The sequence below is a fragment of the Hibiscus syriacus genome, unplaced genomic scaffold (assembly GCF_006381635.1).
Source record: "Hibiscus syriacus cultivar Baekdansim isolate YM2019G1 unplaced genomic scaffold, ASM638163v2 tig00111877_pilon, whole genome shotgun sequence".
NCBI lineage: Eukaryota > Viridiplantae > Streptophyta > Magnoliopsida > Malvales > Malvaceae > Hibiscus > Hibiscus syriacus.
Genome location: NW_024063208.1, coordinates 417094 through 489182, shown reverse-complemented (window position 1 = coordinate 489182; position 72089 = coordinate 417094). Strand labels below are relative to the sequence as shown.

The 72089-nt window shown below is 34.9% G+C and overlaps 2 protein-coding genes across 2 annotated transcripts in view; both read left to right on the top strand.

Annotated features, from left to right (window-relative positions):
• The window catches only part of LOC120172707, a 17299-nt gene extending 8362 nt beyond the window's left edge, over nucleotides 1–8937 (top strand). The window contains exon 2 of the mRNA XM_039180105.1: nucleotides 8828–8937. Coding sequence (XP_039036036.1) covers nucleotides 8828–8844 — 17 coding nt within the window. The 3' untranslated portion in view covers nucleotides 8845–8937. The remainder of the gene's footprint in view (nucleotides 1–8827) is intronic.
• Nucleotides 8938–30449: 21512 nt separating this feature from the next.
• LOC120172705 lies at nucleotides 30450–54318 on the top strand. The gene is made up of 3 exons (XM_039180104.1): nucleotides 30450–30535; nucleotides 53781–54070; nucleotides 54156–54318. The coding sequence occupies exons 1-3, from the start codon at nucleotides 30474–30476 to the stop codon at nucleotides 54170–54172; spliced, it is 369 nt and encodes a 122-aa protein (XP_039036035.1). The 5' UTR covers nucleotides 30450–30473; the 3' UTR covers nucleotides 54173–54318.
• The last annotated feature ends 17771 nt before the right edge of the window (nucleotides 54319–72089 follow it).

Here is a 72089-nt window from a genome sequence, read left to right as displayed (position 1 = left end):
GCTCGGAAATGACCAGATGTCTTCAACCTGAAAGAGCAGCACCATCAACAGATTTGACTTCATTAAGTCAATGATCAGATCTTCTGAAAGGATTTCCTTAGCATGCATGAACAAGTAGACTGTCCATTACCTTTGAGATTGTTTCCCTCAAAACCAACTTATCTCGCTTGAGACGCTTTCTTTCAAAATAATTTTTGTCTCACTTGAAACTTTGTTTCCTTTGAGATACAAATTTCGAGTTTATTTCACTTAAAAAAAAGTTGGTCTCACTTGAGATTGTTTCTTTCAAAACAGTTTCACCTCACTGGAGACATTTTTTCTTTAAAATACAAATTCTGAAATTGTTTCACTGGAAACAAAATTGATAAACTTTGAGATTGTTTCCTCTTGAAACAAATTATGCCTCTCTTGATACCATTTCCCTTGAAACAAATTTTTTCTCTCTTGAGACAGTTTCTCTTGAAACATAAACTTTGAAAACGTTTTCCATGAAACTAATTTCGTCTCCCTTGAGACAGTTTCCATTGAAACAAATGTTGTCCCTCTTGAGACAATTTCTCTCTCTCTTGAGACAGTTTCCCTTGAAACAAGTTTTGTCTCCCTTGAGACAGTTTCTCTTGAAACAAAGTTTTGTCTCTCTTGAGATAGTTTCCTTTGAATCAAGTTTTGTCTCCCTTAAGACAGTTTCTCTTGAAACAAGTTTTGTCTCCCTTGAGATAGTTTCTCTTGAAACAAATTTTGTCTCTCTTGAGACAGTTTCTCTTGAAACACAAAATCTTTGAATCTGTTTCCCTTGAAACAAATTTTGTCTCCCTTGAGATAGTTTCTCTTGAAACAAAGTTTTGTCTCTCTAGATACAATTCCCCTTGAAACAAATATTATCTCACTTGAGATAGTTTCTCTTCAAATAGATTTCTTTTGATTCATTTGTTTCCCTCACAAATGTTTAATATTTGACAGAAAGTAAAAAAATAAAGATTTTGTTTCACAATTCCATGTTGAAGAAGAAGATTTCAGCAATGAATCAATTCAAGTCTTCATTTTTGAAAGAAGTGGATCTCAACAAAGATTCGAGAACCTTCGGGTCAATGCCTTTGGGTACTTCAAACACCAAATCACTGACATATGACAATCTTTTGTAGGTTTAAAACTTTTCAAAGGGAAGATGAATTGATCAACATTTCAAGTGTAGAGTTCATAATGAGAAGATCTCACCCGACAGAGGGAGAAGAAGTTCATAATGAGAAGATCTTGTTCGACCTATAACTCGATTCATGACATTTCGAATCAGTGACGCCTCACTTGAGGGATTGGAATTTCCGATGGAGAGTTCATAAATGAGAAGAACTCATCCAACAACGAAGAAGAAGTTCATAATATGAAGAACTTTCTCAACCTTTGATCAACGTTCCCAGTGGAGAGTTCATAATGAGAAGAACTCGTCCAACAAGGGAGAAAAAGTTCATAATGAGAAGAACTTGTTCGACCTTGGATCAACATTTCCAGTGTAGAGTTCATAATGAGAAGAACTTGTCCTAGAGGAGAAAGTTCATAATGAGAAGAACTTGCTCAACTTTTAGCTTGATTCTATCACAGAAGGAGGTAAATCAGCACCGATATCTCATTCGATTCCATCACAGAAGGAGGTGTATTAACATTTCAATGGAAGGGTTCATAATGAGAAGAACTCATCCGAACAGAAGAGTGAAAAGTTCATAATGAGAATAACTTGGAACGTTTCACAGCAACGAGCAAAGAAGGGCAGCTGTAATCACCAATTTTTAGCCCCGTACCAGACCCAAGGTTCAACCCGGATCTGACCCGAGCCCAGGCCACCGATTTCTCCATCGAATTCCAACTGGATCCACCAATAAAACACAATGATATCAACTATTTGTTTCAAAAAAGTAAAAAGAAAAAAGTAAAAGCAAAAGAAAAAGAAAAAAAGAAAAAGAAAAAAAGAAAAAGAAAAAAGTAAGGAAAAAAGTAATGTAAGAATCGGGGGCTATATGAACCAGAAGCAAAAATGTAAGAGGGGGATTTTTGGCAGATCCACAAGAAAGGAATAACAATCAGTTTGAAGGGTTTTTTCTCTGTTTTTTTACATTCAAACATCATTTTATTTATTTAATTTTTTTCATGTGTTTTTTCTATTGAATCTCAGTAGTTTTTGTTTACGTTCGAAACAAAGAGTGACCTTAGTTTCCTCTAAACACTATTATATATTCGAATAAAAAAACCAACTGTTTTTTATTTCGAACCTAACCAACGATCCAAGTATATCTACAGCAAAATAATAACGAAAATAAGTAGAGGGTTGGATCTTACCAGTGTCGTCGGAGGCTCGCCGGAATCCATGGGAGCTGAACGGTTTTAGCTAGTTTTTGCGTGATTCAGGGTTGTTTTGGGTAGTTTTAGGCTTTGGGTTAGGTTCGAGATAGGTAGATCTAGCTTCAATGAAAATTTGGGATCGTTTTGGTAATTCTGTCCACCGTGTACGGCGGTTGGAGCGGCAGCCGGAAGATGGTCGGCATTGAGCCGGCTGGGGGAGAGTTGAGAGAACTCTCTCCATTTTTTTGGGGTTTTGGTGAAAAATGAAACAAAAAAAGCTTAAAAGTGGTATATCTATACTAGATTAATGGTAAAATTACATCATAAATACCTGTAAGTTTGTCGTGTTTTTACATTTTGGTCCCTATAGGGACCAAAATCGATACTATACCTATTTGTTATGCATGTGTTAATTATATAGTAAATTTACTATTTTAGTCAGTCAAATTTAGCTGTGTTTTTACATTTTGGTCACTGGATCTTTCGTTTTTAGTTTATTTTTATTTTATCACTCAGTTTCATTTTATTTCAATTTAGTCCCTGGTAGTTCTTAATTTAGCTACTGAATTTTAATTTCTTACATTTTGGTCTCTATTTATTTTTTTTATTTAGTTACATCTTTTTTTTTCTTGCATCTTAATCTATATATTTAGATTTTATTACAATTAGGTCATTATTCTTTTAAATCTTTTAGAACTCGGTATTTTATACGTTGACCCTTTTAGTCCCTGAACTTCGATTAGACTTTTAATATAGATATAATTAAATATGATTAATACTAGAGCCAACATTTTTAGATTTGATCCCTTAGGTTCCTTAATTCTCATAATTTAACACCTTACGTTAGAAAAAGCTTGGGGGTGACTACTGGTGATTAATACTGTTCAATTCTCCCATGATCATTGTCAGGGGGTAACTACTGGTGATTCCCTAAATAAGTCGACATCCTTTTTAAAACTACATCATGTTTTCTAAAAACGAGGCAATGTTCGGTTATTAGACACAATAGTTGATCTCCGCATTTACGCTCGGGGGCGAATGCTATCGGTCTCGATAAACGTATATCCTTTTCAACTTTGCATTCATAATGCTTTTCAAATTAAATAAAGATCGAACTCAAAATTTCCAATTTTAAATATAGGGTAATCAACTAGGTACCAATTTTTGGGCGCTTGTGGGGTGCTAATCCTTCCCCACGCCTAACCAATTCCCGAACCTGATTTCTGGATTTTTTACAGACCCCAAAACTCGGTATTTTGATAAAAATAATTTTTTTTATTAAAATCACCCGGTTTCTTACGGTGTTCCAATGGAACCTTAAATGATTGGTGGCGACTCCTCACATTTCTTAACATTTTTCAAAGAGAACCCATAGTCGGTATCGGCTTTTCCCCTCCCGGGCGAAAAACGGTGTAAAAACGGTGTGGACAGACAATAATGTGATTATAATCCGGTATTAGTGCTTCTTCCCTCTGTTGTTGTGGCTAAACAACATTTGTTGAATAAATTTAATGTTTTGGATATCTTTTCCAGTTTCACTTTCATTGGCTGCATAACACTTCTGAACTGTATGTCTAACACCACCACACAGTCGACACTGTGGTCAATTGGAATAACAATCGAGTAACAATACTTTGAGTGCTTCCAAAGACAATGATTCTCGAGAAGCTATTGCAATAACAAACTTATACTTCATCGGTTAGCCGGCTAAAGCGAAACTGACTTGTTCTTCCTCAGTCACTAAATTTCCTGCAGCATTAAGAGTGTCACACAATAAATAAGCATGATTTACACAAACACAATTTTGCAACTGAAGCTATTGCAATAACAAACTTATACTTCATCGATTAGCCAGCTAAAGCGAAACTGACTTGTTCTTCCTCAGTCACTAAATTTCCTGCAGCATTAAGAGTGTCACACAATAAATAAGCATGATTTACACAAACACAATTTTGCAACTTCAGTACTCTGAATTACTTTTTGGGTAAATTATGCCAATAATCCCCTTTATTTTCGGTTTGACTGACTTTGATGTATTTGGTACCTTATGTTATCGATCGGTTCAGTTTAAGTCCCTCGGCCGTTGATCCGCTTTGTTGTATTCTTCTTCTTCTTCTTATTCCTCAGCCGTTAATTCCCTTTGTCTTCTTCTTCTTCTTCTTATTCCTTGGCCGTTAGTCCTCTTTGTCTTCTTCTTTGTTTCGGTCTGACTAACTTTGATCACGGATTTTTTAATTAAGTGCGCTTGGTGCCTTACATTATCGATCCGTTCGGTTTAAGTCCCTGGACCGTTGCTCCATTTTTTTCTTCTTCTTCAGTTCTTCTTCTTAATTCACCAAATTTTAGCAATTACTTTGATGTGAAGGAAGAATGGGGTTTTGAGAGATTATGCATACCAGGCTTTTTGCAGACGGGGTATTGACGTGAACTCACGTTATCTCATAGACCTTTGTGACTGTTGCTTGTCGCACGGAAAATTTCGGGCATATTATATTCCACATCAAATCCCAGTCTCCATCTCCCAGATTCAAAACTTGTCGGCCCTTCCATTTGGTGTTGTTCGTAATGGCTCTGATTAATCTGAACTTGGATAGTGCGCCACGACAAGAGCGGCTAAACTGTTCATAAGAACCTCTCTCAACTAAATCATCGGCATAGAAAGAATTTGACCCTGGGATGCACGGAAATCGAGATCGATCGCTTGGTACTAATGACTCGCACTGTAAGATTTCGATTTGTTGGAGAGAACCGAAAGAAAGGGTATACCAGAGTTATGTTCCGGATGAGAGTTGAAGTACAAATTTCTCCCACAAATCTTCTCTAGCGATTGTCATCCTATAACCGGGTTGGTAGACGGAAAGCAATCGGAATTCAGTCACTCCGATTTTTATGACAGGTTCATCGTCCACCTCCTCACATTTGGTCAACCCAAACCATTCATTGTGACAGATTTCATGGCCACTCTCCTTCCAAAATGGAAAGACAAAGTTCCATACGTTTCCACAGCAGAAGTTTTCATAACACTGCATAATACTTGTTGCATTTTGGGTGTATGATATTGGGAGTTAGGCGAAGACCAGTAAGTTGATGAAGAAGAAAGTGAAGGAGATTGAAGGGGTTGAAATGAAGGATTGACGATGCATTTTTTCGAAGTTTTGAATCCATATGAAAGAATATGTAAACAAACGGAAAAATTATGTAATCATTCTAAGTTTAAATTGAAAATTATGTAAAGCAAAAACAGAAAATAAACTTTGTAAGAATTTTTATAAACAGCGCGTTTATGTTATAAATTTTCTTTTTGTAGAAATAGGGTGTTTTATGTCAAGACTTAAGATAGTTTAAGCAGATGTTTTAGAAGAAGACTGTTGAGACTTGAGACAGTTTTAGCGGAAGTTTTAGTAGAAGAATTCTGTTAGGACTTAAGACAATTTTAGCAGCAGCAGAAGAAGACACGTCGATTTTTTATATTTTTAATTATCAACTCAAAATTCGGTTAACGGTTAATAAGTTAACCAAAGTTAACAATTGAGTGACTTAAACCGAATAGACTGATAACTTAAGGGACCAAGCACACTTAATTAAAAAAATTAGTGATCAAAATCGATCAGACAGAAAACAAAATAAACTATTGGCATAATTTTTTTTTTATCTATTATTGTCCAACACAAACTTAAACACAATTCACCACTATTCAATAAAAAAAACCTTATCAAAAAATAAGTGTTCAATTTATACCTTTCCTTCGCTTTATGTGCTTAAAGTTTTTTTTCAAGGTAGGTGCTTAATGTTTTCTGTGATGAAAGTAATTTGATTGATATTTAGGGATTTGGGTGTTTGAATTTAGGGATTCAAGTATTGGGATTTAAGGATGGGATGATGAAAAGGGGATAACTGACAGTAGGGGTCCAATAAAGTGTAGGTAGCCGATCGCCGATCGGAAGACGACAACCACAAAATTAATGTTTTGGAATTAATATTTTAGGGGTTGTTTTAGATTTTGGATAATTTTTTGGATACTTTTTAAAAATATTAATAATTTTTTTTAAAAAAATTTCAAAAATTTATAATTATACCACATGTCATGTTTCGAATAGTTATTGATTTTTTTTACGGTCATGCGGACCAAACACTTAAAATAGTAACAGAAAACGTTAGGCTAGACACCTAAAGTGAATAAAAGATATAGTTTAGACACTTAGGTGGTGTTTATTTTCACTGTTTAAGGTCTTCCAAGCTCTTATGTCTGCGCCGTGCAGACAACGCGCATACATTGGATTTTGCAGACCGTTTATTTTTTAGAAGACAAAAGTTCTTCTCACATCTGCGCATGGTTTGCGCGGCGCAGACGTGGCCTTATGTCTGCAGACGTCTTCTAACCACTTCAAAAAACCATTTTTACTATTAATTTTATAAAACTTATAAAATATCATTAAATTTAATGAATTATTACAAAATAGTCACTATAATGTTGTAATAAATTATAAAAGTTCGATAATATAATAATTATTTTATAGTATTTAGATAAATTTATTAATAATTTTATAATCTTTTAATAAATTTAATAAGTATTTTATAATTTTTTAAACTTTATTGACGAAAATGATCATTTGTATATAACTCAACGATATCTAATATATTTTATTTGAAAAAATATATTAAACTTAGTAAAAAATATTATACAATTAAATTTAGTAAACTTTTTTTTATATATAAAAACTTAGAAAATCACGGGGACATTCAATTATTAGCATTAAAAGACAAAATAAATGTTTTAATAAAAAATATTCACACTATTGAAAAATCTGATTCTTATCATTTAATTCTGGTAAAGTACGAAAGTCCCTTTATACAGAATAAATAAATAAAAAACAAATAATATATTTTTTTCTAAATAGAAAAATACTAATTGATGTATATTATATGGAGTATATATTATATATATTTTTTGATGTTACTAGAATCGGATTGTACCACTCGAATAAATTAAGATGATTTAAATGATATTATAAAATCGATTATTGATATATTTGTGAATCGATAATAATTGAGAATTAAAATATAATTATTTTAACAATTACTTAAACCGAAACAAACAGATTGAATTAAAATTAAATTGATAATAAAATTATAAAATACTTATTAAATTTATTAAAAGATCAGTTTATTTATATTTCAGTTTATTTTAGCAGTTTGCAGTTGTTAAAAAACAAACAGTCTTCTTCTTGCAGACTGCAGACTTTTGGTCCACCTCTTCTGTTGCAGATGCATGCAGATGTGGTCCGCAGACTGTAGACCTTTTACCTCTTCAAAAACAAACACCACCTTATTTTTTTAATTAAGCCTAGGAAATTGAGAAGAAAAAAAAAGAGAGGTCTTATACTGACGGAGGTGTGAAAATACTCCCAAAGATAGATCCCACAGAAACAAATTGAAAAACACAAATGTGTTGATCAATCCGGCAAAGTAAACGAAAGAACACAAGAATTTTAACGAGGTTCTGCAATGTGCTTACGTCCTCGGTGCCTAGGCGGCGCTAGAAAATTTTATTCTATTCACATAGGTTTAGGTTACATCTCTATTTATAATAGAAAACCCTAGTACATAATTACAAAATTAATCCTGTCCTCTTTACCGGTATATTTATGAGTCATACCTTACAAACTGTCTATAGAAAAATGGCAAAAACGATGAGCAGGCGATTGGTATACTTGTACATTTATATGGTAATGCTGGGTGCTCAGTCTCAAATTTTCTTTCTTTCGATTGTTATCGACTTGGTATTGCGTTGCTTGATTCTAGTTCTTATGGGCGCTTAATGAAAGATTATACAGTGAAACAAGGTGTAAGTACCTATGACTTAATATAGTCAGCTAACTCAAAATCCATGTTCTTGAACAGGAGGAGCTGCAGACCAAAGACTCTTTCTCTAGTTCCATGTCCATTGTAATCGGTGCAAATGGCTATTTTTTTACTTCTTTATTTCACTATAAATAGCTGAGTACCATCTTCGTTTGAGTTCAAGTTGTAGATCGAAAGTGTCCCTGAATTGCATTGTGGAAATGGAAACTTCAGTGAAGTACATGTGCGTTCTCGCGTTTCTTGTGAGTATGACCATTCCAGGGCTCAATGGAGTCGAGAGAACTGCTGGTTATTATGGTCCGTGTGGGAAACACGACATCGAGAAGGAGGCTGAGAAGTTGGAACCATGTACGTACGCAGCACAGCATCTGAGAGTCCCTGTTTCCAAGCATTGTTGCGCTGTGATGGAGAAAAAGATGAAGAATCCAGCATGCCTTTGTGCTGTTCTGTTTTCTCAAACAGTGTACAATGCGGGAGTGAGGCCGGAAATTGCAGCGACCATTCCGAAACGCTGCAACATTGTTGATCTCCCTGTTGGTTACCGGTGTTGAGGTACATTTACATTTTGCGTTACATTTACTCCTTGTATGGTGTTAGTTTGAATATTCTAATGCAGCTTTTGTTTGTGTTGCAGCTTTCAGTCTGCCTTAACTCTCAAGACTCCCCAATACATGGCATCAGCAGTATAAGCATGCTGGATTCGCTGTGACATCTAGGATTTTAAGTTAAATAAAATCTGTTGATGTATCTTTCAATACCAAGTAAAAAGTGGTGTTGTTTCTTTGAATATACTAAATAAAAGGTCCCTTATCTTTGCAAAATGTGTGCTTCTTGTTTCTTGGTTATCGTATATTTTTTTTCCAAATCTATGCTGTGAATAGGCTAATAATTGCCTCAATCAACTACTTGATCTCGATCTGTCAATCCGAACATGAATTATATACAAAAAAAATGTGAAGCTCCTTGGGTGGTGATGTTCTCAATGGTTTTGGTAAACTTTGTGAGATTTTTTTTTTATCTCAAGTCCTTTTAGCCACATTCTTCATGTTATTTACTCTATTTGTTTCTAGTTAGTCATCATCTTTTTTGTGAGTAGTGATTTATAACACCCTAAACCAGTACGACACACAGTCGATCAATTAGGATGCTACACGGAACCACCTAAGTGTCTGACCAAATTTTTTTTATTTCTCTTATTTAAAAGCGACCATTTTACTAACCTTTTTCGTATTAAAATCAACCATAAATATAATTGAAAACTTTATATAGGGGGAGCTCCCAAAATAAATATCTACATTCAAAATATACAAACCAACTTAAATTAACTTTACGACTCAACTTTACAACAAGGTTTATAAATATGCATGCCTTTCAAAAACTTGAGACGGACTCTGATCTGTTGGACCTCGGTCGCTCTAAGGCTTCCTCGAATGCTCCACCTAATCTGCTTAAGGAAACAAATTCCAAATGTTGAGCTAACTAGCTCAATGCCATAATACAAAATATACAAACCAACTTAAATTAACTTTACGACTCAACTTTACAACAAGGTTTATAAATATGCATGCCTTTCAAAAACTTGAGACGGACTCTGATCTGTTGGACCTCGGTCGCTCTAAGGCTTCCTCGAATGCTCCACCTAATCTGCTTAAGGAAACAAATTCCAAATGTTGAGCTAACTAGCTCAATGCCATAATAACAACTAGAACATACTAAAAGTGCATCACTGAAAGGTTCAAGCGATCGAGTCTACTGCTTTAGTGAGTATACTTGTATACTCACTCTCTACTCTATGGTAAACATCATGGTGTGGCTGAGGGTTTTGCATCTCAGAGCCCTGCACACCCCTCTAGTTTACCGAGGATGATTTCCCGAAATCTCTGCATTGGTCAACACCCTCAACTAAACCACCCATTGCGAGTGTTGGGCCTTGGCCCTAGCTAATCAGCTTAAAGTACCTTGCGCACTCCCTAAGGATATCCGAACTGATTCTATACTTTCGAAACTGCTAGCTTTTCTAAAGTAACTCGGGCGTCTTGATCGTTTCCCGAGCATTCAAACAAGGCTAGTATTATTTCACCCTATTTAATCTTGTTTCTACGTTTGAATCAAGCATTATTATTGTTCTCAATTGTAGTCTTATTTGGGAGAAATTATAAGTTTTTTGGGAAACCTTATCTCTTCTTAAAGCTCTCTTGAATTTACTGCCCAAAAACATACCTCAGCATCAGTACTAGCCTCTTAGTATTGATACCGCCCCTTTTGTAACACCCTAAACCCGATTAGGCCTAAAATGTCATATTGGGCTACTGAGGCAACCCTTGATTTTCCAAAATATGTACATTTTTATTTTCGACTATATATGTTGAATGATATCATAATTAAAATATAAATATTGTTATAAAAACCATTTTATAAAACCGGAGCTCCGTGACACAATTTAAAATCAACAATATAAACTCTGAGTTTAATAAACTAAAATACATAAGGTTTTTGAATACATATGCCCACTAAGTTTCAATAATACTTTGAAGGAGATGCTGGAAGTCCTGCTGCGACGGTGCTCCACGAACTACTCATGCTATTAACCTGTCAATGGAAAACATCTGAAGGCGGAGATTACAAAGCCATAAGTATAATCGCTAATCAAAGCATAAGAATTTCATAAACCCAAGCATACTGAAGACATGGCTCTAAGCAGTAGGTACATGCATGATCTAGATCAAGTGATACCTATTTAAGGCTAAGTTGTTTTATCTCTAAGGTAGAGGTATGTAACCATAATGTATGAACTTGTTACGTATTATATAAATGCTATATTGGATCTACTGTGCATTATCTGAATGTCATGTTAACTCTGCTTTGCATTATCTAAATGCAATATTGACTATGTTTCCACTCATATACTAGTTGAAGTAGGAATCATGGTGCGGCTGAGGGGTTGTATCTCGGAGCTCACGCACCCCTTTATCCTATCAGATACTAATATATGATACATAAAAACATACAATAAACTGTGACAAGCATCATGGTGCGACTGAAGGGTATCATCTCGAAGTTCACACACCCTTCTAGCTTGTCTGTAGACCTTTGGGTACACAAGGGTGAGATCCAAAATCTGCATCAGAAACGTACACCCACCAACTTACTCCATCAAGTCTTGGGACATCTGGCACCCAATCGGAAAAGGAAATGTCATAGCACTAACTGGGTTATCCACTGACTGCCAAACAAGACAATCGCCCTATTGCTAAAGCAACTTGAGTGTCCTGGCTATTTTCCGAGTGTCACATAAAGGTTAGTTTTATATCATCTTATATGTTACTATTTTGGTTGTTACTGAGTTATTACTGATTATCTATCTTTATCTTCTTATACGCTAATAGAGGATATTTTAGTCGTTCTCTAACTTTGAGAAGTCTCCATGCAATTCGAGACTTCACAACGACTATTGTATTTACTACTTACTGGCTAGGGTTTGATTAACCTACTAATTGACTCAGGTTAAACTCTAGGTAGTGATGCTCTAATCATTAATCATACACTTTCCCTCAATTCACCCTTGAATTAAATGAATAATTGTATGTCCAACTTCCTCGATAATTCTTGTGATATACGACACTATTATCTCAAGATATGATTACTTTGTCGTACCTCTCGTCAGTACACCCTGCGCACTAATCCTCCATCCTTATCTATTTGTTATGTGCTTATTGAAGGTACTTGGACGTGTTACGCCTACTATGGTTACTCTTATTGTAACCCATTCATACGAGTGTCTCCGGGCCCCTTTAGCCATTTACGCCCCTCATGGACTGAGCTTTATTCTTACGGAACATCTCGAGCTCTTGCGGACCTTAATCGGGTTGAATCTGATTATCTAAGGTAGGAAGTATCGATACTCTAACTTTAGTATTGATACCCTGGGTCAAGTATCGATACCCCCATGAGTATCGGTACCAAAATTACATTATGTTACAAATTTGAGGCCTCAATATCGATATTGCTACCTTGAGTATTGATACTCCCTATCTGAAATCCCTAATTTTAGTCCCAATTTAACCAATATTAATATTGTTCATCCCAATATCAATACTCGAACTCTAAAATGGTATTTTAGGCTCGTGAATCACCTAAAAATCACCCTAAACGTCTTGGATTGGTTTCTAAACTTGTTCTGAAGCTCTAGTGATTTATTTAGGATCTTAAGATATCTTAAAAACATTTTTTAACACCTAAAATGTGATTTAACTGAGAAATCTAAGATGAACCCTAAAATGTACAATCCATCAAAACATAGTAAATAATTGTAATATATGAAATCTAATTACTCCAAAGAATTAGAAATACACTACCTTGTTGATTGAAACCCAAAATATAGTTTTTTTAGTAAGAAACCATCATCCACTTGGATGATAAAACCCCCAACTTTCTGTTACAAACAAAGAACCCATGGCTTGAATGGTTAAATCTATGTTGTTTAAGGGGTTAAGAACGAAATTTAAACTTGAATAACTAGAAATGGTTTAAAGAACTCACATTTGGCTTGAGGGGCTTAAGGAAGAAGAAAGAAGAAAGAAGAAATGGAAAATAAGAGGAACAAAATAAAATGGGAGATATTTATAAAAACTCCCATCTTTAAAATAAGAGAATTACACTGCTGGTCCCTCCTCATTTTCCCACTACACTAAACCCCCTCTTAATGGCTAATTAGACCCAATACCAACCCAATTAAGCCCAACAATTTGAATTATAAATTCTACGGGGTCCACTTACATCTCGTGTAAACCCAAAGCTACTAGCCTAGAATTTGGGACATTACAATTCTCTTATCCTTAAAAGAAATTTTGTCCTTTGAAATTTACTTAGACTGAAAGCAACTTATACCCTATTCACTTAATGAGGGAATCTCGATGCGCTTAAACCTTATAGAAATTGATTCTCAAGGAAGGAGTCTTACCAATCTGACATGATGTTTAGAACTCACAAAATCACTGATTGAACTCCATATGAGATGAATTGAGCTAAGGTTGAACACGTTCTTCTCATTATGAACTCCTTCTCCCTTATCAGATGAGTTATTCTCATTATGAACTCTTCACTGGAAATGTTGATCCCTTGAGTGAGGTGTCGCTGATTCAACTCCATATGCAATGAATCGATCTAAGGTTGAATAAGTTCTTCTCATTATGAACTTCTTCTCCCTCATCGGATGAGTTATTCTCATTATGAACTCTCCACTGGAAATGTTGATCCCCCGAGTGAGGTGTCGCTGATTTAACTCCATATACGATGAATCGAGCTAAGATTGAACAAGTTCTTCTCATTATGAACTTTTTCTCTTTCATCGGATGAATTCTTCTCATTATGAAATCTCCACTAGAAATGTTGATCCCTCGAGTGAGATGTCGCTGATTCAACTCCATATGCGATGAATCGAGTTAAGGTTATACAAGTTATTCTCATTATGAAATTCTTCTCTCTCATTGGATGAGTTATTCTCATTATAAACTCTCCACTGGAAATGTTGATCCCTCGAGTGAGGTGTCACTGATTCAACTCTATATGCGATGAATCGAACTAAAGTTGAACAAGTTTTTCTCATTATGAACTTATTCTCCCTCATTGAATGAGTTCTTCTCATTATGAACCCTCCACTGGAAATATTGACTGGTTTATATTCTCTTTGAAAAGTTTTAGACCTACAAAAAATTATCACATGTCAGGGATTTGTATTTCTTTCAAAGATAAAAAATATGGATTGATTCTTTGCTGAAATCATTTTCTTCTTCATGAAGTCGTGAAATGAAATCTTTGTTGACTATTCGAATTCCTTAATGCTACAAATTATATCGTCTACTGAATCTGTGCTCCTTTAACTTTTCTGAGTTTTTGTCTTTGTTGGGTCCATCCTAGAAATGACACTGCTCACTCACATTGAAGCAATCTAAAAAAAGTCAAGTTGAAGAAAGGCATTACTGAAAAGGCTTATAGGGAAAAACCTTAAGAAGGACTCAAGCGAAATCCCAGAAAAACGGTCCTAAGAAGGACTCAAACAATTTTCTAAACAATGATCCTAAGAAGGACAAAATAGTTTCTCAAAATAGACTTGCAAGCATCCTCATGAGAGGGAAATCAAAATTTATCATGTGTATTAAATGATGAAATATATGATGCAAAGATGCAAATTCATATATGAATACATGTTTTATTGAAATGTTGGAAATGGTTGCAAGAGCAGTCTTCATTGTTAGAGCAGACTTCATTATTTTCTTGGTTTGGTTGTCTTTTTTATTTGTCACACCTGAGTGCATTCTTGTGAATCTTAACTTGTGAACGGGCGCATCTTGCCCTAGTAAATTTTGGCTTTTGATTAATTTTGGCTTCTCCTGCCTTAACTTGTGTAGAAACCCAATAAAACTTTCATCTTGGCTAGGAATTTTTGAAAAGAGAATCTATCATTTCAAGCTATGGAAACCATGTACTCGCTGTCACATTTTAAAAGAAAATCAATAGCCACTATCTGGAACAAACCATCGTAGAAACTGAAAGAACATCCGCGTTCCCTGACAAGTCAATATGATACATCCATAACATGGATGGTAGTTGGAACCTTAGAAACAACTATAATTGAAGGTGTTTTCTCAATTTCTAACATCAAATTCAGCCCTCCAAGTTTTGCATTGATTTTTCAAAGTTCTATCGCCCATCTAGCAAAAAGAGAACTTCCTTGATATCCACTTTTAATCTTGGCACAGATAACACACAATCTTTAAATTGGGCTTAGCTTATTTAAAAATTCATCAGAAGTAATCAAGAAAACCCTAAAAATTAGGCTTATCTACCTTCTAAACCTATTTGAAAACATCAAGAAGCCACTAAAAATCAGGCTTAGTTTCTTTCAAAATTTATTTGAAAACATCACATTGTTTGGGTAATGTGCTCCGTATCAAAGTAATGATTCTTCTTGATTGGGATCCTCGATCCTTGAGGTTTATCCACTTCAATCAGAATCCCCTCTATTCGAGACTCAAATTATGCTTTTTCTTCGCTCACTCCTTTCTTTGGACAATCTGTAAAATATGCCTTGATGTATGAAAAGTGAATGCAATAGATATATATCTATATGTAATGCATGAATGTTTTTAATGAAAAAATATTGATCATCAATTCTTCTTCTGGATCAAAGTGGAGACCTTAGACTTCTTTCACTTGATTATCTTTGCCTAGAACCTGTCTCAATATTGTTGTAGCAACTTACCAGCTTAGGTTTGCAATCTTTCGAGGATCAGCTTGATCATATTGTGGTCTTTGTTTTTTTTTCATTTCGGGGGAAATGTTTTCTCTTTCGAATTATTATTATGAGCAAGGTATATGGCCTTGATGCCATTTTTTCCCCTAACTCGACCGCTTAATCGAATTTTTTTTCTCAAAACACATTTTCCAATTGAAGCATGAATGATTTGCTTCTCAATGTAAGCTCTTTTGTTTTCATATTTTACCCTTGGCACTCAAAACGGTGAGGCTCATTCACCATGTCTGTTTGATTTGAGTCTTGTTATCTCAATGAGATCTGGTTTTGGAAATGCCCCAATGTGGGCACTCATGGCTCTATTCGTGCCAAAATATTGATTTTGAATGGTTTCACTCTGGTGTCACTAATAAAAAATCATAGGATATCAACAGAAATGTTATGGAATAATTTAAGGGCTTCTCTTCATGATGCCACAATCAGATTGACACTTAAAAAGTGATCAATTCTTATAATAGAAATTTCTTAAATTTTTGCTATGAGCTAGTATATGTGCCCCTTTCTACTAAGGCAATCATCTTCTTCTTAATGGGTTACCAACAACGTCCCAAAGAAGCGTTAGACGTTATATCATCCAGTTCTTTTGACCTCTCGAACCATTTGCTTTCAAGATTATGAAATGTTTCATTATTCGTGCATCGTTTGTTATCTTTTCCTATTGAGGTAGAATGAATGTAATACCCCAAATATCAGGTCAATGACTTTATTGAAAAGATTTAAAATTTTGAGGATTTATTTGAATAAATGATAAAAGATGAGAGAGTGATTTGAAATAATGTTTAAGACTAAGTTGTAACAATATATGAATAAAGAGAGTATTTTGGTCCTTTAAAAGTAAATGAATTTAATATTCATTTTAATAAGGTATTAAAGTATGGAAGAAGGGAAAAAGGGAAAAAGGGGAAAACCTAATTTATTTTCTCTCATTCTTTCACGTGGAAGAGCTCTCCTCCATAGCTAAAAGTAAAGTTCCATATGACAAGTTTTTCCTTTCGTTTTTTATTTGTTATTGAAATATTGAGCATAATAAAGGTTTAAGGAAGGATGAAATAAGATTAAAACTAAGAGATGGATGAAATAATTGAGATTTAAGAAAATAGGTTTTTGAATGATATGTTAGAATATGAGTTTTTATTGATGTTTACTAGTAATTTGACTTGTCAAAGAAGTAAATAAGAGATTAGCAGAATCCATTGGGATTAAGAACATGTTAGAAAAAGTGGTAAGATTCTTAGATGGAAATGTTCTTGGAAGATTTTAGATGTTTTAATAAGCTAAATGAAGGAAAGTTAGTATGGAGAAGTAAAGAATAATTTAATAGTATTGTTGGGAGTAAACATAAGGACAATTGACCAAATTTGGGTAAGAATGGGGCTAAAAAAATGAAAAATCTGGGTAAGGGTATTGGTACTGATAGAACAATACCGATACTATAGACTTAAAATTGAAAGAATCAGGTGAACAATATCGATACTGATGCAATTGGTATCGATACTGAGAGGGGGTATCGATACCATTGATTACAGAATGCAGAAATGGTATCGATACTATAAGGGGGTATCGATACCACATTATAGAGTTATTGATACCATGGAAAGAGTATCAATACTATTGAGACAAAAATATAAGATAAGCTGAAATTGTTATAGAAATTTAAAAAATAGTACTTGTGAATATTATTAAAGTATAAATGTTAGGAAATATACTAACATTTAGTATGGTATATGTCTTTAATGGATACTTATGTAGATCATAATCAAACTCTCGAGCCTAGCAAAATGAAAGGCAAAGATAAAGTAGCTGAGTAGTCAGATTTGCGTTTTGGATATAATAGAGAGGTAAGTCGAGTGAGTGCATTTATTATGTACTTATATGTTGTGATAGTTATAGATGCATGTTGCTTAATATATGTATGGTGATTATCAAATGGCACTATGTGTATAAAACTAAGAATTTCATAATAAGTTTATCAATTTATGTATGGGCACTTTGTGTGAAAAACTATGAAATTCATAATAAGTTTATGAATTTTCGTATGGGCACTTTGTGTGAAAAACTAAGAAATTCATAATAAGTTTATGAATTTCCATATGGGCACTTTGTGTGCAAAACTAAGCAATTCATAATAAGTTTGTGAATTTCCATTTGGGCAGTATGTGTGCAAAACTAAGAAATTCATAATAAGTTTATGAATTTTCATATGGGCACTTTATGTGCAAAACTAAGAAATTCATAATAAGTTTATGAATTTTCTTATGGGCACTTTGTGTGCAAAACTAAGAGATTCATAATAAGTTTTTGAATTTCAGTATGAGCACATTGTGTGCAAAACTAAGAAATTCATAATGAGTTTATGAATTTCTGTATGGGCACTTTGTGTGCAAAACTAAGAAATTCATAATGAGTTTATGAATTTCCGTATGGGCACTTTGTGTGCAAAGCTAATAAATTCATAATGAGTTTATGAATTTCTGTATGGGCACTTTGTGTGCAAACCTAAGAAATTCATAATGAATTTATGAATTTCCGTATGGGCACTTTGTGTGCAAAGCTAAGAAATTCATAATGAGTTTATGAATTTCCGTATGGGAACTTTGTGTGCAAAACTAATAAATTCATAATGATTTTATGAATTTTCGTATGGGCACTTTGTGTGCAAAAGCTAAGAAATTCATAATAAGTTTATGAATTTCCGTATGGGCACTTTGTGTGCAAAAATAAGAAATTCATAATAAGTTTATGAATTTTCATATTGGTAGTGGGTTGCCACCCATGTAAATTATAATAAGTTTGTGAATTACCGTATTGGCACTACGTGTGCAAACTATAGAGTTTATAATGAAATGAAAGAGTTAAGTGGTATTATGAATAATTAGTAGAGCAGAAATTGTTATAAAATAAAAGACTAATACCTAACTGTGCATTTGACAGAAAGGTGCTAATAATACAAGTTAGAAGAAAGGTTAAATGCCTTTAGGATAAAATACTAGTGCTTAATGGTGCAGTTTGGCAGAAAGTTGCCACTAATATAAGTTAGATGAAGAACTATGCATAATTGGCATGAAAGGATGCCATAAAGGAAAATGTATAACAGTGCATAATTGGCATCAAAGGATGCCACAAGTGAAAATACATAGCGTTATATTAATGGTAAAGAAAGTTTCACTGATGATAAGTATAAAAGATAAAGGACCATTTGGCACTTTGGTGCAATACATGTACAATACTTTCTCATTTAACGTACATAGGACAAATAAATAATAATTGGGAAAAATATACAAAATGATAGGTATGCTGGGACTACTAAGATTGATTTCGATGATTGTTTGAAAGAAAAGTCTATATTCAGAAGGATTTTATCTGATCATTATGGAGTATACAATTTAGTTCGTCATTAAATAGTCATGCAATACTTATGTATAAATTGCATATTATTTACAATACTATGCCTCACTAAGTATATACTTAACGTGTGTTGATTTCATGCGTAGGTAATAGCAAAGACAAGTTGGGTACTAGAAGCAGGAGCGGCAATCATCAATCTAAGTTTGACTCTCACCAGTAACAGTATGACAATCATGTTATTTTGAAAAGTTATTGGCATGTAATCGAAATTAAGAAAATTGCTCTAGAATGTATTTAAAGTGATAACTTTGAGGAAATAGGTTTCAATGACTGTATTCTTGTTATATAAAAATGTTTTTAGTTTTAAATTTTAAGACACAATTTTTAAGGGTTTCCAAATGGAAAACTGTTTTAAAAGTGATGTGACATCTATATCTCATGTATGGAAAGGTATAAACGAGATGGGTGTTACATTTATTGGTATCAGAGCTACAGGTTTAGTCGATTCTCAACTAAAATCAAGTTTAATTGGATTGAGAAAAAGGATTACATGCCATTAAGATTGTCAAAGTTATTGATATGGTGTCAATTAGAGTGTGATTGGTGCCACTCCTTGTTAACTTAAGTGTTATTATTATGAATGTCCAAATAGATGTCCGAAACTAAGGACAAATGTAATAAAGTAGAAGATATTGAAAAGAAGGTCGAGATAAAAAATCGTCCCAAGAGAAGTTTAATCAGATAAGGATCTAGAGGAGATTTTTGAATCTAGAGATGATTCTGAGGTTTCTTCATGTAAGCTTAAATAATTAAGGAAATGAGTAAGCGATAATTACATTGACTGCTAAAAGTTTATAGAAAGAGAAATTATTAGTGGATCAACTAATTATAAGTTTATTAAGAATAAATGTTAACTTTTATGGACCTAATTTAGTTATTTGTAGAAGGTAATTTGTGAAAATGATTTTCTACCCATTTCCTACTTCAATAAATTATTTTTTAAAAATTAGATTAATTTTCGAGAACTTGGAAAATTGTCAAGTTCATAGTGATAGGAAAAAGAGTAAATTTCTTTACTAATTTAATTTTTTTAGCAGTAACTACTATGAAGTTATTGCTACAAAGTTGTCAAGTCTTCTTATTAAATGAGATGGATAATTAGACATTCATAGTTGAGATAGAAAATGTTTCAACTGCATGAGAATATTTTATATGGATCCGGAAAAGTTATACGGATTACCTCAAGAAGAAAATGAAAGGTTTTAAAATGAAAGTATTCTATTTAACTTAATCTCGAGTGAGATGATAACAGTAAACCCTAGCAGGTCATAGTACAAGTGTGAGTTGGACAGTTAGTAAACATTTAATAAATATTCATGGGGCTATGTTTCTGGTGGATCTGATGGAATTGTCATTTGATGAGTTAAAATCATATTGAGTATAAGTTGTTTGTCTCCAGAGACGATTAGTTCAGAAAGATAAAGAGGGTATGGAAATTATAGTTTTTGAAGAGAAAGTAAAATCATCGTTCAAGGGGATATCGATAATGATGGTGAAGAAAATGATGTCAGATATATATATATATATAGAGTTTTTGTGGCTAAAGTGATAGATACTCAATTAATTAAAGTAAAATTGTTAGATAATTTTACAAAATGGGGAATTTATAGATGTCTTTTCAGATAAATTTATTGAGTTACCTCCAGATCAAGAGGTGTAATTCAAGGTTGATGGTTATTAAGTTATTGAACACGTTTCTATGATTTAGTATCAAATGATTTAAGTGAGTCAAGAGGATTAGGGGCTCAATTTTAAGAGTAGATTGATCAAAGTTTTATCATCTCGAATATTTCATCTTGGGAAGTAATTGTGTTATTAGCAAAAAGAAAGATAAAACTATGTGGTTATGCATAGATTTTTTACAGTTAAATAAGACTCTTCGAGAGAAGAACTTGTTTGCCAAACTATACCAATGTGAAATTCATGTTGTAGCATACGGTATAAGAAGAGATCCTAAGAAAACTCATGTTGTAGTAATTGGAAACTCCCAAAGAATGATCCGGAAGTTCAAATTTCTTTGAGGGCTTGCTGGTTAAGGTTAGTGAAAAACTTTTCAACGTTTTCCTTGTTGCTAACCAAGTTTTAAAGAAATATATGTCTTTTGTAGAACGAAAAAGGGTCCAGAGAGTTTTGAAAGGCTAAAGAGGATGGTAATAGAGACATCAGTGTTTAAACAGTTTGAGTTGGGTAAGGATTATATAGTTTTATTGATGCATCTATCAACAGTTTAGGAAGTGTGATTATGCACAAAAGTAAGGTTGTGGCATATGCCTCAATAAAGTTAAGGAATCATAAGAGGAATTATCTACGCATGATTTAGAGTCAGCAGTAGTCGAGTTGCCTTAAAATTTTTGACGTTATTATCTGTATAGCGAGCGGTGCTATAGTGGTGCTAATTAAAAAGGCCTAAAACACTAGTGGAATTGAAGAGAGTCAACCTGAAATAGAAAAGATGGATAGAACCTTTAAAGATGTATGAAGTGATCATTGATTATCTTCAAAGAAAGGCCAATGTTGTTGTGGAGGTATTTGCTCAGAACCTTTTTCAGTTTTGCGAGCTATGCATGTATAATTAGCGTTGAATGAAAATGGCACTGTGGAATGAATTAAAGATGACACCGATGTTTTATTAGAGCTAATAATATAATTATAAAGGAAAAATGGAAAAAAAATTAAAGAATTTTATAATTAGAAAATGAAGAGATTAAGGACTTTTAAGGTCAGGTTCGACGGATGTTCGTATTATCGTGGGAGACTTTGTATTCCCGACGATTAAGAATTTAGAAAGATATTCTTGTTGAGGCATTAAGTCTGTTGACTATGCATTCAGATGTAAACAAGAGGTACTAAGATTTAAAGAGTTGGTTGGGTGGCCTGGTTTGAAACAAAGTCGTTCATCATCTCATACACTGAAGTCCTTGTAAAAGAGGTATCCCCAGGGGGACGAGTATTCAAGATTAACCTTATTTACAATGAAAAAAATGTATTTAATGCATGATAGAATTATTTAAATGTTTCCCTTTATTTCTACTTCACTTTGCTCCTAGTATACCCCAAATTCTCTTACAAAAACTTGATCTGTAACACTCCATATTGTCTTTCTTACAGGAATGTTTCTCGTATACATGACCCTCTTGTACTTTATGCCTCCAGATTTTATTGAGGTTGGGAAATGAATAAGTGAATCTGAAGCCATCTATCCTGGAAAAAGAAGTGTTAAGGAAGGATCAACTCTGTCTGGGAAGGTAAAAGTATGAATTTTGGTGCCTCGGGAAGGATAAAGGCATGCCTGTATTGTTTCAGAGGGAAGTGCTGCCAAGGTTCGGATTTTGGAAGTAAGCATATGTTATCTTGGGTAGGGAACAAAGTAGTGGTTCTTTCGACTTTGGATGGGGTATGGAAGGTTTAATTTTGCCACTTGTCAGAGATCTATAATTAATGAAGTAGTAAAAGAACCTTTAATTCATTCGATATTCAAATAATTACAAGACTAAAACTTGATTTATTGCTCATAACCTTGGAAAATGAAATAAGTTCAATCAACAAAATATTTATTACGAAAATAAAGAAAGAACAAAAACACTTTCAGACAGGACAAAGCTAGTGCAATAAGGTTTCACGGTGGATGGAAGAATTTTTCCTGGTTCGCACCAGGATGTCTCATTATTAAAGGTTTATGCTCATGGGTTAATTAAATTTTGGACCTTACTCTTTGGTGCCCCACTGATCTCTATGATGTGCCTCAAACTTCAGACGACGCTACGGTTATAGCTCTCAATCCATTTTTTGGTACAAATTGGGTAACTTCATCTTACCTCAAAACTTTTATCACAAGATTCTCTGCAAGTTACTCCCAGGATCCGTGATTAATGCATGTTGAGATGCAATATATACCATGTAATGTACAATGTATATATACTAATGCAAAGATGCGCATGCAAATACAAAAAGGAATTGAACCAAAAAAATAATTGTTCCTTGAACAATTCTTAAGAACAGACAATGTCTCGGTACACTAGGGAAGTAAAAATATGGTATGCTTCAAGTTATTTAGCTTATGTGAGTGTTTGGGTATTGCATCGTCTTCAAAGCTTCTACATCATTTCCTACTTTTAGGAATTTTTCGATCTGGTTCGTGACACTCAACTATTGGCTTCAGCGTCGAATATTTTTTAGTCCATCATGTTACCTCAGTAGGGAGACGTCTAGCTTGTCTCCTCAGTAAGTAGACTCTCTCTTGAAGCTACTCAATTTACGTAGAGAATCTTTGAAATTCTATCGAACCCAATGAAAGGCTTTGTAGTGGGCATTGTTTTTCAAGAACCTTCTAAAAGATCAATTATTCCATGAATCAATACCTTTGAAGGATATGTCATGTTTATGTAAAAATACAACAATACATGAGAAAAGGTAAAAAGAAACCAAGTTAGTAAAAACAAGACGAAAAGAATCAATTTGGTTAAAATGATTATTCAAAGAAATGTAAGCTTAACAAAAATAATTAAAAATGACTCAAAGCTGAGACTGAAAATAAAGTATACAAAGGAAATTAAAAGTCCTAACCGCATGTGTTCTAGTTCTCCTAGGCTATCCACATGGCTCTAGTGGGGTAGGTATACTAAATTCTCTACAAGAGGTTGGGTTCTAATAAGGTTCCCAAGCTATCCTTATAACCTGTTAGGGTTGACTCCGATTCTGGCCCATTACAAACTTATGAATTGAATTCTACTTAGGGAAACTTAGGAAACTTAGGATGCTTTCCATAGGTAATTTGTCAGACCCACACGAGGAAGCCCAATTCTCCCCATGAGGTGTAACGTTTCCCCTACTTAGGTAAACCAATGTTGAGCTCAGGTTTAGAGCAATGATATACAACAATCCTAAATATTCACAGAAGTGTAAGAATTAACTAGAGAGAAAATATTTTTTCCTTTTTTCCTTTTTTCCTTGAAATAACATAATGAACTGTAAATTAAATAAGATCGAAGTCATAATTTCCAGAATCCTAAATATAGGGCAACCAATTTGTGGCTCGACTCTCAAGTTGTTTTAAAAACAAAACGTCCCTAGAGGAGTCGTCAAGTTGTCGACACCATTTTTTGCCTGGGCGGGGAAAACTCGTATCGACTTAGGTGGTTTTCTTTGAAAAGGTTTTGAAATGCGAGGAGTCGCCACCAATCATTTAAGGTACGATTGGGACACCATAAAAACTGGGTAATTTTAATAAAACATTTTATTTTTATCAAAATACCAAGTTTTAGGGTCTATAGAAATCCAGAAATCAAGTTTGGGAGTCGGTTACGCGTAGGGAAGGATTAGCACCCCCACAAGCGCCCAAAAATTGGTACCTAGTTGATTACCCAATATTTAGAATTAAAAATTTTGAGTTCAAACTTTATCTAATTTAAAATCATTACGGATGCAAAGTTGAAAAGGGTATTTGTTTATTAAGGCCAATAGGATTCGCCCCCTAGCATGAATTCAGGAGACCAGCTATTATGGCCAATAACCGAACATTGCCTCGGTAATTTAGAAATCATGATGCGGTCTTGAAAAGGATGTCGACCTATTTCAAGAATCACCAGTAGTCACCCCTGAGCATACTTGCGGGAGATATACTATAAAATCCCTAATAAGTGAGCATTGCCTTAAATTTTAAAATAAAATGCAATAAAATAATTTTTATTAACGAATTATTCCCTAAATTAAAAGAACTATATTGAAATTTAACTAAAGTAGAGGTTCTAACATTAATTTAAATTAATTTTAATCAATATTACAATTCAAATAATTAAAGTGGAACCTCGAGAAAAAGCGATGACCAAATTAAGAATTCTCTTAATTTAATGGCTAAACATGAGTCAAATAATTTAAAGATTATGGGTTAAATTTAAAAAAGGTGATCCATCAAGGACTAAAATAAAAGGATAGAAATATTAATGACAATTAAAATAAATAAAAGTACTAAAATTAATAGAGTCTAAATCGTAATAATGCGGGTCGTACCCTAGATCGGGTCACTGCAAGGTCGTATAATAATTCAAACAAATTAATAAAAAAAAGGTTAGGAGTTAATAGAGTCCGTACCATAATAATGATGATCATACCCCAGATCGGGTCACCACAAGGTCGTATAATGATTCAGACAAATTAATAAAAAAGGTTAGGAGTTAATAGAGTCCTGACCATAATAATGCAGATCACACCCCGGATCGGGTCACCAAAAGGTCGTATAATGATTTGAAAATTAATAAAATAAATAAAAATAATAATATGTCATATTTGAAATAAATAAATAATAATAAGAGCAGTGACTAAAGTGTAACAAATAATAAAACAACAACTAAATTATAACAAATAAAATGGAAAAATAGTGATCAAATCAAAATAAAATAAAACAAATGGGTCAAAATCATAACAAATAAAAATAGAAAATGCATGGTGACCAATGTACAAATACACGGCAGAAGTAGGAGGGCTTATGCGTGATTTACCCACGAAACAAGTGGTCAGAATACAAAAGGGGTACTAAAATGAGGGGTCATATGAGCAATTTACCCTTTTTTAAACCAAAATGTTTCCTCCCTCACGCATGCAGTTCGGCCGAAGCTCCCAAGCTTTACAAACATCCTCAATCGCCGCACGTCGGCCACCGGGCTGATGACCACCCTACTCCAACCGGTGACCTCGACACTACCAAAAGAAGCCCGACTGAAGGCTTAATTGACCAAAACTTCCCCTCCCCCCGTTTTAATGTCCGGCCGGGAAGCACCCACAACTCAAACACAATACCGACCACCACGTCTAAGTGGCCACTCGACTTGACCAACGCTGCCGAACCACTCCAAAAGCTTCCTAAATAACCTAAAGCCCCAGTTTAGGGGCAAGCTTTAAAGAATCGGGCCAAAAAAAACTAACCGACCCTGACACTAGAGGACTTTGACGACCACCCACAATCGAAAGTATTTGACCATGATTTGGTCTCCCTCGTACGACGGCCACTACTCAACGATGGCCACCCCTATGCCATTAATGACATGCACGTAGTATCAAATTGCGGTTGCGGATTTTGTTGCGGATACGGTTGCGGATGTTGTGAATGTTACGTAACGTGTTGCTTCTGTCGCGGGCGTGATCTCTTCCTCAAAAATCAAAGTAAGTCTAAACTATTATATTTATACATTTTACAGTTATCTTTTAATATACTAATATTAATATACTTTTTTTAATATTTTATTTTGAAAATAAAAATTTAATTTCATAGAAAAAAATTTATTAAAAATAAATATAAACCATAGAAGTGTTATCATACTGAATAATGGGTAATAACATTTATAATGTTAATGAATAACGTATAAACAATATCACTAAAATCATATCAAATTCTTTATATTGTAACATATCAATGTTCATTTTACATAACTTAAAAAGAAAACAAAATACATCACTACAAATTTAAAAGTTTTATATCATACAGTTCACCACTAAAATGAATGGCGTGGCGGATCTAAAGCACTTCCATCTTCGTTATTGTCTTGGTTTTGATTCCTTTATATTCATTGTAAAGGAGACATCACATTATGTGCATCATAAGATGAATCATTGGTAGGAAACATGTTGTATGAAAAATGATGACCAAAAAAATCCATAACTTGACCAAAAAATCCATAACTTGGATTTTGTTCAAGGTAAGATGGATAACATGAATTTGGTTGGTAAGAATGAGAACCATGATATGATTCACTAATTTCATTATCATTTGTAGTTGAACTATATGAAGATGAACCTACAAATGAATCATAAAAGTGTTCTCCCATCCTCCTATGAGTTATATCATCATCATCTCTTCTATTTTGTGATGCATTTATTCTATACAAATCTGAATTATCATTGTAAGAATATATGGACTATCTTGATCTCCATGAAAAGTAGTAAAATAAATGTGTCCATATTCTGGTTAGTTCGTACCTTCATTATCACCACCATAATCATCACAACCACCATAATCATCGTCGTCGTCATCATCATCATCATAACCTGACGTCGATAGTTGAACATTTTCTTCATTAGATGGAGTAGGTGAATTGTTCATATCTTTACCTTGAGTTTCTTCATCAGTTTCATTAAGTAACTCCTCAGGCAACCATGAGAAATTTTGTTCACTATCAAGTGTAGTATTCTCTCTTTCTTCAATTCATTCATTTAGTAGGTCATCTTCTTCAAAAATATTTTCAAGATTAATCGGATTAAAAACCATTTATAATTCTTGTGTACTTTTTCTTTGCATGTGTCTCAGCTTCAAACTCTTATTATAATAGACATAAACCAATTTTTGAAGCTTTTAATGCTTGAGTCTATTTGTTTTCTTTATATAGATCAAACTAAAAGTACTCCAATTACGCTCACATAATAAATAAACATATAATTATGATACTTAATGTTAATATAAAAATTTAATTTAAAATTAATCATGTCAATTTTAGATATGAGAAAAATTCAATTTAAATTCAAATTAAATTAATTTTAAAATAACGTTAATAAATAATTTAATTAATTCAAATTTAAGTAACTAATTTTAAACATAACTATTACGATATTATTAATGATATATATTTATAATTCAAGTTTAAAAATTAAATTAGAACAATTCATCTATGTAATTTTATATTTTTGATAATTTAAAGTTTGTTGCGGCGTTACGACGCAATTTATAGCGTGTTGTGGTGTTACGTAACGGTTTTTTACCGCAACAATCGTGATGTAGTTCCCTTATCGCATTGCGCCAATATTGTGTTGTGATAACCTTTAAAAATATTACGATGCGGGTGTTACGCTGCGTTGCAGCCGCAATTTAGTAATATGAGCATGCAACGAAATAAAAGAAAGAGATAAAAAAAAAAGAAAGCAAAAATGGAGCTCAAAACCAGGTTGCCTTTATTTTTTTGTCTCTTGGGGAAAAGGGTTTGTTACATAGTGGTTGGGGTTATTATAACCCCAACTAATACAATATTTTAATATATTATTTTTCTTTTTTGCTTTTTTTGATAAAATAATAATAAAAAAAAAAAATGGTGTTTACACCATGGAACATCAAGAGCAAAGCCGAGGAACGCATTCACGATCATGCAATCCATCGGCGGACTGATATCCACAAGCATCTCTCTCAAACTCTGCTTGATTTTCATCTCCGGGCCATCTTCAAACATCTCCGGGAACTAATGTCCAGACCTGGGATGTTCAAGAGGGAGGCCATCGGTTATGGTCCTGAGCTCGAAACCAGCAGGGTATCTGGCAAAGTGGGCAGCCATGTTGGTGAACTTGAGGAGGCGTTCATGGCTGTGGTGGGTGTTGAGGAAGCTGATTCTGATGCCGGCGAGGGCTAGAAGTTCAGCGAGCTTGATCATGGGGTTCACATGGCCTTGTGATGGGACGGGGTAGAAGAGAACATGTGTGGATCCATCATTTTCCATCTAATTTCAAGATTTTTTTCTTCAGGAACTGTTGAGTTTTGAAGTGCTCAAACATCAGTGTTTTTGCAGCATTATAATAGTCGACGATTTCTCCTAGGCTGAGTGATATAAAATCTCAAAAACTTAAAAGATTAAAATATAATCAAAATCCATATATATTTTTGGGTAAACTACACGTATAGTACCTAAACTATTAGTTTTAATCCGTTTTAATACGTGAGCTTTCATTTTTTTTTCCTTCTCAAAATCATGTCTAACGTTTAGTTTTTGTTTCATTTTAGTACTCCACCATTAAAAACTTAATGGACAGGCTGATTTGACATAGTTTCGGTGGACGAACGATTAATCTGAGTGGTGGATCATGAGAGAATGACGATTCAACCAACATAATCTAGTTTTAGGCCTATTGGTCGATGGACCATGGAGATCGAAAGATGAAGAAATCGAATAGTACATCGTCAATTTGAGAAGAATGAGGTATTTTCCAATGAAATGGAGGTCAGAATTGTGTTCAATGGTGGAAAAAGTGCGGCTAGAAAATTTAGGCTTCATCAGCCAACTGATGCGACGGTCGACGAGCCCGTCAGTTAAGTTTTTAACAACGAGGTACTAAGATGAAACAAAAAAATTAAATTTTAGGTATAATTTTAAAAAGATAAAAATTTAAGTATTAAAACGGACCAAAACTAATAATTTACATACTAACAACATAGTTTATCCTAATTTTTTTAAAATGTGAAGAAATTGTTACTACTAATAAAATTATATATTAATAAACTAATAATGAAAAATGTCATGTCAAAAAATTATTAATAAATAAATTAGAGTGACTAAAATAAGAGTAATTATTGGTAGCATTTGTAGCATTTGCAAATAATTTTATATTTGAATGAATGTTCGCCAACAAACAGTGGGCGATCACCATCTGTTGTAATTTTATATTTTAAATTATTTTTATATTAAATAGTAATACAAAAGCCAAAACATAAAATAATAATATTAATAAAATAATTCAAAGTGACTAAAACAACAATTCAAAAGTTCATTGAGCAAATTGAAAAATTTAAAAGTACAGTGAGTGAAATAGGAGAGAGAGTAAAATTCAATAAGGAATAGTGCAGTTTACCCAATTGTATATTATTTACCTTTTGTTATTTATAAGTTATATTTCCAGCCAACAAACAACTTTGGTGATAAAAGAATTGTTGATATTCTTTAAAGTCTCAGGTTTGAGCATCAAGAATATCAGAGGTGTGAGCGTTTAATGTAAAATGATTTAGAGTTATCTTTGAATATGCATTATCTTATACTTACTCAAATTAATAAAAAAAAAGTTATATTAAGGTTTGAAATGATGTTTTAAACTATTTGTAAGCCTTCAAACATTTCAAATTTTATTATTTGATCCCTAAATAACATTTCATCCTTATAATATTATTTATTAAAGATGTATATGATCCTTTAAAGCCTAAATTAAGATAAATGATACTTGAATCAAAGATTATAAAGCCTTTGTTGCCTCTTGTGTGATTATTTAGTCATTGTAATTTCAGATTCAAACTGACTCTTCTTTACACTATCCAAGCGATTTTAATGGTTAAGATTTAAGGGATTTGTTGTTATCATTAAGTTCTTAGATTCGAGCACTGCGTATGCTAGAGTACGAGAGTTTATTATTAAATTGTTGAGAATATTTGAACATAAAAACTACCATGTATTCGCCCAAGATTAAAAAACAAATACTCTTTTCTTTCGATTGTTATTGGTTTGGGCTTGTGCTGCTTGATTTTACTTCGTATGTGCTCTTAAGCTGTGGATCAGTTTCGTAAGGTTGTTAAAGAAAGATAATAAACAGAAACAAGGTGTAACCTATGACTTAATATGATCGGCTAACTCAAAATCCATGTTCTTGATCGTAGGTACTGCGGTTGACAAAACACTCTTTCTTTAGTTCCATGCACATTGTAATAGGTGGAATTCATATTCATTTGGCTACTAGTTACTTCTTTTATTACCTATAAATAGCTGAGTACCATCTTCGTTTGAGTTCAAGTTGTAGATCAAAATTATCCCTCCTGAATTGCATTGTGAAAATGGAAACCCCGGTGAAGTACATCTGCGTTCTTGCGTTTCTTGTGAGTATGACCATTGCAGGGTTCCATGGAGTCGAAGGAACTGCTTATTATTATGGTCCCTGTGGGAAACACGACATCACGCAGCACAGCATCGGAGAGTCCCGGTTTCAGAGCGTTGCTGCAAAACGCTGCAACATTGTTGATCGCCCTGTGGCTACCAGTGGAGGTACAATCGCATTTTGCGTTACATTTACTCCCATATGGTGTTAGTTTGAATATTCTAATGCAGTTTTTGCTTATTTGTTGCAGCTTTCACTCTTCCTTAACTCTCAAGACTCCCCATTGCGTGGTATCAACAGCATAAACATGCGGGATTGCCTGTAAAATCCAGCATTTATAAGTGAAATAAAAATCTGTTGATGTATCTTTGAATAACAAGTAAAAAGTGTGGTATTTCTTTGAATAATAATAAACAGAAGTGCACTTGTCTTTGTAAATCGTCTGCTTCTAATCGGATAGACCGTGTGCTTGAATACAACGGTGTTGGCAGTAGCATGGTCTGTACAGTGGACACACATATCCGAAACAATGCCAATTGGTTTTAAAAACGACGTTAGATGCATCACCGTCACCCTCCATGGTGGCCGCCACGGCTGTTTTGGTTTCACCACCGTAAGAACTGCTACGTACCATTGTCATAATTAAAACCGAAACACATATTCACAATAACTCGATTATGACTACACTCACCTAATCTTAACTTTCAAAATATTGGAATATTGCAGGACTTGTTTCAAGATGCAAGGAAAGAGTTATTTAATTCATTGTTTCGTTCACAAGAAGTCTCCTCAACACAATATACAATACTGTTTTTATACACAGCCTTAGCAACACAGAAAACCTCCTAACTGACTAACAAACTCATAACAACCTAGCTTCTAGACTAACTTCTAGAACCTGGACATGCATGTGCTGCATGCATATGCATGGCATTACACAATCACACTTTTTATCCACGTGAGCCTGCATCATTCTCTCAACATTCTCCCTGCTTTCTCAACCTTCTTGATGAAAAGATGAACAATTGAATCGAAAGTGCTGACGCTTCCTTCCGTTCACTTGATCGAAAGTGCCGGTGCTTCCTTTCGTTCTTCTTGAATCGAAAGTGCCGATGCTTCCTTCCGTTCACTTTGAATCGAAAGTGCTGATGCTTCTTTCGTTCTTCTTATTCACCTTCATTTCTTTATTCTTCACCCTCTTTTACAAGGTTTCTTGACATATTTTTTTATGGACTCTTGGCTGTGAACTTTCAAGTTCCATGACACTTTGAGATAGAAGCAACAAAAGCAACAAAATGAATACAAAATTAAACACACAAAAGAATTATACTACTATGTAGAAATAGAGGTGCAATAAGAGAAAAATCTAGCTTTGTCCACTGGAACACCCATTGCACGATAAGCCAAGTGTCTGCCATCAGGGAGCTGGATTCGGCTTGCGCTAGGAGGATGAACAAGTACTTTCTTTACTGGTGGTGCCGATATATCATGCGCACCATTCAAATTTAGAGTTGAAAGTGCAAGGATGAAAACAAAAAAGATAGCAGGCCAAGCGTGAATAGGATCATGTTCCTGAGGCAAGAACTCATTCAAGAAATTCAACCGACTTGAGACCTTAGCCACGGGTCCACCAAGCTTCTGAACTATAAACGAATCCTCAGTAACTTTCGATTCCAAAAATTCCTTCACTTGTTCCGTTTGCTGCAAAACATCTCTACATCCTCTTCCAAGCTCTAGAATCATCTCGCACCACGATTTTAACAATTCCTTCACTTGTTCCTTCAAGGCCTCCGGCGGTTCCATTTCATGATCACTCTCAGCAACCGCCGTCGGTTTCTGATCAGTGAACGGCGGTAACGACGGGAAAATTATTTCCTCAATGTATATTTTCCTCGGATCTTCCACCAAACTCGCCAGCTCCTCCCGCCACGCGTCCAATCCTCTCACTTCTGCAATGAAATCGAAAACCTTCTCCAAGAATTCAACGGAATTCGCTGGATCCAAGCTGGTAGTGAACGACACCGGTTTAGCAGCCGGTGCCACTGCCGAAGATGCCGAAGGCATTTTCTCCTCCTCTTCCATGCAGTGGAAGAAAACAAAATAAAGTCAGCAAGCCATAACAGCTTCAGCGGAAGAAAAATGAACCAGGATCTTTTTGGCGAATGATACCATATTGGAATATTGCAGGACTTGTTTCAAGATGCAAGGAAAGAGTTCTTTAATTCATTGTTTCGTTCACAAGAAGTCTCCTCAACACAGTATACAATACTGTTTTTATACACATCCTTAGCAACACAGAAAACCTCCTAACTGACTAACAAACTCATAACAACCTAGCTTCTAGACTAACTTCTAGAACCTGGATATGCATGAGCTGCATGCATATGCATGGCATTACACAAGAACACTCTTTATCCACGTGAGCCTGCATCATTCTCTCAACACAAAATGCCTAGAATCAATATATTAATCAAAGACTTTGACTTTGATTTTTTTATTAGAGATTTCCACCTAACCTTCTTTCTCTAGCCATAACATTCAAAGATATATTTATCATCTAAAGTCATATTCAACGTGAACACTAAATTTTCATTAATCTAAATGAGAACAAGTTTATGATTTCACTTTCATTTCGTAAAATTATGTTTAATTTAAGGTTCAAACCAATAAATTAGGGTTAATAGAATGCATTAAAAAAGCTCTCAAATGAGTTTTACTAATTTCTCGGATTAAAGATAAAAAGGAAATTTGGACCGATTATAAAGTAATAACACCTAGGTACCTTATTCTTCAAAATCCACTATCTCGGGTCAATGGTTTAACCATGAAAAGTAGTTTTTTTTTCCCGTTTCTCTCTTATTTTCATTTAAGTGCCAAAACTTTCAATGTTCATATTTTAGCTCCTAAAGTTTCAATGTTTACATTTTAACCTCAATAAACTTTCAACTTTTACATTTTAGTCTTCAATTACAAATCGAATTAAAGTATATTCCAATCGAACTGATTTATCTCCGTTAGACACGCATGCAAGAGCTTGAAACAATCAAATTTATTCATTATATTTTAATTATCATATTTTATAATGTTTTACCTTCTTTTTCATGTTATTTAAAAGGTTTAATTGTCAAAAAGGTGTCCCATGTATGTTTTTTTTTCTAGCTTGGTGCCTAACGCTTCTCAATTTAGGTTAAGACGCGACGGACCGTTAATTTCGGCTGTTAAGTGACACATGACATTTGTTTATTATTAAAAATTAATTTTGTAATTAAAATAATAAGAAATTAATTAATGAAAATTGAAAATTAAAAAGTTAAAAACCTTTTAACTTTTTACCCTTTAACCCTAAACCTAGTAACTTGTCCCATGTTTGTTTGAAGCTTCCTCTGTCCTTAATTTTCTCTCCACAGCCGGAACTCTTCTCTTCCTCGATTACCTCTCGCAGTGGGTATTCGAATGAGGTATTTCCTTATTAGGCGACTGCCATGGAGGTTGACGAACAATCACTCTCACAATCTAGAACAAAAAAGTCCAAGAAGAGGAGCATTGAAGAGGATCTTAATGAGGCAATGGAACCAGTAAAACGAAATCCTTGAACAAAACATGAGAATTTGCAAGTCAAAATCCAACTTTTCCAATAGCAATCAAACAAGATTCCATCTTTACTTGCCTATTTCCCATCTGGCTATAATCCTTGCAAAACCCAACAAGAGGAATGAGGAGCCAACGAACCCAAGGTCAAAGTTTTTAGAAACATGGCTCAGAGAAAGAGTAATAGGCTTCAGGTTGTGGTTAGCCCCGGTGGGTCGAATGTCGATTTTGTGGGATCGAGTTATATTGGTGCGGCTGCTGCTGCACAAGTTTGCTGGTACTCACTTGGTGTTCTTGATAAGGAAGCCGATACTGACTTGGGGAAGAGAGTGACGGGGAAGAGAGGGAAAATGATTTAGGGTATTGACTTCATCTTCACTTCCACCACCACCGACTTAACCTTTCCTTGTTCTAGAGCTCGTTTCAGTTTAGCAAGGTCTAGTCTCTCAGTTTCAATGATTTAGGAAAAATGATTGAGCATTTTTTTTACGTTTAAGCCTACTGAAAATTATTGTTTCACATGCTTGTCGTGTCATACTCGTATTCCTTATTTGTATCCGTCCTTCATAATGTATTACCTATTTACACGAACTGAAGCACAATAAAATTAGAGAAAATAACTTCAGTGACAAAAAATGCCGTTAATATACGATTTTAACCAACTTTTTTTTATTTGTGAAAATAACCAACAAATTCACAACATATTTTCCAAATTCACAACGCTAATTACCGATATAGGTAAACACAACTATCGCAACGCGAATTTCGTTTTCGCAACGTGAATTTCGCAAATCGAATTTGCCAATTTCGTAACTTAATTACCGATATAGGTAAACACAGTAGAAAAAATCCGGTCAAAAATCCGAATTTGCCAATTTGAAAACTGAGTTGCGAATTTGACAAATTCGTGATGCGAAATGTAAAATCTCATCTCTTAAAGAAAAAATCAGTTCGACAGTTCATTTGTTTGGTTAAAGTTAAACGAATGAACGAATGAACATGAACATACGCTCGTTTGTGTTAGTTTAATTCATTTACAGGCGTAGGTTTAGCTGAGTGATTCATACGTGGACTTAGCAACTGGGATGTCCCAGGTTGAAAACCACTCCAGTGCATTACACGAATTTGCTAAATTCGCAACTCAGTTTTCAAATTGACGTATTCGGATTCTTTTACTGGATTTTTTCTACCGTGGTTACCTATATCGGTAATTAAGTTTTGAAATTGACGAATTCGATTTACGAAATTCGTATTGCGATAGTTGTGCTTACCAATGTCGGTAATTAGCGTTGCGAAAACGATATTCGTTTTGCGAAATAGGAGTTCGCGTTGCGAATTTGTTGATTATTTTTACAAATCTAAAAAAAGTTGGTTAAAATCATATATTATAAAGCATTTTCGTCACTGAAGTTATTTGGAAAAAGGGAAAGAAGAAGGGTCTTTTACAGCTGGAGGTGTGAAAATACTCCCAAGTCCCAAAGATGGATCCCACAGAAACAAATTGAAAAACACAAATTTTTATATTAAAAAAAGAGTAAAAGAACGACGAACTGGCAATTGATAGACCATGCATTTTAAAGGTAATGCTAGCTGCTCAGTTTCAAATTCTCTCTTTCGATTGTTATTGACCTGAGCTTGCGCTGCTTGATTCTAGTTGGTATGGGCGCTTAAACTGTGGATCAGTTTAATTAGGTTGGTTAAATAAAGATAACACAGTGAAACAAGATGTCTGTAACCTAGACTTAATATGTTCAGCTGACTCAAAATACATGTTCTTCAATACAGATACTGCACCTCACCAAACACTCTTTCTCTAGTTCCATGTCCCTTGTATTTGTAAACGGCGGAATTCATATTCATCTGCCTACTTTCTACTTCTTTTTTCTCACTATAAATAGCTGAGGACCATCTTCGTTTGAGTTCAAGTTTTTCACAAGCACCGTCTTGGTTCGAGTTCCAATTGTAGATCGAAAGCATCCCAGCTGAATTGCATTGTGGAAATGGAAACCCACTGAAGTACATCTGCGTTCTTGCGTTTCTTGTGAGTATGACTGTCGTAACCGGTTTTCGTCCGGGCACGAATTTTTTTTATACTTGGTGAGAAAAGTAATGTGAATAAATGGTTTTTAAAATAATTTAGGAGTCGTCATCGGCCTTTTGGGTCAGGTAGGTCGAATACCTAAAAATCATCTTTTAAAAGAGTTTTTAGAAAACATCAGTTAAAAGATAAACTGATCTGCGTTTAACCAAAAATTCATTCTTTTTATTAATAAAAAGGGATTCGTGGTCGATTACGTTTAGGGAAGGATTAGCACCCCTACAACGCCCAAAATTGGTACTTTATTAATTATAAATTGTCTCTATTATTAGAAATTAAAAATTAAAAATATATTTAATTTATAATCCTATTATTTTAAGATTATAATTATGAAAAAAATATATATTAATTTATATATATTTATAAATAAAATATTTATTTATTTAGAAATATCAGAAAAGGACTTCTAGGTGCCTTAAGACAGCTCTTTTCTTTGATATTAATAAATAATTAAAACAATTAATATATAATTTATAAAATAAGATATTTATTTATTTAAAATATCAGAAAATAGACATCCAGTTATTTTAAGACTACCCTTTCTTAATATTGGAAAATAAATAAATATTAAAATAAAATTAAAATAAGTTAAAAATAATTAACTAAGATTTTAATAAAATACATATTATTTATTAGATAAATATATATATTTATCGTTAAATAATAATAATAATAATAATAGTAATAATAAAAAATTAACATATAAAATTAACATATAACTAAACAATGAACAAAATTAAAACTATATATTTAAAATAAATAAAAATTGAAATTAGTGACTAAATTGTAACTTAATAGAATTAAATACCTAATTCATAATTAATTATTTAAAATTTGAGTGACTAAACATGCTATCTTTTTTATTAATTTAGTGACTAAACTAAAATTATATAAATTCGAATATCATATTAAAATAAATTAAAAATATGTACTCGGGATCAAAATATTAATTATTAAAATTAAAGGACTAAATACGTATTTTATCTAAAATATTTATAATTACGTTTAAGGGCTAAAATATAAATAAATAAAATTTAGAGACCAAATTAAAAGGATTATAAATTTGATTCAGTGACTAAAATGTAAAACATATAAAACAGAGGGACTACGGACAGGGTTTAACGTTTAAAAATTACACAAATAGCCCTCCCCAAAACGGCGTCGTTCGAGGAGGCTATGTAAACCCGAAACGGCTGGCCCGAAGGGCCAGCTCTCTCATTTCTCACTTTCTTTCCTCTCTCTACTTCGAGAGAGTTTAAAACTCTCTCGCTTCTCTCTAAAATAGAGAGAATGGCTTCGACCGGTAGCCGTTCGCCGGTGTTAACCCCGTCGCCGGCCATCGCATCCGGTGGCCGGAATTTTTTTTTTACACCTAAATATAGATCGGACCATCCTATTGATGGTTCCGATGACCGTTTCCCTTAAAAGACTCCCGATCGGAGCAAATCTACGAAAATACCTTCGGTTTTTGAAGGTTTTCGATGACGTGTGAAGGCTTCGGTGATGTTGCAACTTCCTCAGTAAGTATCTCTCCGTCTTCTCCTTGTTTTTTCTTTTTGTTTGTGGTTGCTGGTTTGCTTGCTTTTTTTTCTTGTTTCTTGTTTCTTTTTTCTTTCTTTTTTCTCTCTCTCCTCTTCTTTGCAGGTGGTTAATGGCTTTATAGCCATCACCGGTGTGGCTCTCGGACCGGGTAAAAGAGTGGAGTTTGGTGAGTCACTGAACTTCCAGTGGTGACTCACCGTTGGGGTGACATGTGTGCGGCTGGAGTGGCTCTTCTGGAAGCTTTCGACGAGACATGACAGCGGTGGAGATGGTGGGAGTAGCTGCGGCGGTCGTGTGGCCCTAGGGTATCATCACCCTAGGGTTTGTGCTGGATGCGTGTGGGCCGTTGGATCTCTCAGATCCAACGGCTGTGATGCTGAGGCGGCTGGATGATATGGAAACATAAGGCGGCGGCGCGCGGGGCTAGGGTTAGAAAACCCTAGCTAAAACCCTAAATGTTTTAGGGTTTCCATCTGGTTTGCGCCAACTGTAAATGGGTTTAAGGTTATGCTTGGTCCATTTCTGATCGGGCCTGGTTGTAATCGGGCCAGAGTTGGGCCTTGGGTTGTATATGTAATAAAATAATAATAATAAAAATAATATTAATAATAATAATAGTAATAAAAATAATAAATATAATAAAAAACCAAATATATATAAAAAAGTAGTGTCTTCAGCTGCCCCTCTTTGCTCATTCTTGTGTTAACAAGAATAGGGCAAAGACGAAAAGACAATAAGTTTTTTTTCATTTGACTTCATTTGATTATGATGGTAATGGTAAACAAAATCTTCTTTGAGATTAGTTCTTTTCATTATGAACTTTTCCACTGGGGATGATAATTTGTCTCCTTTTGTGATGTAATCTAGCAAAGAGTTGAACAAATTCTTCTCTTTCAGATGAGTTCTTCTCATTATGAACACTTCTGGCAATGTTGATGCTGATCTATCTTCTTCTGTGATAGAATCTTGCAAAAGGTTGAACAATTTCTTCTTATTATGAATTTTCTCTGGAAAAGTGTATGCTAATCTATCTCCTTCTGTGATAGAGTCATGCAAAAGGTTGAACAAGTTCTTCTCATTATGAACTTGTTCTTCCTCTTCAGATGAGTTCTTCTTATTATGAACTTTCTCTGGAAATGCTGATCCATCCAGTGATGGATTTGAGCAAAAGGTTGAATAAGTTCTTCTCATTATGAACTTCTTCTCATTATGAACTTCTTCTTCCTTCTTCAGATGAATTCTTCTCATTATGAACTTTCTCTGGAAATGCTTATCCATCCAGTGATGGATTTGAGCAAAAGGTTGAATAAGCTCTTCTCATTATGAACTTCTTCTTCCTTCTTCAGATGAGTTCTTCTCATTATGAACTTTCTCTGGAAATGCTGATCCATCTAGTGATGGATTCAAGCGAAAGGTTGAATAAGTTCTTCTCATTATGAACTTCTTCTTCCTCTTCAGATGAGTTCTTCTCATTATGAACTTTCTCTGGTAATGCTGATCCATCGAATGATGAATTCAAGCAAAAGGTTGAACAAGCTCTTCTCATTATGAACTTCTTCTTCCTTCTTCAGATAAGTTCTTCTCATTATGAACTTTCACTTGAAATGATGATCCATCGAATGATGAATTCAAACAAAAAGTTGAACAAGTTCTTCTCATTATGAACTTCTTCTTCTTCTTCAGATGAGTTCTTCTCATTATGAACTTCTCTGGAAATGTTGATCCATTGAATGATGGATTTAAATCTTTGCTAAAATCTTTGAAATTCCTGTCAAAATTCAACATGGATAAAATGAATGAAAATGCACCTATTTTTGCAAATGCCTAAATATGATGCATGAATGTTAAGTTTATTTTTATTTGATTTCAAATTGGTGAACTTAGTATTTCTTCAGTTGTGTAGAAATCCAATAAATCTTTCTTCTTCAAATCGGAGAATCTATCATCTTTGAAAAATGTAGATGTAGATATAATGTCACAAAACCCCTTGAGAACAAAACTCAATGGCACAGGCTCTTGAAAAGTTTGCACTTATGTAACATGTTGATTCTGATAACTACTCATCTAATTATGAAGTGATCTCTCAATATGATTTCACAGATATTGATAGTTCTTTTGATACCAAGAAAATCCTGAATTCTGATTCTGATGAGGAGAGTAAACTGTTATACTTGACGAAAATGGGATACTCAAATGCTATGTCTTCAATAGTCATGGAGAGATGTGGTCCGGATTCATCAATTGTAGAGTTGACAGATTTTATATGTGCTGCTCAAATGGCTAAGGCTGCTGACACACTTTTTCCGGTAAAAGATAGGAAGCCATTATACAATGATCCCAATTACAAGAAAAGGCGAAACTTGGGCTATGATTTTCTTAAAAAAGAAGAAGCAGAGGAAGCTTGAAAAAAAGCTTCTTAATGAAGACAATCATGCAGTTCATCTTTCAATTCTAATGATTCGTTCTGTGGTTCCTACCGAACCAGATCAGATAACTCAAAGAACACTTCCAGAAGATGCTATTGGGTCTCCTTATTTCTACTATAAGCAAATTCATCTTTCAAATCTAATAATTGGTTTTGGGGTTTATACCAAACCAGATCAGATAACTCAAAGAACACTTCCAGAAGATGTTATTGGGTCTCCTTATTTCTACTATGAGAAAATTCATCTTTCAAATCTAATAATTGGTTTTAGGGTTTATACCAAACCAGATCAGATAACTCAAAGAACACTTCCAGAAGATGCTATTGGGCCTCCTTATTTCTACCATGATAACGTGGCACTTGTTCCAGTTAATGTTTGGACTGGAATATCACAGTACTTATTCGATGTAGAGCCAGAATTTTTAGATTCGAAGCATTTTCATGATGCTACACTGAAAAGGGGCTATATTCATAATCTGCCAATTGAGAACATATTTCTTCTTGTTCCGCTTCCAAATAACTCTATGATGGTGATAATTTGCTTACTTTGTATTCCATGCCTTTAAAAGTATTAACATAAAGTGATATTCAGAAATCTTTAACTTATTTCAAAATTATGTTAATCCATTTACAAAATAAAAGAATAAGTTGAATTTTCGAAAATAAATTGAATCTCAAATAAATTGAATTTAGAGAAAATAAACTTAGAATTTATTAATAAATAGATAGAATTGTATTCAAAGTTATGGCAAGAATAGGAATGATAAAAATTCAAATGACTCAACAAATTATTAGCATAAGTATTTCTAAATTAATCAAATTGATATAATTTAGAGTACTGATGTAAGCTTTTGTCTGAAAGATCTCAAACGTTGTCAGAATGCTTGTAGATGTGAAGTTCCTCTCAAACTATCAAAATCTTAAGAGGATTCAATTGCCAGATGCCTAATATCAACATGCATTTGAGCCGCCCATTCAGGTTTTCAACCCAAATCCTTCCTTTGGTTACAAGATGCCCTTTGCGGGTTTTCATCTTGACCCCCTTTTTTCTTTTTCTTTTTTTTTTTCTTTTCTTTCTTTTTTTTTCAATTTTTTCTTCAAGCATAATATTTCTTGACAGAATCTGAGTTTATTGGATTTCTCAGAATTTTTCCATCCATTTCTGCCAAGATCAACGCTCCTCCGGAAAAGGCCTTTTTTACAACGTATGGCCCTTCCCAATTAGGCATCCATTTCCCACGGAAATCTTTATGTATAGGCAAGATCTTTTTTAGTACTAGATCACCCTCTTGGAATTCTCTTGGATGTACTTTCTTGTCATGAGACTTCATCATCCGTTTCTGATACATCTGTCCATGGCAAATAGTTTTCAATCTTTTCTCCTCAATAAGGTTTAACTGATCAAATCTAGCTTGGATCCATTCAGATTCATCCAATTTTATTTCTCTCAAAATTCGAAGTGATTAAATCTCAACTTCAATTGGTAAGACTGCTTCCATCCCATAGACTAAATAAAAAGGCGTTGCCCCAGTAGATGTTCGAACAGTAGTTCAGTATGCATATAAAGCAAAAGGTAACTTCTCGTGCCAATCTTTGTAAGTTTCAGTGGTCTTTGTAATGATTCTCTTGATGTTCTTATTTGCTGCTTCAACTGCCACATTCATCTTTGGACGATATGCCACTGAGTTTGCATGTTTTATCTTAAACTGTGCACAAAGTTCGGTCATCATTTTGTTGTTCAGGTTCAGAGCATTATCTGTAATGATCCTTTCTGGTAGGCCATACTGGCAAATTATCTCTTTCTTTATGAATTTGCAGACTGTGGACCTCTTAATATTGGCATATGAATCAGCTTCAACCCACTTGGTAAAATAATCAATTGCCACAAGGATGAAGCAATGTCCATTCGATGCTTTTGGTGTGATTGCCCCAATGACATCTATTCCCCACATAGAAAATGGCCAGGGTGCTGTCATTACATGTAAAGGAGATGGGGGTACATGAATCTTATCTGCATATATCTGGCATTTATGGCATTTCCTTGCATAATCAATGCAATCTGTGTGCATGGTAGCCCAATAATATCCATATCTCATTATTTTTCTAGCCATGGAAAGACCATTTGCATGTGTTCCACATATCCACTGTGTACTTCTTCAATGATGCTTCTGGCTTCGCTGGTATTTAAACATCTCAATAGCATTTGATCATTGCTTCTTCTATACATAGTATCGCCATCAAGAAAATATCCATCAGCCATTCTTCTCAAGGTTCTTTTATCAATTTCAGATGCATTTTGTGGATAACTTTGATTTTTGATATATTGTAGGATATCATGATACCATGGTTTACCATCTACCTCTTCTTCCACACTATAACAATGTGCATGAATTTCATATACTTGCATTTTGATTGGCATCATATCAACTTTCTTAGTTGCCTGAAACATAGCAGCTAATGTAGCCAAAGCATCTGCCATTTGATTTTCTTCTCGAGGGAGATAATTGAAGGTGACTCTCTCAAATTCTTTCACTAATTCGAGAGTAAAATTTTGGTATTCCAACAATTTGGGATCTTTTGTTTCCCATTCACCTCGTAATTGATACACCACTAACGATGAATCTCCATATATCTTGAGACATTTGATTTTTCTTTCTATAGCTGCTTTCAATCCCATGACACAAGCTTCATATTCTGCCATGTTATTGGTGCAAAAGAACTCCAGTCTACTTGTAAAGGGATAATAAATATTTTCTGGAGAAATTAATACTGCCCCGATTCCTCGTCCCAGGGCGTTGGATGCTCCATCAAAGTAAAGCTTCCAAGATGCATCATTTTTTCCGACTTCTTTATTCATGGATATGCACAACAAATCTTCATCTGGAAAATTGAAACTCAAAGGCTGATAATCATTCGATACACGACTGGCCAGAAAATCAGCTATGACACTTCCTTTTATCGCTTTTTGGTTGACATATACAATATCAAACTTGGATAATAACATCTGCCATCTAGCCATTCTGCCTGTCAAAGCTGGTGATTCCATTAAGAATTTCAAAGGATCAAGTTTGGATATCAACCAAGTAGTATGATATAACATGTATTGTCTGAGTCTTCGAGTAGCCGACACCATGGTACAACATAATTTTTGTATTGGTGGATATCGAATTTCACAATCAGTAAATTTTTTGCTCAGATAATAAATAGCTTTTTCTTTTCTTCCAGATTCATCATGCTGTCCCAGTACACATTCCATCGAATTTTCAAAGACTGTCAAGTAGAGAATTAACGGTCTATCAGGCATTGGTGATACTAAAATTGGGGCATTGGATAAATATTTCTTAATAATATCCAAAGTTTCTTGACATTCATCATTCCAGACTTCAGGATTGTTCTTTCGAAGTAATTTGAACACTGGATCACATTTTTCAGTTAATTGAGAAATGAACCGAGATATATAATTTAATCTTCCCAAAAAGCTTCGAACTTCTTTTTTTGTATTGGGTGGTAGAAGATCTTGAATTGCTTTTACTTTATCTGGATCAATCTCGATTCCTTTTTTACTGACCATAAATCCCAAAAGCTTCGCGGAAGTTACCCCAAAAGTGCATTTAGCAGGGTTAAGCTTTAATTGATAGTTCCTCAATCTTTGGAAAAGCTTTCTCAAATTTTGAATATGTTCTTCTTCGGTTCAGGATTTGGCAATCATGTCATCTACATATACTTCAATCTCTTTGTGCATCATGTCATGAAACAAAGTTACCATGGCTCTTTGATACGTTGCCCCTGCATTTTTCAATCCAAATGGCATTACTTTATAGCAGAATGTGCCCCACATGGTTACAAATGTTGTTTTTTCCATGTCTTCAGGATTCATTTTTATCTGATTATATCCTGAAAAGCCATCCATGAATGAAAACCATGCGTGTCCTGCAGTATTGTCCACCAAGGTGTCTATGTGGGGTAATGGAAAGCTATCTTTCGGACTAGCTTTGTTGAGATCTCTGTAATCCACACACATTCGAACTTTTCCATTTTTCTTTGGTACTGGAACAATGTTGGCTACCCATTCTGGGTATTTGGCTGCCTGTAGGAAACCTGCATTAATCTGTTTCATCACTTCCTCTTTGATCTGTAACAATATTTCTGGCCTCATTCGCCTGAGCTTTTGTTGGACCGGTTTATATTCTGGATTGATTGGAAACTTGTGCATCACTATATTTGTACTCAAACCAGGCATATCTTGATAAGACTAGGCGAAGATATCTTTGAACTCTTGAAGGAGATTTTATCAATTTTTGTTTTATCTGGATTGTCAGAGTAGTACCAATTTTCACCTCTTTCATTTCTTCATCTGTTCCCAGATTCACAGTCTCAATCTCTTCTTTGTGAGGTAAAATTTGTTTATCTTCTTTTTCTACCAGTCTTAATAATTCAGTAGGAACATCACATTCCAGTTCATCCTTACACTCATTGATTTCCTCCAGACATATGGGCTGCTCTAAATTTATCTCTCGATTAAATTTAGGAATAAACATGCTATTATCATTGTGACACCTGCAAATTTAAGTTGGACATATTTCCGAAAGAATATTGTAAATTTATGAAATAAATAAATGTAAAAAAATGTAAAAAAATGTAAAAATGATTGCCATCTGAAAATTTTAAAGAAAATTTCTAATATACGTAGGAGCTGAAGAAGAAATCATTGCGTCTATAACAAGTGATGTTCAATATATTGAAACCAATGATGATGCTCTCGAATGTTCTTTCCGAGCATCATCATTGGTTTCAATATATGGAACATCACTTGTTATAGACGCAATGATTTCTTCTTCAGCTCCTACGCATATTAGTTGTCCATCAACAACGAATTTCAATTTCTGATGTAATGAAGAAGGAACGGCTCCTGCAGAATGAATCCATGGCCTCCCTAATAAACAATTATATGTAGGGTGGATATCCATCACCACAAAGTCAATATTATACACGACTGATCTGATTAACAACGGTATTTCCATTTTCCCAAGCACCTCTTTTTGAGTGCCATCAAAAGCTCGTACTACATTCTGATAACTTTTATGTGTGATTTATCCACAGGCATTCTTTGAAGTGTGACTAGAGGCATCAAGTTAAGAGCGGATCCATTGTCAATCAATACTCCTGGCAAAACATGACCATGACAATGTGTAGTAATATTCAAAGCTTTTACTGACCCCATTCCGTCTTCAGGTATTTCATCATTCGTGAACGTTATGTAATTGTTAGCGGCTATATATGTCCCACAATTCTGTCAAGTTTATTGAGGGACATATCTTCAGGGATAAAGGTTTGATTAAGCATTCTCTTCAAAGCATTTCTGTGTGCTTATGAATTCATCAATAGATCAAGAATAGAAAATTTTGCTTGTTGTTTATGTAGTTGTTCAACCACACTATACTCACTATGTTTCAGGAATTTCAAAAATTCTTGCGCTTGTTTTTCTGTTACAGGCTCATTGAATGCTGGAGGGGATTCATCATCAAATACCTTTTGGGGTATTACCATGGCTTTTCCTTTTGCTTTCATCTGTTCTGATGCATTGGATGTTTCGGGAGAGTAACATCTCCCACTTCTTGTAAAGAATCCGACTTCACTCACTGCTTCAGACGTTCTCTTCTGTTTTTTTCAGAGAAACAGATCCTCCTACCATTGAAACATTGGTAGTATAATTCCAAGGTACCCTGCGGGTATCCTTGTATGGAAATGGTAGAGGAGTGGTGATAACTACTTTCGGCTTTGTTGGTGCAGGAATCACTGTAGATGATTTCACATTAATGATCACAGGATCACTTGTTCTCTGATTAGGTTTAGAATCTTCTGATGAGCAAATCATCTTCTTTTTCCCTGGTTCTTCTTCAAAGAATTCTATCTCTCTGTTATTCATCAATTTTTGCATCAAATCCCTAAACTCAGGACATAGTTGAATTTCATGCCCCTTCTCTTGATGATATTCACAATAATTCTTGCCTTCATTATGCTTTGGCCTGAATTGTTGTGAAATTATACCGACTAAAGAGAGTTGTTGAAATATCCAAACAAAAGGAGATTTAATTTCAGAAACATCAGTTTTTGTTTTCTTTCTGTTCTGTTCTCTTCCTGAATTGCATTCACGTTTTTATCTCCAAGATTTGGCAATGGATGATTTGATGTAGATGGTGAATTGAATTCCAAGTTTCCAGTGTTGATCAAATTTTGAACCACCCTTTTGAATGCCAAACAGTTTTCAATAGAATGACCCGTAATTACTTCATGGTAAACACAATGTGCCTTTACATCATACCATGGAGGGAATGGTGGTTGCATGGGAACCAAAGGATAGGGCCGTATGACATCTGCTTTTAATAGCGAATCATAGATCTCAGCATAGGGTACTGGTAAAGGTGTAAAAGACAACCTTTCATTTTCCTTTCGAGATCCTCTGAACTCTGCTCGATTAGTGTTTGTTTCTTCTTTCTTAACCCTTGGCTGGGTTATTGTAACACTTTTTGATGAATCCTTGTTGTAAGAGTTTGCATTGTTGACTTCATTCTCTTTTTTTCGATACATAGGTCTTTTTGAACTAGACCCCTCATTTGATTCAATTTTGCCACTTTTCAAGACATTTTCAATGAGTTCTCCAGAAATGACCAAATCTGTAAAATTTCTGGTTGCATTCCCCATTAGATGATTTAAATAAGGAGCTTTCAATGTATGGACAAATATTACTGTGGCCTCTTTTTTTGACAAAGGTGGTTGAACTTGGGCTGCTGTGTCACGCCATCTTTGAACATACTGTCTGAACGTTTCGTTATTCTTTTTCTCCAAATTTTGGAGAGTCCATCTATCAGGGACCATGTCTGTTACGTGGCGGTACTGCTCTAGGAATGCTTTAGCCAGATCTTTCCAGGATCTAATGTTGGCTTTGGTCAATTGAGTATACCATTTTAAGGCTGGTCTTGTCAAACTATCTTGAAAGTAGTGAATTAACAATTTCTCGTCTTTCACATATCCTGTCATTCTGTGACAAAACATAGTAATGTGGGATGAAGGGCATGTGGTACCGTCATATCTATCAAATTCGGGAACTTTGAACTTGATGGGGATGATTAGGTCTGGAACCAAACTCAACTCACTAGCGTCAAACCCATAGAATGATTCAGTTATTTCCACGGATTTCATTCGTTCTTCTAAGCTCCTGATCTGTCTGGTCAATTCTTCATTTACTTTTTCCTTCTCATTCAGCTCATTCAAATCTGGGATTAGATGCTCAGTATTAAAATCCCCTATTTTCATATCTGATATAAGTGGATTTTTGCTTGAAGATGCAGGATCCACTTGTCAATTTTTATGTGGTTTGGCTTCTTGAAATGCTGATGTGCGGGCATTGATTTGTATAGGTGTAGTACCAGAGTGATAAATTGGTTCTGGTGGGAAACCTAGAGGATACATAGGTTCTTGGTCGAAAGATACAAGATTTTCATGCATTTTTCCAATGATAGCCTGCCTTTTAAACATGTCTTCTATTTTCTGCATCATGCTGTCTTGTGAGTTTGCAATACTAGCTTCAATTTTCTCTAGCTTCATTCTCATTTCTGCTTGTTCTTTATTATGTTGTTCCTCAATACGTTGTATTTTATCCTCCATAACTCTCTTAGTAGCTTGTCTAGTACCGAGTGATGTTGTATTTCTCTTTTGGCCAGAATAATTGCGATTGAAAATTCTTTTGATATTATTTTTTCAAATTTTAATTAATGAATGTTATAAAAATTATACATAAAGAAAATAATGCAATGAATAATGAATGTATGCAAAATGCATGTATGCAAAAGGTATTGATCCCAAAAAGTTAACTGTCATAGAACAACTTTCATCGGCATACAAAAGTTTTTTTATAATAATTAATAACTACAGATAAGGCGTAGCTTTCCTATTAAGCTCTATAATTTCTTTCATTAGCCATGACACCTTCTTTCCGAACTTAGAAACTGGATCAACGTGATGCTCAATTATTTTTGCTTCAACAGCTAGTTCCCCAACATATCTAGCAACTTCACTCATTTGTACCATGGCCTCGAATACCATATTACTTCTTTCTTCACTTCTTTCTACATAGAAATCAGTTGATTTTTGCCATTTTTCATTAGTTCCTTCGAGAGTTTGCTCTAACTCAGTGATTCTGACTTTACAATTGTGCAGAGTTTTTTCAAGATCTCTAATGCGTCTTCGCAGTGAAGCACTTTCCTCATTACTTTCTTTGAGATCACTAGGTCCTAGACGAACCTTTTCTTGAAATAATGACTCTTCAAGTTGCAAAATGTAAGCATTAAACTCTGAGTTTTTGTTTCTAGACTGATCCAGATCTTCTTCAAGTTTTATTCGTGCTTCTTGCGTTCTTTGATTAAGCTTCTGGATTTGAATATTCTTGTTTCTGCATCTTTGTATCCAATTGCTAGCCACTTCTTGCTCTACCTCAAGTTTGGTGTTGAAATTCTTTCTTTCCAGCTCCCATTTTTCTTTTTCAACATTGAACTCTTCAATCCTTTGGCCTCTGACTTCAAGCTCGGCAATTAGATGGTTCATTTCAGATTCAAATCCCTTGAACATGATATTTTTCTCACCCTCAAATTTATCAAGAATGTCACTCTTCATCTCTTCTAAATATTTGGCTCGATCCCTTTCTCTTTGCATTTCATTCATGATCTTGCGATGTTCAGCTTTGTGTTTTATAATTCGCTCTCTTCTGTCAACCTCAAAATCTTCCATTTTTTGCTTTCCTTTCTTAAGGCTTTTGAGTAGACGGCTATTCTTTCCTTTCAGATCTTCAACTTGACTTTTCTCGATGTTCAATTCTCTGGTCATCTGTACTGTTGATCGGCTCGGTCCTGATGCTTTCCGGGATTTATATAACTCCTGGTAATTTTTCTTTAATGCTCTGAATTCACCATCAACTTTTTCTTTGTTTTCTCTCAACATTGCACATTGTGATGAATGAAAGTCAATGTCAACACCCAACATAGCTTTATCTCGTCTCATTTGCTCTAATTCTCTTGACCATTCTTCTCTTTCTGCTTCAAACTCAGCTCTCAGGATTTCAATCTCTGATGGAACTACCTTAATGCAATCTTCCATAGAGATATCCTCAGTTTGGTCTGGTAGAGGAATATTTTCATTTTTCCTGACAGATCTCCATTCCTCATAATCATGAGTTAACATTTCTTTTGCTGCTTTAGCTCAGATACAAAAAGTTGTTTTCCAAGCTGTAAAAGCCTCCATGATATTTCTTTTATAATTTTTGCTGTGGAATGCGAACTCAGACGAATGTAATCCAGCAGTGACAGGTACAAATTGACGACCTTCATACTGTCTTATGACCAGAAGTGGTGCATATCTGATTCCTCCCCACAATCCGAGCAGCATTATCCAGTTGTAATTACCACATTTGTAAAAGAATTCCCTTTGGATTTGCCACGAGGCTCGCCAAACAATGTTATCGCTTTGCAGATTTCGAAAGGCATTAATCCACATATCTTTCGTAATTTCTTTCGGCCATTCTTGCTCCAGAAATTCTTATAATGGTGAGTAGTCCGTATTAAAGCGCCGGTATGAAACCTTTTCTATCCTCCAAAAATGGCTACGGATCCAGACATATAACAATTGGGTACACCATGAGAATCGTCCACCTCCTAGCTTTCTACAAGCGTTTAACGATCTGAAAGTCTCTGCTAGAATTGCAGAAGCATGATTAATCTTTTTTGGTAGCTGCTCAAACAAATCTACTACTGCAGCTTCAATATATCCCAATACTTTTGGGAAGATGACCATACCATACATACCCAGAGCAAAGAGATCGAATCGTACTTTAGTGTCTGGATGACTCTGAATAAGTTCTTTAATGTTGGTCCAAGCAATGCCTTCGCTTTCGCCCTTTTGTTTTGTACGGGATACCACCCATTCCTCTCGTACTCCAGCAATCTTTGCTAATTTAACTCGAAAAGGTTGAGTTTTAATTGACTTTGAATAAATTCGATTCTCCAAAGCCCCTTCTATATGTAGCAAAGTTGTGTACTCTTCAATAGTAGGGACCAAGTCCTCTTTATTGAGAGTGAAGCAATTGTACCCTGGATTCCAGAATTGAATTAGGGCTCGAAGTAAGTCATCATCAACTTCGACATAGAGCAAATATGGGATGTCTCTGTAAGTATGATAAAACTGCAACTTTTTGTTTGAGTCCCAACTTTCCCAAATGCTTCGCAAATCTTGCATATCATTTCTTTTTAGCGAAACTGGAGCATAACTGGCCAAGTCAGATACATAGTCATCTTGCAGATTGTCTCCTCCTTGTCTTTGTAAGTCCTCAGCCCACTGTCTTACTTCTGAGTTTAGAACTATTTGATTTGAACACTTTTTTATCCATGGATGAAGGTTTTCCAATGAGACAAATAACACGAGGATCAATGCCTTTTATCCTGTATGATGCTATGTAAACAGAAGAAATAAAGAACACACAAAAAGAAATGAATTAGTTTATATAAAAAAAAAAATTAATAATAATGTCTACCTAAATATCTTTATTTAAACATGCTTTCTTCATAATTTAAATAATTTAAATTCACATGTAATTTAATCAGTAAGAAAATAAATAAATAAATTAAAAGGAAAGTTAGAATTCATTTCTCCTGTGTGTACACCTATTTTGGACAAAATTTCGGTATGGCTTCAGATCGGAAGAGTTTTTAGGGTTTATTATATGCAGGGTTTCAGATCTAAGAATAAAGGTACCCGAATTGTCCTTTTAGTGCCCCCTTGGGCTGTTAACCCTCAATCCTAGTCCATCACAGACTAAAATGGATCGAGTTCAATTCGAGGGGATACACTTCTCTATGCCTGACACGGAGAATAAATTCTCACGAAGACATAGAGCATATGAACCCCGAAAGTTACTTTCTAGGTCTGACACAAAGAATAAATTCTCACGAAGACGTCGCTTTCACTTCCACTTAAAAGGGACAAACTCAATTATAAAGCTTTATGTTATGCAATGCAAGTGTTGTGTGTGAGGAGAAATGTTCAAACCTCTGACAGAAAAATAAATAATGAAAATATTTGCAAATAAAATGAAATATATATAAATACTATAAAAATAATAAGTATGTAAAAAATTTGAAAAGAAAGAATTATAAATTAAATATATGAATTTTTAATTTATAATTAATAGAGACAATTTATAATTGATTTTAAAAGTTTGACCAGCGTTCCCAGTGGAGTCGCCAAGCTGGCGTAACCGATTTTCGTCCGGGCACGAATTTTTTTTATACTTGGCGGGAAAAGTAATGTGAATAAATGGTTTTTAAAATAATTTAGGAGTCGCCATCGGCCTTTTGGGTCAGGTAGGTCGAATACCTAAAAATCATCTTTTAAAAGAGTTTTTAAGAAAACATCAGTTAAAAGATAAACTGATCTGCGTTTAACCAAAAATTAATTCTTTTTATTAATAAAAAGGGATTCGTGGTCGGCTACGTTTAGGGAATGATTAGCACCCCTACAACGCCCAAAATTGGTACTTTATTAATTATAAATTGTCTCTATTATTAAAAATTAAAAATTAAAAATATATTTAATTTATAATCATATTATTTTAAGATTATAATTATGAAAAAAATATATATTAATTTATATATATATTTATAAATAAAATATTTATTTATTTAGAAATATCAGAAAAGGACTTCTAGGTGCCTTAAGATAGCTCTTTTCTTTGATATTAATAAATAATTAAAACAATTAATATATAATTTATAAAATAAGATATTTATTTATTTAAAATATCAGAAAATTGACATCCAGTTATTTTAAGACTACCCTTTCTTAATATTGGAAAATAAATAAATATTAAAATAAAATTAAAATAAGTTAAAAATAATTAACTAAGATTTTATTAAAATACATATTATTTATTAGATAAATATATATATTTATGGTTAAATAATAATAATAATAATAATAGTAATAATAAAAAATTAACATATAAAATTAACATATAACTAAACAATGAACAAAATTAAAACTATATATTTAAAATAAATAAAAATTGAAATTAGTGACTAAATTGTAACTTAATAGAATTAAATACCTAATTCATAATTAATTATTTAAAATTTGAGTGACTAAACATGTTATTCTCTTTATTTATTAATTTAGTGACTAAACTAAAATTATATAAAATTCGAATATCAGATTAAAATAAATTAAAAATATGTACTCGGGATCAAAATATTAATTATTAAAATTAAAGGACTAAATACGTATTTTATCTAAAATATTTATAATTACGGTTAAGGGCTAAAATATAAATAAATAAAATTTAGAGACCAAATTAAAAGGATCATAAATTTGATTCAGTGACTAAAAATGTAAAACATATAAAATAGAGGGACTACGGACAGGGTTTAACGTTTAAAAATTACACAAATAGCCCTCCCCAAAACGGCGTCGTTCGGGGAGGGCTATTTAAACCCGAAACGGCTGGCCCGAAGGGCCAGCTCTCTCATTTCTCACTTTCTTTCCTCTCGCTACTTCGAGAGAGTTTAAAACTCTCTCGCTTCTCTCTAAAACAGAGAGAATGGCTCCGGCCGGTAGCCGTTCGCCGGCGTTAACCCCGCCGCCGGCCACCACATCCGGTGGCCGAATTTTTTTTTTTTTACACCTAAATATAGATCTGACCATCCTATTGATGGTTCCGATGACCGTTTCCCTTAAAAGACTCCCGATCGGAGCAAATCTACGAAAATACCTTCGGTTTTTGAAGGTTTCCGATGACGTGTGAAGGCTCCGGTGATGTTGCAACTTCCTCAGTAAGTATCTCTCCGTCTTCTCCTTGTTTTTTCTTTTTGTTTGTGGTTGCTGGTTTGCTTGCTTTTTTTTCTTGTTTCTTTTTTCTTTTTTCTTTCTTTTTCCTTTCTTTTTTCTTTCTTTTTTCTCTCTGTCCTCTTGTTTGCAGGTGGTTAATGGCTTTATAGCCATCACCGGTGTGGCTCTCGGACCGGGTAAAAGAGTGGAGTTTGGTGAGTCACCGGACTTCCAGTGGTGACTCACCGTTGGGGCGACATGTGTGCGGCTGGAGTGGCTCTTCTGGAAGCTTTCGACGAGACATGACAGCGGTGGAGATGGTGGGAGTAGCTGTGACGGCCGCGTGGCCCTAGGGTATCATCACCCTAGGGTTTGTGCTAGATGCGTGTGGGCCGTTGGATCTCTCAGATCCAACGGCTGTGATGCTGAGGCGGCTGGATGATATGGAAACATGAGGCGGCGCCACGCGGCGCTAGGGTTAGAAAACCCTAGCTGAAACCCTAAATGTTTTAAGATTTCCATATGGCTTGGGCCAACTGTAAATGGGTTTAGGGTTATGCTTGGTCCATTTCTGATCGGGCCTGGTTGTAATCGGGCCAAAGTTGGGCCTTGGGTTGTATCTGTAATAAAATAATAATATTAAAAATAATATTAATAATAATAATAGTAATAAAAATAAAAATAATAAATATAATAAAAAACCAAATATATATAAAAAAACTAGTGTCTTCAATGACCATTGCAGGGCTCAATGGAGTGGAGGGAACTGCTTATTATTATGGTCCATGTGGGAAACATGACATCGAGAAGGAGGCTGAGAAGTTGGAACCGTGTACATACGCAGCACAGCATCGGAGAGTACCGGTTTCAGAGCGTTGCTGCACCGTAATGGAGAAAAAGGTGAAGAATCCAGCCTGCCTATGCGCTGTTCTGTATTCTCAAACAGCATACAATGCGGGAGTGAGGCCGGAAATCGCAGTGACCATTCCGAAACGCTGCAACATTGTTGATCGCCCTGTTGGTTACCAGTGTGGAGGTACAGTTCACATTTTGCGTTACATTTACTCCTTGTATGGTGTTAGTTTGAATATTCTAATGCAGCTTTTGTTTATTTGTTGCAGCTTTCACCCTGCCTTAACTCTCAAGACTCCCCAATACATGGCATCAGCAGTATAAGCATGTTGGATTCTCTGTGACATCTAGCATTTTCAAGTTAAATAAAATCTGTTGATGTATCTTTAAATTATAAGAAAGAAATGTTGTTGTTTCTTTGAATAATGATAAGCAAAAGTGCACTTGTCTTTGCAAATCGTCTGCTTCTTGTTGAATAGAGCATGTGTTTGAGTTGGCAAGGGATAAGATTATGGGTTCACTTTTTGGAGGAAATTTTAGTCATTTGTGAAAATAATTAGGTTCAATAGAATTCTGAACATTGCAGATGATAGATAAAACAAATAACAAAGTCAACAAAAAGGGTAAACTACCTCAAGACGAGTTTTTTTGAAGAAGGGACCGAGTTCGCAAATAAGTATTTTTATGGATTTTTAAGTTTTACATTTCACCTACACTTTTTGGATGATGAAATAAATGATAAAAAATTGCTTAAGCTTCACAAATTTATGTTTAAACTAATGTAGGGTTTCTGTTTTTAGAGTTTTTGGGGTTTGAAGAAATATAAACAAAGGTTTCCCATTCCACGCTTAAACAATGCATAATACCAAAAAAATGCCCCTTACATTTGACAATTGTTATTTTGACCCCTATTCATTTTTCAGAATAAAATACTTTCCGACTTTTCATTTGGATCAAAATACCACTCGATACGGAAGTAGTTTGTTCTTCAAAATCCACCATCTTGGTCAATGGTTTAACCATGCAAAATAATTCTTAATTTTCCCCTTATTTTCATTAAAGCACCTAACCTTTCAACTTTTTAATTTAGTCCTTAATTAAAAATCGAATCAAATTATATTTCAATCGAGCAGATTTATCTCCATCAGACACGCATGCAAGAGCTTAAAACAATCAAATATATTCAATATATTTTACTTATCATATTTTATAATGTCGTGTCTTCTTCGTATTATAATTATTATATCACATAATCATGTCCTGTTCATACCCATATTTCTTATCTGTATCCGTCCTTATAGAGTATTGCCTTTCTACGCGAACTGAAACAAAACAAAATTAAAAAGAAAAGAGGAAAAAGGGAAAGAAGAGTGGTGTTATACAGCTGATGGATGGAGTGAAAATACTCCCAAAGCTAGATCCCACAGAAACAAATTGAAAAACACAAATATATATATATATATATATATAAAGAGCAAACAACGACGAATTGGCAATGTAGGCGATTGATAAACTATGCAACTACGAGGTAATGCTGGGTGGTCAGTTTCAAACCGTCTCTTTTTTCGATTGTTATTGACTTGGGCTTGCGCTGCTTGATTCTACTTCGTATGGACGCTTAAACTGTGGATCAGTTTCATTAGGAAAGATAAACAGTGAAACGAGGTGTGATCTATGACTTAATATGGTCAGCTAACTCAGAATCCATGTTCTTCAATACTAGTTACCAAAACACTCTTTCTCTAGTTCCATGTGCATTGTAATCGGTGGAATTCATATTCATTTGCCTGCTTTCCACTTCTTTATTTCACTGTAATTAGCTGAGTACCATCTTCGTTTGAGCTCAAGTTGTTCACAAGAATATCTTCGATAGAGTTCAAGTTGTACATCAAAAGTATCCCTGAATTGGTTTGTGGAAATGGAAACTCCAGTGAAGTACATGTGCGTTCTCGTGTTTCTAATGAGTATGACCATTGCAGCGCTCAATGGAGTAGAGGGAACTGCTAATTATTATGGTCCATGTGGGAAACATGAAGGAGGCTGAAAAGATGGAACCGTGTACATATGCAGCACAGCATCGGAGAGTTCCAGTTTCCGAGCGTTGCTGCACCGTGATGGAGAAAAAGGTGAAGAATCCAGCCTGCCTGTGCGCTGTTCTGTATTCTCAAACAGCACACAATGCGGGGGTGAGGCCGGAAATCGCAGTGACCATTCCAAAACGCTGCAGCATAGCTGATCGCCCTGTTGGTTACCAGTGTGGAGGTAAAATTGGCATTTCGCATCACCTTTACTCCTTGTATAGTGTTTGTTTCAATACTCTAATGAAGCTATTGTTTGTTTCTTGCAGATTTCACTCTGCCTTAACTCTGAAGACTCCCCATTACGTAGTATCAGCATGCTGGATTCGCTATGACATCCAGCATTCTTAACTTAAATAAAATCTGTTGATGTATCTTTCAATGGGTATATTACAAGACTTAAGGATAGTCTTTATAACACTTGGAAATATTACAGACTTTTAGCGTAGGAACTGTGTTATCTCCATTATCCTAAAGATGGCCAGACGTCTTCATCACGTAGGAATTGTGTCATCCACCGATCAGATCTCCTCATCGCGTAGGAACAACATCACCATTAGATAACCAAACTTCCTCATCGCGTAGGAACCGTGTTATCTCCCTTTATCTCTAAAGATGGCCAGACGTCCTCATCACGTAGGAACCGTGCCATCCACCGACCAGATCTCCTCATCACGTAAGAGCCGCGTCACCCTTAGATAACCAAATTTCCTCACCACGTAGGATGAGCAGCGTTGTCTTCAATATCAAGTCTCAACAAAAGAGTGACTCGGACAAAAACTCGTTGACTTATCGTCTTTGCTCTATTCTTGTTAACACAATAATGAGTAAAGAGGAATAGCTGTAGACACTTGTTTTTGTCCGGGTTTTATTATTATTATTATTATTATTATTAATTTATATTTTAGAGACCCAAATGAGGCTCAAGTCACAGGCCAACCAAGGTGCAACCCAAAGCCCACAAGTTACAAAAGCCCAACAGTATCTTGCTACCAGCCCAACAACAAATATTTAAGACCCAATTACAGCCGACCCGACCCGACCCGGTTCAAGCCCAACACCAGGATTCGACCCGAATCGGCCTAAAGTCAACAAACCCAAACAATAATTAGGTTTTTGTTTTAACCCTAGCATGATCTGCCACCGCCATAACCACCAAGGAGTCACCAACCGGCGCGTGCAACCCATCGCTCGTCACCTCGTTGTGTACGTCATCACTGATGAATCCCTCTACCACTCCTTTCATCAACAGTGACAGAAAACTGCTCCAAGTCCATTAAACAAATAAAATATATATATATACCCACTTTCAAGCAGCAAGAAATCTCGAGAAAATCAAGGTTGTCAATGAAGTCGAAAACAGGTATTCATACCCTATTTTCTCGAAAGCAAAACCAGTCATTCATCAAAAGCCATCACATGCATCACCATAAAAGAGGGAGAGAGAACATTAAAAAAATAGGGAGAAAAAGAGCAAGAATCGGATTCGAACCAAACAAAAAACAAAAATATCAGTCAAAAGAAAGAAGAAAACTCACCTTTTAGACAATATTAGGCCGTCATTTACTTTATCAGAGTAAAGGGGTTACTCTAATACCCAAGTTAAATCTTTAACCTTTAGGTTTCGGGTTTAGTTGTGGGTTTGAGAATATTTGGGTGTTTAGTAAAGGGTTATGGATTTCAAAGAGTAAAAGGAAGAAAAAGGGGAATCTTTTTATGTTTATCTACCATCGGAAGTCATTGATTTGGACGGCCAGAGGGAGAATGGCCTTGGCTCTCGATGGAAGAAAAGGGATAGATCAAAGGGCCGAGTGGCCGGTTTGAAATGAAATGAGTTTTACGGTTTTTTTAACCCTATAAAGATGGTTTTATATCATCTTTAGATTGGCGTCGTTTTGGCAAAGAGGGGAGACCGAACTTTAGGTTTAAGGGATAATAGCAACCTTGGTCCTTGTAGCTTTATAATCTCACCAGTGTTTTTCACTTTTTGAAGGAAAATCACAGTTTAGGTCCCTCTAACTTTGTAAGGGTGGTAATCAGGTCACTTAATGAAATTTCATTCTTCTATTTCGAGCTCCTTATCTGTTTTGTGTTATATTTTTGCCCTATATGTTTAGTATTATATTTGTTTAAATATTTAGATATTCATCTGTTAATTTTGCATAGTTTTCATTTTGATCATTATTTGTTCATTAATGAGTTTTGGGATAATTACTTTGTTTTAACTCCTGATTTGTTATTTATTTTATTCTAGTCATTTTTTATCCGCCTAAAAGATTATTATGTACTTTATGTTTTAGGTTTCAAATGTAGCATCATGTTCATTTTAGTCATTATATTAGGACATAATCTTTGGGAGTTATTGTTGCGGAAGACGGCTATCGGATAGAGCAAAATCGCAACTGATAATTTGAGAAAATAAAAATGAAGATAAAAGAGACACAAAATTTAAGTGGAAAACCCCTAAATAATATAGGGTAAAAACCATGAACAACGGTAGAAGAATTTCACTATGAGAAAATATGAATTACAACTTCTCTCGATCTACCAAGGAGAAAACAATGATAATTCTCTCTTGATAAAAAGGAGAAAACAACTCTCAATAAACTCTCTAAATTCTCTCTAGTATTGGAAGAAAGCTATAATGCTTTGGGATGGTTTTGAAGCTAAATGAGCTAGGGTATTTATAGTTGAAGCTTAAGGACTAATTTGTAAATACCCTAACTTATAATGGCTAAAATTGAGGTTCTACCATTGTTGAAAAATCAAAAATTTCTGCAGCCCTTTCTAAATGTCAACAAATGCTGCCACCAAATAATTTCCACCGAAAGTTTGGTTTACTTTCGGTGATGCCACTTATTTTCAACAATCTCCCACTTGAAGATTTGATTGGAATAATCATATCTTCACACAATTCTTTCTACCTTGTACCATCATGTTGCTTACGTCTCTGACAGGCTACAAGAGGATCGACACCAGGTAAATTTATCAGCATTGATCGCCTTCGTCATGAAATCTGCTATATTGTCTTTGGTATGGATCTTCTGTATATCTACCGTCCCTTCTTTCATCTTTTCACGAATGAAATGGTACTAAACTCGTATGTTCTTTTTCCTTGAATGAAATGCTGGATTCCTTGCTAGATGCAACGTGCTTTGACTGTCACAAAACAGAGAAACATGCTCTTGATTATGCCCAAGCTCCTCCAATAACATCTTCAACCAAATTGCTTATTTACTGGCTTGTGTAGCTGCTACATATTCTGCTTCTGTTGTTGACGTAGCCACAACTGACTACAATTTTGAAACCCAGCTTACAACTCCACTAGTAATTTTAAACACATATCATGTAGTAGATTTGCTTTTATCCAAATCCCCTGCATAGTCATAATCTACATACCCATTGATTAGTAAATTTGATCCTCCGTAACATAATGCAACATTTGAGGTCCCTTTGATGTATCTCAGGATCCTCTTTACTGTATTCCAATGGTCTTTTCCTGGATTCACCATGTACCAACTAACCACTCCCACTGCTTGTGCAATGTCTGGTCTTGTACATATCATAGCGAACATTAAACTTTCCACTGCTGATGCATACGGTACTCGAGACATCTCCATCCTCTCTTCTTCACTGCTAGGACTCATACTGGAGGATAATTTGAAGTTAATAGAAAGAGGGGTAGAAATTGGCTTACAATCTTGCATGCTGAATCGTGACAAGATTTTCTTCAAGTAATTCTTTTGTGAAAGCCAAATCTTCCTATTACTTCTATCTCGGTGAATTTGCATCCCTAGAATCTTGTTTGCTGATCCCAAGTCCTTCATTTCAAATTCCCTAGCCAGTTGTGCCTTCAATTCTTCAATATGATCTTTGTTGGGTCCTACAACCAACATGTCATCCACATACAACAGCAAAATAACAAAATCGTTATCACAATACCTCTTGAAATAAGCACAAGGGTTTGCATTAAGTCTGTTGTATCCAAGGCACATAATGAAAGAATCAAATCTCTTATACCAACACCTCAGCGCCTGCTTTAGACCATACAGAGATTTGTTTAACCTGCAAACTAAGTTCTTCTTATCTTTTTCTTCAAAACTTTCAGGCTGAAGCATATAAATTTCTTCTTCAAGATTTCCATGAAGAAAAGCTGTTTTAACATCTATCTGCTCTAGATGTAAGTCCAATGTAGCACACATTGCCAAAACTACTCGAACTGTTGTTAGTCGAACCACAGGAGAAAATATTTCATTGAAATCAATACCTTCTTTTTGAGCATATCCTTTGACCACCAGTCTTGCACGATACCTCTCAACTTGATCGTCACCATTTCGCTTGATTTTGAAGACCCATTTGTTACCAATTGGATTCCTTTCTTGTGGTAGTGGCACAAGGTCCCATGTATTATTTTTATGAAGGGCTTCAATTTCTTCTTGCATCGCCATCATCCATAGTGAAGCATATGTGCTGTTTATTGCCTCCTCGTATGTTGATGGCTCACCGTCCTCTATTAAAAGGCAATATGCAATATTTCCTTCTATAACATAATCTGAGTGTCAATTGGGACGTCTTCTCACACGATCTGATTGATGAGTTGTTAGAGCTTCAGAACTCTCTGGTTCTTGTTCATCATGTTCTGGTTCTACTTCAGAAGAATTTCCTTGTTCAAACTCTTTTTCCACATGTATCTGAGTAGTCTCTGACTTTTCAGCGCTATCATCGTCTTCTTTTCTCTGTAGTTTATCTTCTACAAAGATAACATCCCTGCTGATGATCACTTTACGGGCAGTGGGATCCCACAAGCGATACCCCTTTACTCTATCAGCATACCCCAAGAATTTGCATTTCCTGAATTTTGGATCCAACTTTGAAATTTCTTGGGAGTTGTACATCACGTAAACTATACTTCCAAATACATGGAGGTTTGAATAATCAGCTAGTTTTCCAGTCCACGTCTCCATTGGTGTCTTCAGCTCTATTGCAGTTGATGGAGCTCGATTCACCAAATAACAGGCGGTATTGACTGCTTCTGCCCATAATGATTTTTCTAGGCCTGTATCCCTCAACACTGCTCTTGTTCTTTCTAACAAGGTTCTGTTCATCCGCTCTGCCACTCCATTTTGTTGAGGAGTGTTTGCCATTGTGAACTGTCTTTTGATGTCTTCTTTCCTACAAAAGTCATCAAATTCTTCGCTTGTGTATTCTCCTCCATTATCTGTTCTGAAACACTTGATCTTATTTCCAGAATCAAGTTCCACCCGCGCTTTGAAGTTTTTGAAAGTTGAAAACACATATGACTTCTTCTTAATAGGGTACACCCAGCATCTCCTAGAGTAGTCATCAATAAATGAGACAAAGTATTTTGCTCCGCCTAGGGATGTAACCGGTGCTTGCCATACGTCAGAGTGAACCAATTCTAGAACACTTTTGCCTCTAGAATTTGATGTGTTGAATTTCAACCGGTGTTGTTTACTTGTTATGCAATGCTCACACAAGGTAAGTGATACCTTTGTTAAGCCTGGAAGTAGCTTTTGCTCCACAAGGACTTTCATTCCTTATTCTGACATGTGTCCAAGTTTCTGATGCCATAGCATTGTCGAATCTGAACTACATGAGGCAACAGAGGCTTCTGCTTCTAGCAAAGTCTCTCCCTTCAGCATGTACAAGTTTGCTGCTATCTTTTCGCCTTTTAGCACCACAAGCGCTCCAAGGAACACCTTCATGATTCCTTTATGTGTTTCAATCTTGCTTGCATTATTATCCAACAATCCATAGGATAATAAATTTTTCTTCAGGCCTTTCACGTGCCGCACATCTCGAACAACTTTAATTGTTCCATCATACATCTTCAATTTGATGGTTCCCACGCCAACGATCTCTAAGGCATGATCATTGCAACTATACACAGATCCTCCTGAGACAGGTTCATAATGATGGAACCATTCTCTTCTTGAGGTCATGTGATATGTTGCTCCCGAATCAATGAGCCATATATCTGCATATCTCTTTCTACCTTCCACGGTGGTTAACACTTCACAGCATAGAGCATCTCCATCATCTGAAGTGTTTGCGGTATTGCCTTGTGGATTGGAGTTTTTATTTAGACTCCAACAATCCTTCTTCAAGTGACCCTTCTTTCCACAATTGTAGCACTTTAAATTTTTCTTGCTCCTCGACTTCGATCTACCATGTTTGTGACTGCTGCTTTGGCCACGTTCTGTTGATCTCCCTCTCATCGTTGTCAACGCTTCTGCTTGTTGCAGATTTACTTATCTGTCTTCCTTGTTCTTGTGCCGATTTTCTTCTTGGAGAACAGCAGCTGCAACGTCATCGAAGACTAGACTGGTGACATTACTGTTTGTCAAGTTTATGATGAGTTGATCATATGAATCCGGTAGACTTTGAAGTAGAAGTTCATCACGTTCTTGTTCTCTTGTTTGTCAGTGTATTTAAGTGCTCCGTCACTGAAGTAGATTCTGGCATACGGAGAGTGTACAATTTTCTCTTAAGGAAAATTTTATTGTGCAGCGATGTGGCCTCGTACAGTTTGGTGAGATGATCCCATATCTCCTTAGCTGTCTTCTTCTCCTCGATGCTTGACAATACTTCATCTGCTAATGCTAGATGAAAGTTTGCCATAGCATTCCCGTCCATTTCGATCCATTTGTTGTCATCTGTGAAATCCACCGGCCTTTTACTGATAGCTGCTAGACAACCATCTTTTCTCAGGATGGCCTTCATCTTCAATTTCCACAATGAGAAATTTCTCCCATTGAATTTTTCAATATCAAATTTCGTTACCATAGCTTCTTTTACGGATAGCTCCCACTATTTCACTATCGTGAATAGTTCTCTAGAACCTTCAAAGAATGGGTAATAACTTCTTACATTCTTATGTTGGAGGATCCACCTTTTGGTGGCAACCACAAAGACAATAAGCATATATTACACACTCAAATCTGGCTCGGATACTAATTGTTGCGGAAGACGGCTATCGGATAGAGCAAAATCGCAACTGATAATTTGAGAAAATAAAAATGAAGATAAAAGAGACACAAAATTTACGTGAAAAACCCCTAAATAATATAGGGTAAAAACCACGGACAACGGTAGAAGAATTTCACTATGAGAAAATAGGAATTACAACTTCTCTCGATCTACCAAGGAGAAAACAATGATAATTCTCTCTTGATAAAAAGGAGAAAACAACTCTCAATAAACTCTCTAAATTCTCTCTAGTATTGGAAGAAAGCTAGAATGCTTTGGGATGGTTTTGAAGCTAAATGAGCTAGGGTATTTATAGTTGAAGCTTAAGGACTAATTTGTAAATATCCTAACTTACAATGACTAAAATTGAGGTTCTACCATTGTTGAAAAAATCAACAATTTCTGGAGCCCTTTCTAATTGTCAACAAATGCTGCCACCAAATAATTTCCACCGAAAATTTGGTTTAATTTCGGTGATGCCACTTATTTTCAACAGTTATTACCTATTTAATCCTCAGTGTTTATTTTCAACAGATATTGCACCTCACCAAACACTCTTTCTCTAGTTCCATGTCCCTTGTATTTGTAAACGGCGGAATTCATATTCATCTGCCTACTTTCTACTTCTTTTTTCTCACTATAAATAGCTGAGGACCATCTTCGTTTGAGTTCAAGTTTTTCACAAGAATATCTTCGATAGAGTTCAAGTTTTTTCACAAGAATATCTGTTGATGTATCTTTAAATTATAAGAAATGTTGTTGTTTCTTTGAATGATGATAAGCAAAAGTGCACTTGTCTTTACAAATCGTCTGCTTCTTGTTGAATAGAGCATGTGTTTGAGTTGGCAAGGGATGAGATTATGGGTTCACTTTTTGGAGGAAATTTTAGTCATTTGTGAAAATAATTAGGTTCAATAGAATTCTGAACATTGCAGATGATAGATAAAACAAATAACAAAGTCAACAAAAAGGGTAAACTACCTCAAGACGAGTTTTTTTGAAGAAGGGACCGAGTTTGCAAATAAGTGTTTTTATGGATTTTTAAGTTTTAGATTTCACCCACACTTTTTGGATGATGAAATAAATGATAAAAAATTGCTTAAGCTTCACAAATTTATGTTTAAACTAATGTAGGGTTTCTGTTTTTAGAGTTTTTGGGGTTTGAAGAAATATAAACAAAGGTTTCCCATTCCACGCTTAAACAATGCATAATACCAAAAAAATGCCCCTTACATTTGACAATTGTTATTTTGACCCCTATTCATTTTTCAGAATAAAATACTTTCCGACTTTTCATTTTGGATCAAAATACCACTCGATACGGAAGTAGTTTGTTCTTCAAAATCCACCATCTTGGTCAATGGTTTAACCATGCAAAATAATTCTTAATTTTCCCCTTATTTTCATTAAAGCACCTAACCTTTCAACTTTTTAATTTAGTCCTTAATTAAAAATCGAATCAAATTATATTTCAATCGAGCAGATTTATCTCCATCAGACACGCATGCAAGAGCTTAAAACAATCAAATATATTCAATATATTTTACTTATCATATTTTATAATGTCGTGTCTTCTTCGTATTATAATTATTATATCACATAATCATGTCCTGTTCATACCCATATTTCTTATCTGTATCCGTCCTTATAGAGTATTGCCTTTCTACGCGAACTGAAACAAAACAAAATTAAAAAGAAAAGAGGAAAAAGGGAAAGAAGAGTGGTGTTATACAGCTGATGGATGGAGTGAAAATACTCCCAAAGCTAGATCCCACAGAAACAAATTGAAAAACACAAATATATATATATATATATATATAAAGAGCAAACAACGACGAATTGGCAATGTAGGCGATTGATAAACTATGCAACTACGAGGTAATGCTGGGTGGTCAGTTTCAAACCGTCTCTTTTTCGATTGTTATTGACTTGGGCTTGCGCTGCTTGATTCTACTTCGTATGGACGCTTAAACTGTGGATTAGTTTCATTAGGAAAGATAAACAGTGAAACGAGGTGTGATCTATGACTTAATATGGTCAGCTAACTCAGAATCCATGTTCTTCAATACTAGTTACCAAAACACTCTTTCTCTAGTTCCATGTGCATTGTAATCGGTGGAATTCATATTCATTTGCCTGCTTTCCACTTCTTTATTTCACTGTAATTAGCTGAGTACCATCTTCGTTTGAGCTCAAGTTGTTCACAAGAATATCTTCGATAGAGTTCAAGTTGTACATCAAAAGTATCCCTGAATTGGTTTGCGGAAATGGAAACTCCAGTGAAGTAAAGGTGCGTTCTCGTGTTTCTTATGAGTATGACCATTGCAGGGCTCAATGGAGTCGAGGGAACTGCTAATTATTATGGTCCATGTGGGAAACATGACATCCAGAAGGAGGCTGAGAAGTTGGAACCGTGTACATACGCAGCACAGCATCGGAGAGTTCCGGTTTCCGAGCGTTGCTGCACCGTGATGGAGAATAAGGTGAAGAATCCAGCCTGCCTGTGCGCTATTCTGTATTCTCAAACAGCATACGATATGGGGGTGAGGCCGGAAATCGCAGTGACCATTCCGAAACGCTGCAACATAGCTGATCGCCCTGTTGGTTACCAGTGTGGAGGTAAAATTGGCATTTCGCATCACCTTTACTCCTTGTATAGTGTTTGTTTCAATACTCTAATGAAGCTATTGTTTGTTTCTTGCAGATTTCACTCTGCCTTAACTCTGAAGACTCCCCATTACGTAGTATCAGCATGCTGGATTAGTTATGACAAATGTCGTGACACATTTCAATACATGATTGGAAGATTTTTTTATTAATTTAAATTTATTTAATTAAATAATTTTTTATCCAAACAAGCAACCGATTGGATAAAAAATAAAAAGATGCAAATACTATTGGGTCGAATTGAACTTGGGCCTAACTGGATACTTAAATAACACCCCAGCCACTGCACCTAACATACCCGATTATTTATTACTTACAACAAATTAAATTTTCTTTTAAAGCATGATAATTGCATAAAATAGAAGTAAAAATAAATTAGAATTAAATTTACTCTTCTAGCCTTGAGTTATGCTGCAAATGACATGCCTTGGAGCTGAGCGTAGTCGAACTCGAAGGTTTTTGTGTTTCAAGAGAAACATTTTCAAAGGTTTTTTTTTCGAGAGAAACGATTTCAAAGGTTTTTTTGTTTCAAGAGAAACGAGTTCAAAAGTTTTTTGTGTTTCAAGAGAAACCGTCTCCAGATAGGCAAAATTTTGTTTCAAGAGAAACATATTCAAACATTGGTGTTTCAAGAGACTTTGTCTCAAGAGAGACAAAACTTAGTTCCAAAAGAAATTGTCTCAAGGGAAACGAAATTTGTTCCAAGGAAAACATATTCAAAGATTTTGTTTCAAGGGAAACTGTCTCAAGAGAGACAAAATTTGTTTCAAGAGAAACTGTCTCAAGAGAGACAAAACTTAGTTCCAAAAGAAACTGTCTCAAGGGAGACGAAATTTGTTTCAAGGAAAACATATTCAAAGATTTTGTTTCAATGGAAACTATCTCAAGAGAGACAAAATTTGTCTCAAGGGAAACTGTCTCAAGAGAGACAAAATTTGTTTCAAGGGAAATTGTCTCGAGAGAGAAAAAATTTGTTTCAAGGGAAACTGTCTCAAGAGAGACAAACTTTGTTTTGAGTAAATTAGTCTCAAGCGAGACGACCTCTTGTTTCGAGAGAAACAATCTCAAAGGCAATCGATAATTTGCTTGTTCTTGCATGTTAAAGAAATCCTTTCAGAAGCTCTAATCGTTGACTTAAGGAAATCAAGTCTGTGGATGGCATGTTTACTGTGACGCTAAATTACTTCATCAACCACGATATCCTACTTCGTGAAGTTGAAATTGTGGATAGCTCCTTCGCTGTGAAATTGAGCTTTTAATTGAACGTCATTCGTTGTGAAGTTAAAATCCACACTTGTAAATTGCATCTCTTTCGAGTTCAATATCTTTCGTTGTGAAGTTAAAATTGACTCTAAAAGTTGGAAAGTTGTTTGTTGAGTCCAATATCCTTCGCTGTGAAGTTGAAATTGACTCTGAAAGCTGCAAAGTTGTTTGTTGAGTCCAATATCCTTCGTTGTGAAGTTGAAATTGACTCTAAAAGATGCAAGAGATTATGTATGCAAAAATGATGAATATGATGCTCTTAAGTATGTCTAAGATGTATGCAACATGAATTAGTTCTTGTTTTATCTCTCAAATGGAGCCTCATTCTTTGTCTGTTTGTTCCTGCATGTGGAGGAAAGACTTTCAGGAGATCTGATAATCCGCACCAGGATATTGAATTCCCAAAGATGCCCTGATATTTGATGTTGAATCTAAAAAGATGCCCCAACATTTAATGTTGAATCTTCAAAGATGTCCTCTATTGCTTCACCACCGATTTTAAACATGAGCTTTGCGTCTGAGAACCTCATGTCAAATACCAAGATCCACTATAAAGAGATTGTCTAGTTTGAAAAGTGTTTTTTCTTCTTCTTTTATTTTCAAAAGTTCTAAAAATATCAATTAGAAGAGTTTTGAAAAATGTTTAATCAAAAGTTTTGAAAATATTGCCCCTTTCTCGGTTTCATAATTGAGACGAATCATAAAACTAGAGTTCACTGGACATCAAAGAATTAATTACACTGTTAATCCTTCAATAAATTATAGCTATTTGACAAGTTTCAAGATCAAAGCTATCTTCAAGAAATGGTTAAGTAAGGAAAGGATTAAAAAAATCTCAAGTTCTTCTGTTTGGTCAATGGTTTGGCCTTTTTATTTCTTTGATGTTCACTGATATGATGGGGTAGCTTGTATGCTCCTATACTGGAAATGTTTTCCAACTCCCAGCTTCCATGGTCAAGCTTAGATTGTGTGATACCTTGTCAAGGAATTTGTGCGATCGCCTCAGCTGCACCATTTTTATATTCGAGCTGTCTTTTCAGGTTTTCAATTCGAATCCTCATTTGGTTTCAAGACGTCATTCAGAATTTACATCTTGAACTCCCCTTTGTTATTTTTCCTATCATGCATTAAAGATTTTAGAAAACCTTTTGCAAATAAAGATTAATCCTGATAGGCATAATGAAATCTGAAGATAGTCTTTATGATTAGAAGGGACTTTTTTAAGGCACGTAATGTAGGCCATGGTTCATGGTTATGAAAGAAAAGGATAAGTACGCTCAAATAAGTGTTTCAGGGTATTGAACCAATGATCAATTCATTCTGATGCCCTCAATCCTGTCTTGATCAATTTGAATATGCTCGTATATCTCTCTCGATGCTCAATGGTCTTCTAGTGAAGTGATTTTAGAATGATTGTGCTTGATCAATCTTATAATTTGAATCTTGACGCATCATTTGAATCGAGATAATCTTTGTATATGCTTCTTGTCTTCTTTTTACTTCACTTTTTCCTTTGTTTTTCTCTTTTTTGCTCATTTTCTCTTTTTGTTCTGATTAGATCTTCTCACTTGACATTTGGTTTACCTTTTGGTATCTCTTATGGATTGATGTATTCACTCATGTGAGCAGATTTCTTCCACCTTGCCCATAGTGTGGAGGGTGATCCTTGGTTAGAGTTGAATCAAAGAAAAAAAATACTATAGGCTCAAAAGGGGACAACAAGGGATATATATATATATATACACATATATGGATAAATGAAACAAAGCCGTTCATCATCTCATACACAAAAGTCTTCGTAGAAGAGGTATCCCCAGGGGGATATATTTTTAGGATTAATTTTATTCACATGAAAACAATGTAATTAATGCATGATAGAATTATTTCGAATTAATTCTCCTTTTATGCTTCTTGCTCCCAGCATGCCTCAATTATACTAGCTCATCTTCAGAAAATTGATTAGAGATGCCCCAAGTTGTGTTTTCTGGTAAGAAGGTTCATGTTCAAGTGAACATATTTTGCTCAATGCCTTAGGTTTTATTGGTAAAAAAATGTTAGGTTTACGTCTAAAAGGACGATGGTGTGACTTTATTGACTCAAAGGTATCAGTATGACTCTCCATGGATTATTCTAGGTAAAGAATCGATGGATTTTTTTTAAACATGATAAGAAAGGTTTGATCTTGCCATATGTCAAAAATCTATAATTCTTGAAGAATTAAAAGAATATTTAATTAATTTAATATTCGAAGAACTAAAGATTAAAATTCGTTCAATTATTCTACCTTAGAAGGTAACATAAATTCAGTCGTTTAAAAGATTAAGCAAACATGAAATATCAAAAACGTGTTCAAACAAAACAATGCCCTCGGTGCAAATGGTAGATGCAATGCCCCCTTTCTCGATTGTCCATGCCCCTGAATCCATCAGGTTTTGAATCTTGCGCTTCAGTGCCTTATAGTTCTTAGAGGAATTTTTGGAGCTTCTTAAGTGGCAGTTGTACACAGCCTCAACATCGTAGCCCTTAGGATATGTGAACTTTTTTCTCAGATCATCTTGGCAGGCTTGGCCCTACAATCAGCTGATCAGGCTCCCATTGTACTGATTTCAGTTTTTTTAATTGTTAAAATATTTCTTCCATGTGGTGTCACGTGATTAAGAACACTGCATCGAATCCTCCATGAAGAAATTTCATGTTTATGAAAATGCTTAAAAATGAAATATAGATGCAAAAATGCATGAAATGCTCGAGGCATTAATCTGAAAACATGCTTGTTATTATAAATAATCCCTATTGGGTACAAAAGTGTTTTATCTTTTAAGAGACAAAAAAATTCTGACAGGTTGACTAGTCTTCTACCTTCGTCTGTCACCGGTTGAATAACCTGTCGAAACGCTCCAGCTTCTCTGGTTAAACCGTGTAAGTGATGAGCTGCTCTTTGTACTTTTTCCTAGAAATATCGAATGATTGCATCTTTGGCTTTTATCCTTTGCTGAGCATGTTCTCTAATAGTAACGCCATTGGAGCCCTCTATCGATAGGAGTTATCCGAAGTTTATTTTCATGTTTCTTGAATTCGTCAGCAATGACCTCCAATTTCAATTATCGCTTTGTCATCTTGTTCTTGTTGTCTTTAAAAAGACTCTCCAGATCAGCAACCTTCATCTTGCCTCTGCAACCTTTGCCAACCCAAAGTTGATTTTTGACGTGCTTGGTGTAAACTCGGATTATGGCCACCACATCTTCTGGATTGAATGTGACGCATAGTCTCCTTATAGATTGTCCTCTGTATTTTCATCTCTTGTATTACAAACAAACTATTTATGTTTAACAAACACATTTTTGTGGATCAACACCTCTTGCGAATGATGTAAATGATGAAAAAAGAAAAAAAAACAAAAATGAAGGGAAAAAGTTAGCGATACAAGGATAATAAAAAATGATGAAAATGAAAAGTCCTACCCCACATGATATCTACCCAACATGCTTATTATTCATAGCCAGACATGATCTCTATCCCGTAAGTTGATTTCGAACAAGTTCTAACCGCATAAACTTCTAGTTCACATGCTTTGAAAAGTAGGAAATAATATCGAAGCAGCCTAGGGTTTGCAATGAGGTTTTGGGGTGGGCTCTAACTCCTTGTAGTCTCTCGGTTTAGGTTTTAAAAAGGTACCCGAGTTCTCCTTGCTGGTGTCCCTTGGGTTTTCTAGACCCTTAGTCCTAAGCCTATTACAAACTTATGTGGACTAAGTTAAATTCGAGATGATACATTCACTTATGCCTATGCGGTGAATAAATTCACACGAAGACATAAAGTATATGAATCCCGAAGGTTACTTACTAGGCCTGTACAGAGAATAAATTCTCACGAAGGCGTCGCTTTCACCCCCACTTAAAAAGGGTTTGGAGCTTGGGTATAGAGCCTTAGATGAAAAAAACTTAGTAGGCTAAAACCATTGAAATAAAACGTCAGTACAACTATTTATTTGGGAAAAAAATCAAAGATAAATAATTGAAATTGAATAAATAAATTAAAATTAAAATTTGTAATTTTCGCTCAAAAAGACAATTGAAAATTAATTTCAGCCTGATTCACTTACCTGTCCCCAGTGGAGTCGCCAAGCTGTCGCGACCGTCTTTCGGTTGGGCCCAAAATTAGGCTTCGACTTGGATTGATTGGGTTAGAGTCGCCACCGATCATTTTTAAAAAACATTAGGTATATCAGACACCAACTTACCTGATCTATGTCATACCAGAAATGTGTCGGGTTCGGGAGTCGATTACGATCAATGAAGGATTAGCACCCTTGAACCGCCCTTTCGATACCAATTAATTTGTCGGTTGTCTTTAATTGCGAAAATTGAAAAAATTTAAATTAAAATTTAAAACATCGATTCAAATAATTACCTTTGATTGGTTGAAATTACTACTGAAAAATTAAAAAATTTAGATGGTAAATAAAAAAATATTGAGTAAAAATTAATTAAATAATAATAATAAAATAAAAATAAAAAAGATGTTAAAAATAAAAAAATTGTTGAAAGTTTTTCATTTACAGGGTCAGCTCGGGCTCCAATCAAGAGGGCTTTCTTTCCCCATGAAACCAGACCGTGGGCTTTGCATGAAGGAATTTTAAGTGGAAGATTACTAGGTGACAAGTAAAGCTTTGATGATGCCATGGTCCAAGAAAAAGTATTAAAATTAAGAACCTGCACATCATCTAAAATTTCGTTCACAAATTCACCACCAACCACGATCATCTTGTTCCCAACAACGGTAGATGCATGATTAAAGCGTGGCACATGTGCTTCCATGGCAACCGACAACACCAACCAATTCTCGGAGTTCCCTGATGAATTAATCTCCGGGGCAGCAGCACAGTGGGATTCAAGTTCATCAGAATGACTACCAGCAGGCATAGTAGATTCAATATTTGCATTGTTGCTTTGTTTGGGTGGTCTCGTCGGACTTCTAATCCCATGGGAAGACTCCGAAAGCTGTACTTTCTTCACCCTGCCAAGCTTCATGCGTCTACGAGGAAATCCAAAAACTCGAGGCATTAATGGCGAGCGGCAGTGGATTCCATCTCTCCCTCTTTTTCTCTTCAATTCCTTTTTTGTTTTGTTATTGCTCCCGTCGCTTCCATTGACCTTGACCATAACGGTGACCACCGTTTATAACACCTGATATAGTAAACGTAAA

What these genes read in the sequence shown, in the direction of transcription:
- LOC120172705 (XM_039180104.1), top strand. Translation starts at nt 30,474, where the DNA reads ATGGAAACCCCGGTGAAGTACATCTGCGTTCTTGCGTTTCTTGTGAGT. An exon ending in GTGAGTATGACCATTGCAGG is followed by an intron (nt 30,536 to 53,780) that starts GTTCCATGGAGT and finishes GACCATTGCAGG; the next exon opens with GCTCAATGGAGTGGAGGGAA.